We start from the raw sequence: 72,089 nt of genomic DNA, 5'->3' as shown, positions 1-72,089 counted from the left end.
GAGTGGCAGAAATTGATCCCAAGAACCCCCAAAATCAATGACACAAACGAGTAACATATCCTCCAATATCTGAACAGTGCGCTCGTATTGTCCGTCCATCTGAGGGTGAAATGTTGTACTCAACTAAACCTGCATGCCCAATTTTTGCTGCACTGCTTTCCAAAACTGTGATGTAAATTGTGTGCCCCGATCTGAAATGATGGACACTGGCACACCGTGTAGACGAACAATATCACGAATATAAATCCCACCCAACCACTCCGAAGAATAATTAGTACCAACTGGAATAAAATGCACAGATTTGGTCAACCGATCTACTATCACCCAAACAGCATCAAACTTTCTCAAAGTCCGTGGGAGCCCAACTACGAAATCCATGGTAATACGCTCCCATTTCCATTCCATAATCTCAAGTCTCTGAATCAATCCGCCCGGTCTCTGATGTTCATACTTCACCTGTTGACAATTTAAACACCGAACTACAGACCCAACTATATCTTTCTTCATTCGCCTCCACCAATAGTGCTGCCTCAAATCCTGATACATCTTCGCGGCACCTGGATGAATGGAGTACCGCGGACTATGAGCTTCTTGGAAAATCAACTCACGCAAACCATCTACATTAGGCACACATAGCCTGCCCTGCATTCGTAATACACCGTTATCTCCAATAGTGACTTACTTGGCATCACTGTGCTGAACCATGTCCTTAAGGACAAGCAGATGTGAATCATCATACTGGCACTCTCTGATGCGATCATATAAAGAAGACCGAGAAACCACACAATCCAAAACTCGATTCGGCTCGGAAACATCCAATCTAACAAATTGGTTGGCCAAGGCTTGAACATCCAAGGTTAAAGGCCTCTCTACTACCGGTAAATATGTTAAGATGCCCAAACTCTCCGCCTTACGACTCAAGGCATCGGCCACCACATTGGCCTTTCCGGGATGATAGAGAATGGTAATGTCATAATCCTTAAGCAACTCTAACCACATCCGCTGCCGCAAATTAAGATCCTTCTATTTAAAGAAATGTTATAGACTCGATGATCGGTATATATCTCACACTGAACACCGTACAAGTAATGCCGCCAAATTTTCAAGGCATGAACAATAGCTGCTAACTCAAGATCGTGGACTGGATAATTCTTCTCATGTACATTTAACTGTCTGGACGCATAGGCAATCACCCTACCATCTTGCATCAGCACTGCGCTGAGACCAATACGCGACGCGTCATAATACACAGTATAAGAGTCTGAACCTGTAGGCAACACCAATACTGGAGTTGTAGTCAAAGCTGTTTTGAGCTTCTGAAAGCTCTCTTCACACTCATCTGACCACCTGAACGGAGCACCTTTCTGCGTCAATTTAGTCATAGGCGATGTAATAGACGAGAATCCCTCCACGAAATGACGATAATAACCGGCCAAGCCGAGAAAACTCTGAATCTCAATAACTGAAGATGGCCCGGGCCAACTCTGAACTGCCTTTATTTTCTTTGGATCCACCTTAATTCCTTCACTAGACATTATATATCCCAAGAATGCCACCGAACTAAGCCAGAACTCACACTTAGAGAATTTGGCATAAAGTCTCTCTTCTCTCAATATTTGTAATACAATGACCAAGTGTTATGCATGCTCCTCATAGCTACGTGAGTACACCAGAATATCATCAATAAATACTACGACAAATAAATCAAGTTATGGCTGGAATACATTATTCATCAAATGCATAAATGATGTTGGGGTATTGGCTAGCCCAAAAGACATCACAAAATATTCATAGTGTCCATAACGAGTTCTGAATGCCGTCTTTAGAATATCCGAATCTTGAATTTTCAACTGGTGATACCTAGATCTCAAATCAATTTTGGAGAACACCCTCTCTCCCTGAAGCTGGTCAAATAAGTCATCAATACGCGGTAAGGGATATTTATTCTTGATTGTAACTTTGCTCAACTGCCTATAATCAATGCACATCCGTATAGTACTATCTTTCTTTTTCACAAACAAAACTGGTGCACCCCCAAGGTGACATACTAGGCCTAATAAACCCCCTTTCAAGGAGTTCTTGAAGTTGCTTTTTCAATTCTTTTAACTCAGCTGGTGACATACGATATAGAGGAATAGAAATGGGCTGAGTGCCCTACACCAAGTCAATACCGAAATTAATATCCCTATCGGGTGGCATAACCGGTCCGGAAAGTCTCTCACGGCTGGTACTGAATCAATAATAGGAGTATATGCATCAATATCTCTCACAAAAGCCAAATATGACAAACATCCCTTTCTAACCATACGTTGAGCCTTCAAATAAGAAATTACCCTGCTAGGAACAAAATCTAGAGAACCTTTCCATTCAACCTTTGGCAACCCCGGCATCGTCAACATCACGATTTTTGCGTGACAGTCCAGAATAGTATGACATGGAGTCAACCAATCCATACCCAGGATTACATCGAAATAAACCATACCGAGTAATAAGAGATCAACTCTAGTCTCCAGTTCCCTAATAGTTACCACACACGACCGATACACAAGGTTCACAGTAATAATATCGTCCACCGGTGTAGATACACAAACAGGTGAAACTAAGGACTCACAGGGCATATCCAGATAATGAGAAAAATATGATGATAGATATGAATAAGTGGAACCAGGGTCAAATAATATAGAAGACTCTCTGTGGCACACTAAAATAATACATGTGATCATTGCATCTAAGGCAACAACATCTGGCCTCGCAGGAAAACAAAGAATCGAGCCTGACCGACAGCTGACCGACCTTCCCCTCTTGGGCGACCCCTAGCTACCTGACCCCCATCCCGAGCTGGCTGGCTGGGTGGTGTAACTGTCGGTGCTGGTGTCATCGATCGAGAACTCTATTGTAGATCCCCACTCAACAGTCTAGGACAATCTTTCTTGAAATGACCCAATTCTCCGCACTCGAAACAACCCCTCCTCTGACGGAACTGCTGCTCCTGATAACTCGAAGAATTACCTGTAGAATCCTGAGCGGACGAGGCATGATGAGAACTTTGCGCTGGTAGTGCACTGAATGAAGACTGGCTTGAGTGAGCATTGTAAGAACCGTGGCTAGCTGATGCACCATGATGAGCTGGACGAGTCGCCTGAGTGTGTCTGTAAGAACGACCCCTACCGCGGTAAAAATGACCCCCTGAAGGAACACTGCTGAAATCACTTGAACCACGAGGCCTCTTAGCCTCTCTCTCAACCCGCTCCTGGCTGCGAACCATCTCAATCTGACGAGCAATGTCGACAACCTCATCGAAAGTAGCACCAGACACCCTCTCTCTAGTCTTGAGTAATCGTAGCTGAAAAGTGAGGCCGTCTATGAACCTCCTGATCCTTTCTCTGTCTGTGGGAATCAACTAGATAGCATGACGTGCCATTTCTGAAAATCTCATCTCATACTGTGTCATGGACATATCACCCTGACGAAGCTGCTCGAACTGCCTGCGCATCTCATCTCTGTGGGACTGAGGCACGAACTTCTCCAGGAATAGACCGAAGAACTGCTGCCAGGTAAGGGGTGTTGCACCAACCGGCCTACACCTCTCGTAAGTCTCTCACCATCTAAAGGCAGCCCCAAAAAACTAAAAAGTAGTGAACGAGACCCCACTAGTCTCTAGAATACCCATTGTCTGAAGCATCCGTTGACACTTATCTAGAAATCCCTGAGCATCCTCTGACTTAGCACCGCTAAATGGTGGAGGTCAAAGCCTCTCAAATCTCTCAAGTCTCCTCTACTTACCATCTGCCATAACAGGAACTACCGGGGCGTAAGTAGCTGCAACCGGCTGGGCTGGTAGTGCTCACGGTACATGAAGTCCCTGCACTACCTGGTCTGGAGTACGGGAAACAGGGGTATGAATACCTTCCCCGGCCTGAGATGTGGCAGGTGCGGCCTGAGCCAAAACCGCATGAGCAAGACCAGTACAAACTGTCAATATATGGGCCAGAGCCTCCTTAAGGCCTGGAATCATAATAGGTGTAGCTGGTGCCTAAGTTGGTCCCGCCGGCTCGACTGTATCTGGAATCTATTTCGGAGCTGGAGCAACTGGTGGTACTACAGGTGTTGTTCCAACTGCTGCACGAGCTATACCTCGACGTCTACCTCGGCCCCAACCTCTACCACGACCCGACCTCTCGCGGCCCTAACTGGTGGCACTGGTGGCTGACCGTCTGATCCGGTAGTACGTGTCCTCACCATCTGTTAGAGAATAGAATAACAGAAATTTAGTTTTTGGAATCAACAAATTCGCACGACAGATTACAATAAAGTGAAATTTTCCTAAGGGTCCCGCAGCCTCTCGAAGATAAGTACATACGTCTCTGTACTGATCAGCAAAACTCTACTAAACCTGCTCATGACTCGTGAGACATATGCAACCTAGGCTCCGATACCAACTTGTCACGACCCAAATTCTCAGCCTGTCGTGATGGCGCCTATCTCGATATAGGCAAGCCGATAATCTCAATAGACCATAATTTCCTTTAAGTTTGAAAATATAATATTTAAATACAATACAAAATTCCACAAATACTGATATGAACATTTTCCCAAAACATGGTGTCACTGAGTACATGAGCATCTAATATGAATACAAGTCTGGAAAATACGGTCTATAATAGTCTAAGACCAAATACAGTAAACAAGGAGATAGGGAAGGAGAGACAAGGTGTGCGAGATACGGAAGCTACCTCTGAATCTCTCGAAAATCAACTGTGCGAGAGAATTAACACTCGCTATGTCCCAAAGCACCTGGATCTGCACACGAAGTGCAGGGTGTAGTATGAGTATAACCAACTTAGCAAGTAATAATAATAACTAATGAACTGAAGATAATGACGAGCTACACAGTTATAGTTCATTTTTCAGTAATTCTAGCAAAGAATAGGCATACTTTCCAATCTAGCAGTTTACGTCAAATCAATTTTTTTTACAGTTCATGTTCATATAATCTGGATATAAAATTTTTCAGATAATTTCACAACAATGACAGATGTCGCGCCCCCATTTTCTCGCACAAAACGGGTTTCGACGTGTGACAACTCTTTTAAAGGAGGTATTAAAAGAGGAGAGTCGCCACCTAACGATTTTTAAGGTGCGTTATGGTACCTATTTGCAAATAACTCTGTTTGACTAATCTACGTCACCAAAGATCGGGTAAGGGCTCAAGTTACCTCAAAGAGAAGGTGTTAGGCACTCCTCGAGGTCCATAATTGTGGGTCCCGACTGAACTTAAGATTATGTGGATTATGATTAAGCTAGGTGATCAAATAAACCAAGGAGTTCAGAAGTCACAGAACTTTATTACAACATGATTAATACAGATCCTAGTGCGAATATAGGGATACGACTAGTTAGATCTAATAACGACATACAAAGAAGAGGGGGTCCTAAGTCTTTTAGCCTAAAGGATCACCCCATGCAACATAAATAATACTCTGTAACTCCCTCAAGATGGGGTGTTACTCATATTATTCAGCGGGTACAGACTATCATCCCATGCTACCCAATTACTATGTTAAAGTTGTTACCTGAAAGCATTTTAATTCAATTATAGTCCTATGGGCATGGTTTCTAGTGAACAGTGGGATACAATAGCAAATGAAATGATCAAAGTCCTATAGGCATGATTTCTAGTGATCAGTGCGATACAATAGCAAATGAAGTGATCCAAATCCTATAGGCATAATTTCTAGTATATATGCTGCAGCAATGCAAATTGAAGGAAAGTTCAACGACATTTATTTCCTATGGGCATATTTTCTAATAACATGTAGCAACGAGGATAATTGAAGCATTTGAGCTCATGCTTTGCTAGTAGGCAAGTAGTGTGAGTGTGTGCTTCTCCTAATGGTATGATTTCTATAGTATACATAGAGAGTGAACGACACATATAGCAAACACATCATTAAGTCCTATAGGCATGTTATCTACCCAACGCATGTGAATGTTAAAATCTACCTCATTCCCTTTTACTAACAACCCCAATTATTTATACAAAGATTATTACATTCCCAATAATGAGTAAATTAACAAATATTACATAACAGTGATAAGAGGCCCACAGCATGCCCAAATGAAATAAATACCCAGCATTTTCTGGGCCTTCAATAAAGAGCCACATTTGATATACGACTCAGGGATCCATAAAGGAATCCAGAATCAGTTTACTCAACCATGATTTCTAGTATATATGCTAGAAACAACTAATCAAGCAGATCACAAGACTTTGTTCAGTAGAACTTCAACATTTAGCAAAGTAGCACATAACAAACCCATATTGGGGAAATTAAAGGGAGGAACAGGTTTATAAAACTTGACAAAAGTTAACACAAACACGTTGAGACCTAAGAAGTCCAATTTAGGTTAAGTATATATCTTAGCATCAATAAGATAAACATATTAACTCTCATCAGGAACATGGCTGCATTGAGACATGATAGGGAACACAACTTATGACAAAACTACATGTGGGAAGGGTCAGGGGAGAAACAAGTTTGCAGTCACAGATGCACAATACAAACAAGTTAAAACCTAAGAGATGATGCTAAACACATCTTAGTGTCATGTTAATCAGTATTTAGACATGATGGGGGATGCACATTGTAACAAGCAAAATAATCACTGAAAGAACAGTATATCGAATGAACCATAGACATGCTGGGGAACATATTGGCACAGAAGCAAGATCATAGAGAATGGCCTTAGTACAAATTGAAACACATTGTACATGCAAGACAAACATTGCAGAGATTCAGAGCAGTGAGGTAGCAAGTTCATACCAAATAGCACATGTAGGGATTCTGGGATTGACACAATAGGCTAATTAACTAAGGAAGATCTAAGTTATTCCATAAAATAAAATGGTTCAAACGGGACAGGGAAAACAAGTTGAGGTAACTGTTAAGATTGAAAGCCCATCATTAAAGGGGTATGAGATCAAGCGAGCAAGTTGAGTGACACAATAGCAAAGAAACCAGTCATAGTTAACAGTGAAGGCCTTAACACAGGTTATTACAGATGTGAGGCATTCATTATAGAGATGCAGAAAAGAGTAGGAAAAACAAACTCATGTCAAACAGCAAATATAGACATTCAGGTATCAACACATTAAGCTTAATAGGGTCTAAATTATTTAGGTGAAACATATTCAAATAACATATCTCATAACCGGTAGCTTTATTTAAAATCAAATGCTAAAGAGGTTCAAGACAAGTGCAAAACTAACAAAGCTGCACACATAAATAGCCCAGAACACATTAGGTCATGAATTTCAGAGGTAAGAGTATGTAAATCGTGAACACAGAACAAAATTGTAAAAGCCAAAAGACTTACCAATTATCAATTGACAAAAACAGACAACAAGAAAGAACCAACTCCACAATACTTTGAATATCAATCAAAGAGTGAGAACCCATAATCTCAGTGTGTTAGAGTTCCCAAGGGCTTCGAATGAACCCCGAGCAGTGCTCGCACCAAGAAAAGTTGAAAAATCAAAATCTGGTAGCCTTGGCTTTCAGCCGGCCAAGAATCAAGAGTATAGAACAAGAGAATAAGAGAACAATAGAGTAATAACTCTAATTTTTAGTGAAAGTCTAGCGATTCAGGTCTGCCTCAAAGGGGGATGGGGAGGGGTTTATATAGCAGTCAAAAATCGAGCAAGCACATAAGAAAACAGAGTAAATTAAGCACCAAATAAGGGAAGACAACATGCAAATTAATTTGAAATTAATTTAAGAGAGAAATCCGATAAACCTTAGTTTTTTAAGGAAAGTATAAATCAGCAGAAATCCTAACGAAATCGGACTCACAGTGTAGTTACAGACGTGTGTAGATGAAATACGGTCCAGATTCAAGAAATAGGACTCATTCAGACAGAATCAGAGAGGTAGTACTTGCCATGTTTAGGCAAGTACCAAGTAACACCATAATCTTGCAAGTAACAACGAGATAACGCGTAAAAGGCAAATAAATCACAGAGGGAATCCATGATTTACTCGAATTTGGAGAAGATTGGGGAGGCGACAGTTAGGGTTTGTGAGGAGAAGAGAAGATTCGAGAGGATTTGGGGGGGGAGGGGGAGGGGGGACGGGTAAAATGAAGTTAGGGTTTGGGGTTGAGGGGTTATAAGGAGAGGTAGGGGATTATTATGGGACGTTGGTCATTTGAGATCAACGGTCAAGATCGAAAGGGGAGTGTGACGGGTTGTTTAAAATGGGTCACGACCGAGTTCATTAAAGGGTTGGGATGGTTTGGGCTGCCGAGAGGGGAGAGGGTGTGGGCTTAGGATTTGGGCCAAGATTGGTCCGAAAATTAGCCTAGAATTGGGCTAATTTTTAAATAGGAGATTAAAAGGGAAATAATTTAATAAAAAATAATTAATTATATATATACAAATTCTATTTATGCAAATTAATACTTTAAAATAATAGTAGGAGATTACAAAAATGTAAAATATTATTTTGACCCTGACCAAAATGACAAATGCAAAATATAGGTTATGCCTCCAAGATTGTGCAAATAGCTTAAAATACCACTGTAATTACAAAATAAAGTGAAAATATTTAAAATATGTATTATGGATGAAAATAATAATTTTAGGTACTTAGGTCATCCCAAAATAATTTTGAAGGATAATTATTAAATATTTATATAATAGAAATGTAGAAAGAAATTAATTTTTTAGCTTTAAAAATTATGGAATATTATAGAAAATGCTTGTAAACTAAGTAATGACACCAAGTGATATTTTGAAAATATATATACTATTTGAGAAAATATGAGGACAAAATTGAGTATCAACAACAGATAGCAACTAAGTGCAACAACAATACAAAGCAAGTACAACCTCTCAAGGCAAGAGTCACTCCACTCGACACAACAACTCAACCACTCGGCTTTTAGCCCTCAGCTCTCACACTCAATGGGTAACCGCACTCACTGGGGGTGTACAGACTCCGGAGGGGCTCCTACAGCCCAAGCGCCATAATCCGTACGGACAACTCACGTGTTGCACGGACAACTCATGTGTTATAATATCCTGCACGGGCAACTCACGTGCCATAATATCCTTACCTCACCTACAGGCCATCGGCCTTACTTAGTCCCCAACCTCTCTAGTCTCTCGGGCTCTCGGAAAATCACAAAGATCGGCCCAAACAAAGATAACATAGCGAATCAACAAATATCAAGAAAGACTGAGGTATGATACACAAGTAAAATCATGACCGAGTACAAGTCATCAATTAGCAAATAAGTCAACAAGTACGCGACCTCTTTGGGTCCCAATAGTACTATCACATAGCCTAAGCATGATTCCTAACATGGTTTACAGTCAAATTTCTTCAACACATAGAGAGCATATAGCTAACAACAAGTTATTCAACTTTACAGTTCCACGGGACGGACCAAGTCACAATCCCCTTGGTGCACGCCCGCACGTCCGTCACCTAACATTTGCGTCACCTCCAATATAATAACACGACACAAATTTTTTGGGGTTTCATACCCTCACGATCAGATTTAAAACTGTTACTTACCTCATAGCGTAAAATTCTTTACTCGGCTATGCCTTTGCCTAAAGAATTGGCCTCTGAATGCCTCGAATCTAGTCACAAATAATTCATTTCAGCCAATAAAATTTATTGGAATTAATTCCATAAAAAATGCTAATTTTTCCATAAAAATTCGAAATTTAACTTAAAAATTGTCCGTGGGGCCCACATCTCAGAACCCGACAAAAGTTATAAAATCCGAAAGCCCATTCAATCACGACTCTATCCATACCAATTTTATCAAAATCCGACCTCAACTCGACCCTCAAATCTTCAATTTAAACCAAGAGGGTTTTCTAATCTCTCCAACTTAATTCGCCCATTAATGTAAAATAAAAACAACCATGGATTCGGGTAATTTGACCAATAATGAGTTAAGAACACTTACCCCGTTGTTTTCCTTGAAAATATTTGAAAATACCATACTAACTTAGTCGAGCCCTCAAAACACGTCAAACAACAACAAAATCACGAATCACCCTCCAATCCAAACTTAATGAACTTCGAAATTTCTAAATTCTACAAATGATGTCAAAACCTATCAAATCATGTCCGATTGACCTAAAAATTTGCACACAAGTCATATTCAACATTACGGACCTACTCCAACTTCCGGAATCGAAATCCGACCCTGATATCAAAGAGTCATTTTTCGGTCAAAATCTCCAAAAAATCGACTTTCTCCATTTCAAGCCTAAATCAACTACAGACCTCAAATTCATAGTTCGGACACGCTCCTAAGTCCAAAATCACCTAACGGAGCTAACGAAACTGACAGAACTCTATTCCGGAGTCGTCTTCATTCCGTTCCGACTACGATCAAAATTCTAAGACTTAAACTTCTGTTTTTGGGACTAAGTGTCCCAAAACACTATGAAACCAAACACAAGATCTCACGGCAAGTCACATAAGCAGAAACAGATACGGGGAAAGCAGTAAATAGGGGATCGGGTCTAATACACTCAAAATAACTAGCTGGGTCGTTACATAGACTTAATCAAATGAGTCATATAGGTTATGACTTGTATTTAGATGACATGACATCTTCAGGCGTGTACATGTCTGATCCTCACAATTGTTTACAATATTGTAAGCTATATTGTATCAAATATATCGTCGGCGATCATTTTGTATCGGTTCTTAAGCGACATAACGTGTTGAGATCTCATCACTTTTTTTATTTTCAAGTACCTGAACTTCTTCTGGAGTTTCATGAAATGTTATGTCGTGGGCTCTTCTAGAGCTCATTTCCTCCTCATTATGATCATTTGATCATTTGCTCCTATAATTTTTCAACGATTGTTACCTTTGGAACCGATCGGTTTACTACGCTTCATGCGTATAGTAAACTTTATCCTTCAAGGACTTTAATTTTAATAGGAGCATTTGCAGCTGAAATATGATATTTAATTTTGGATCACAAAATGCTTCTGGCATTTTGACTTGAATTATCTTCTAAGTTAGGATCATATTAATGATAATTCGATTCATATAGCATATTTTCCAGTTGTTTATTCCATCCCCCAAATGTTAGAAAAAATAACATATATCCCCAATCTTCTTTGTAAAACCTATCTTTGTGCAATGTGGTAGAGAAATTAATCATATACCACATATCAAAAGTTATTAGATAGTAAAAATACTTGATTTCTCATCCTAAACTAATTGTGAGGGGAAGACTTATTATATATTGTTGGTCTGATGCATACAAGTATTGTTGTATGTAATTTAGAAAATCTTAGACCAACACGGTAAGCTTTGTTCTCATAAGAAATGATTTGGCCATTAACAGAAGACATTCAATGCTAAACCAACTTGACTATACCAGCATTATCAAGATGAATTGTCTTGATTACATATTCTAGAAATTATGCTCTTAATTGAGAAAAGCAATTTCAAATGCCAAACTGCAAGTTGATAATAAACACATATGTAACAATCTTATATATGCATCTATAAGTGGTTCACATGATAGGTGAATGAGCCCATATTCACCTTTTATATATTCTAAAATTCAGGGGTCTTAGTCCCAACTTTAGCAGGTATAATCAATTTATTATGATAACAAGCAACACAAGAAATTTTTTGAAAAATCTTCTAGTTCTTCAATTTAGGTTTATCATAATTCTCAATTAGCTCATCATATTTAAACCAGACGGCAAATATAAACTTCAAGTTTATCATGGCATGTGCTATCTTTTAGTAAACTTCTCGTTTACTATGACATAAACTTTTATATTAGTAAACTTCTGATTTACTGTGGCTACTTTTGTATCAGCAAATTTTTGTTTTACTGTAGCTATTTTTGCCGCAATAAAACTTCTGATTTACTGTAACTGCTTTTGCATTAGGAAACTTTTGGTTTACTTTGATACATGATGTAGTACAAATAGAAGAATAAGGTGGGTAACTTCTTATATACATATTATTTTACCCTCTATAATTGTGCAAACATGAAGATTTTCAATCTTCAAGTCATTTTTAGTCTCAATACGTGTAACGACCCGACCGATCATTTTGAGTATTATAACCATGTTCCCCTATTTATTGCACAATTTATACTTTACAGTTATTTTATAACTTGTCGGGGTAGGTTGTTCGGGTCCGGAAGGAATTCGTAGTGAAATGAGATACTTAGTCTCATAATTAAAAATTTACGTTAGAAAAGTTGACTGTATGTGCACCTATGTGTAAAAGACCTCGGATTTGAATTCTGATAATTCTAACAGCTCCGTATGGTGATTTTGAACTTTGGAGCGTGTCCGAAACTTTATTTGGGAGTCCGTAGTGGAATTAGGCCTGAAATGCCGAAAGTTGAATTTTTGGGAAGTTTGATAGGGGGGTTGACTTTTTGATATCGGGGTCGGAATCTGATTTTGAAAATTGGAATGCCTATGTTATGTCATTTATGACTTGTGTGCAAAATTTGAGGTCAATCGGACGTGATTTCATAAGTTCTGGAGTCGTTTGTAGTCGTTTGTAGAAATTAGAAATTACAAAGTTCATTAGGCTTGAATTGGGGTATATATCATGATTTTAGCTATGTTTGAGGTGATTTGAAATTTCGACTAAGTTCGTATAATGTTTTAGGACTTGTTGATATATTTGTTTGAGGTCCCGAGGGCCTCGAGTGAGTTTCGGATGGTTAACGGATCAAAAATTGAACTACAATAGCTGCTGCAATTTCCTTATGCTGGAAATTCCTTCAACCAGAAATCGATCCCAGATTTTAGCCCAGAATCGAGCCTAAAAATAGAGCCCAAAGTCAAGCCACGATCGAGCCTAGGGTCGAGTACCACAATCGAAGGCAGGGTCGAGGACCAGGATCGAAGCCACGATCGAGCCAAGGGTCGAGGGCCACGATCGAAGGCATGGTCGAGGACCAGCATCGAGGCCTTGGATTGAGGCCCAGGATCGAGGGTCAGAATCGAGGCCCTGGATCGAGGACCACGATCGAAGGCCAAGATCGAGGCAGGACCGAGGCGGTCTGGGCAGAATTATAAAGCAGGGACTTCATCCCATTCGCCATTTTTGACAAATTGGTGCTTGGGGAGAGGTGATTTTTGATAGTTTTTCAAGGAAAACTTGAGGTAAGTCCCTTGTGATCATTTTTACTCCATAATATTGAATTATCATTGAACAATCCGACAAGATTACATGATTTTGAAGTGTAAATCGGAGATTTAAACTTAAAAATTTGGAAATAAAATTTGTAGATTTGAGGGTCGAGTTGAGGTCGGATTTTGATAAAATTGGTATGAGTAGACTCATGATTTAATGGGCTTTCAGAATTTGTAACTTTTGTCAGGTTCCGAGATGTGGGCCCCACGGCAATTTTTGAGCTAAAATTCGATTTTTTATGGAAAAATTGTATTTTCTTATGGAATTAATTTCAATAAATTTTATTGACTAAAACGAATTATTTGTGGCTAGATTCGAGGCGTTTGGAAGCCAATTCACGAGGCAAGGGCTTAGCGGAATAAGAATTTCACGGTTTGAGGTAAGTAACAGTTTTAAATCTGGTCCGAGGGTATGAAATCCCGGAATTTGGTATCATGTGATTACTTTGGAATTGACGCACATGCTAGGTGACGGGCATGTGGGCGTGCACCGAGGGGATTGTGACTTGGTCCGTCCCGTGGAAATTTGACTATAAGTCATGCTAGAAACCATATTTAGGCTATATGTTGGTATTGTGGGGACCCACAGAGGTCGTATATATGTTGAATTATCTGCTTAAATTGTTGTTTTGTACTCAGTCACAACTTGATTATTTTATCTCAGTCTCTATTTTTTATTATTGATGTATCGTATCATTGTTGTTTGGGCTGATTTTATGATTGTTGAGAGCCCGATAGACTGGAGAGGTTTATGACTGAGTGAGGCCGATGGCTTGATTGTGAGGTATTATACTATAGCACATGAGTTGTCAGTGCAGCACGTGAGTTGTCCATGCAGATCCTTATATTATACTATAGCACGTGAGTTGGTCGTGCAGCACGTTAGTTGGCTGTGCGGATCCAGATATTTATATTATAGCACGTGAGTTGTCCGTGCAGATTATAGCGCTTGGGCTGTATGAGCCTTTCCGGAGTCTGTACACCCAGTGAGCGCGGGTACCCATTGAGTGTAAGTGCTGAGGGCTGGGAGCCCGGGGAGTGATTGTTATCCTGAGAGGCTGTACTTGTTTTTCATTTGTTGATGCACTTAGTTGTTATCTGTTATTGTTGTTAAATTCCTGAAGAATTCTATATCCGGATTACATGAACTTGAACTGTATAAAATTGATTTGACTTAAACTGCTGGATTTGAGAGCATGTCTATTTTTTGCTGGAATTACTGAAAATGAATTATAATTATGTAGCTCGTCATTATCTTCAGTTCTTTATTTATTATTGTTACTTGCTGAGTTGGTTGTACTAATACTATACCTTGCACTTCGTGTGCAGACCCAGGTGCTTCTAGACATAGTGGGTGTTGATTCTCTCACACAGTTGACTTTTTGAGAGATTCAGAGGTAGCTGTCGTGTTTCGCAAACCTTGTCTCTCTTTCCCTATCTCCTTGTTTACTGTATTTTGTCGTAGACTATTTTAGACCGTATTTTTCTAGACTTGTATTCAGATTAGATGCTCATGTACTCAATGACACCAGGTTTTGGGAGTATTTATATTTGTACTTGTGAGATTTCTTCCGCTGAATTAAATCATTATGTTTTCAATTTAAAAGAGATGTGGTTTATTGAGGTTGTTGGCTTGCCTAGTATTGAGATAGGCGCCATCACAACAGGTGAGATTTTGGGTCGTGACATGTTGGTATCAGAGCTTAGGTTACATAGGTCTCACGAGTCATGAGTAAGTTTAGTAAAGTCTTGAGGATCGGTACAGAGACGACTGTACTTATCTTCGAGAGGCTGCAGAACCCTTAGAAAAAATTCACTTTCTTGTATTCTATCGTGTGAATTTGTTGATTCCGGAAACTAAATTTCTGTTATTTTATTCTCTCACAGATGGTGAGGACACGTACTATCGGATCGGACAGTGAGCCACCAGTTAGGGCCGCGAGAGGCCGGGGCCGTAGTAGAGGTCAGGGTCGAGGTAGAGGTTAAGGTGTAGCTCGTACCACAGTTGGACAAGCACCTGTAGTACCACCAGTTGCTCCATCTCAGGAGCAGATTCCAGATATAGTTGAACCGACAGGGTCAGCTCAGGCACCAGTTGTGTCCATTGAGATTCCAGGCCTTCTTGAGACTTTGGTCCAGATATTGGCAGCTTGCACTGGTCTGGCTCAAGTGGTTTCGGCTCAGGCCGCACTTGCCACCTCTCAGGATGGGGGAGGTACTCATACCCATGTTGCCCGTACTCCATACCAGGTAGTACAGGGACTTCAGATATCGTGGGCACTACCAGCCCAACCGGTTGCAGCTGTTCAGGCCCCGGTAGTTCCTGTTATGGCATATGATGAGCAGAGGAGACTTGAGAGATTTGAGAGGCTTCGACCTCCACCATTTAGCGGTACTGAGTCAGAGGATGCTCAGGGTTTTCTGGATAGTTGTCAATGAATTCTTTAGACAACGGGTATTCTGGAGACCAGTGGGGTCTCATTCACTACTTTTCAATTTTCTGTGGCTGTACTTAGATGGTGGGAGACTTGCGAGAGGCGTAGGCCTATTGGCGCATCACCCCTTACTTGGAAACAGTTCTCCGTGGTCTTTTTGTAGAAGTTCGTGCCTCAGTCCTGCAGAGAGGAGCTGCGCAGACAGTTTGAGAAGCTTCGCCAAGGTGATATGTTCGTGACGCAGTACGAGATGAGATTTTCTGAGTTGGCTTGTCACGCAGTCTGGTTAGTTCCCACTGATAGGGAAAGGATTAGGAGGTTCATTGATGGCCTCACATATCAGTTGCGGTTACTTATGACTAGGGAGGGGGTATCTGGTGCTACTTTTGATGAGGTAGTGGACATTGCTCGGCAGATAGAGATGGTTCGTAGCCAGGAACATGGAGAGAGAGAGAGAGAGAGAGAGAGAGAGAGAGAGAGAGAGAGGCTAAGAGGCGAGAGAGAGAGAGGATAAGAGGCCTCGTGATTCAGGTTTACCGCGGTAGGGGTAATTCTTACATACACGCTCAGACGGGTCGTCCAGCTCATCATGGCGCATCAGCCATCCACTGTTCTTACAGTGCTAACTCATGCCAGTCTTCATTCAGTGCACTATCAGCGCAGAGTTCTCATCATGCCTCGTTCACTCAGGCTTCTACAGGTTATTCCTCGAGTTATCAGGAGTAGCAGTTCCGTCAGATGAGAGGTTATTTCAAGTGTGGAGAATTTGGTCATTTCAAGAGAGAGTGTCCTAGGCTGTTGAGTGGGGCTCCACAGCAGAGTCCTCGACTGACAGCACCAGTAGTTCCACCACCCGCCCAGCCAGCACGGGGTGGGGGTCAGGCAGCTAGGGGTCGCCCAAGAGGGGGAGGGCGATCAGGTGGCGGGCAGACTCGATTCTATGCTTTTCTGGCGAGGCCAGATGTTGTTGCCTCAGATGCGGTGATCACATGTATTGTTTCGGTGTGCCACATAGAGGCTTCTGTATTATTTGACCCTGGTTCCACTTATTCATATGTATCATCGTATTTTGCTCATTTTCTGGATATGCCTTGTGAGTCTTTAGTTTCACCTGTTTGTGTATCTACACCGGTGGGCGATATTATCACCGTGGATCATGTGTATCGATCGTGTGTGGTAACTATTGGGGAACTGGAGACTAGAGTTGATCTCTTATTACTCAGTATGGTTGATTTCGATGTAATACTAGGTATGGATTGGTTGTCTCCATGTCATGATATTCTGGATTGTCATGCAAAAATAGTAACGTTGGAGATGCCGGGGTTGCCAAAGGTTGAATGGAGGGGTTCTCTAAATCTTGTTCCTAGCAGGGTAATTTCTTATTTGAATGCCCAACGTATGGTTGGAAAGGGATACTTGTCATATTTGGCCTTTGTGAGCGATGTTGATGCAGATACTCCTATTATTAATTTAGTACCGGTCGTTCGAAACTTTCCGTATGTATTTCCTGCAGACCTGGCGGGTATGCCACCCGACAGGGATATTGATTTCGGTATTGACTTGGTGCAGGGCACTCAGCCCATTTCTATTCCTTCATATCATATGGCGCCAACTGAGTTAAAAGAATTGAAAGAGCAACTTCAGGAACTCCTTGAAAAATGGTTTATTAGGCCTAGTGTGTCACCTTGGGGTGCACCGATTCTGTTTGTGAAAAAGAAAGATGGTACTATGCGGATGTGCATTGATTATAGGCAGTTGAACAAAGTTACAATCAAGAATAAATATCCCTTGTTGCGTATTGATGACTTATTTGACCAGCTTCAGGGAGCGAGGGTGTTCTCCAAAATTGATTTGAGATCAGGGTATCACCAGTTGAAAATTCAGGATTTGGATATTCTAAATACGACATTCAGAGCTCGTTATGGCCACTATGAATTTCTTGTGATGTCTTTTGGGCTAACCAATGCCCCAGCAACATCTATGCATTTGATGAATAGTGCATTCCAGTCATATCTTGATTTATTTCTAGTTGTATTTATTGATGATATTCTAGTGTACTCACGTAGCCAGGAGGAGCATGCACAACACTTGGGTATTGTATTACAGAGGCTGAGAGAGGAGAAACTTTATGCCAAATTCTCTAAGTGTGAGTTTTGTCTTAGTTCGGTGGCATTCTTGGGACATATAGTGTCCAGTGAAGGAACTAAGGTAGATCCGAAGAAAATAGAGGCATTTCAGGTTTGGCCCAGACCAACTTCAGTTACTGAGATTCTGAGTTTTCTCGGTTTGGCCAGTTATTATCGTCTCTTCGTGGAGGGTTTCTCGTCTATTGCATAGCCTATGACTAAATTGACCCAGAAAGGTGCTCCGTTCAGGTGGTCGGATGAATGTGAAGAGAGCTTTCAGAAGCTCAAGACAGCTTTGACTACAACTCTAGTATTGGTGTTGCCTACAGGTTCAGAGTATTATACTGTGTATTGCGACATATCCCGTATTGGTCTCGTCGCAGTGCTTATACAAGACGGTAGGGGTGATTGCCTATGCATCCAGACAGTTAAAGGTACATGAGAAGAATTATCCAATCCACGATCATGAGTTTGCAGTCATTGTTCATGCCTTGAAAATTTGGTGGCATTACTTGTATGGTGTCCAGTGAGGTATATACCGATCATCGGAGTCTACAACATTTATTTAAATAGAAGGATCTTAATTTGCGGCAGCGAAGGTGGTTAGAGTTGCTTAAGGATTATGACAGCACTATTCTCTATCATTCCGGAAAGTCTAATGAGGTGGTCGATGCCTTGAGTCGTAAAGCGAAGAGTTTGGGCAGCTTAGCATATTTACCGGTAGCAGAGAGACCTTTAGCCTTGGACGTTCAGGCCTTGGCCAACCAGTTGATTAGATTGGATGTTTCCGAGCCGAATCGAGTTTTGGATTGTATGGTTTCTCGATCTTCTTTATATGATCGCATGAGAGAGCGCCAGTATGATGATCCACATCTGCTTGTCCTTAAGGACACAGTTCAGTACGGTGATGCCAAGGAAGTCACTATTGGAGATGATGGTGTATTATAGATGCAGGGCAAGTTATGTGTGCCTAATGTAGATGGTTTGCGTGAGTTGATTCTCCAGGAAGCTCACAGTTCATGGTACTTCATTCATCCAGGTGCCTCAAAGATGTATCAGGATTTGAGGCAGCACTATTGGTGGAGGCGAACGAAGAAAGATATAGTTGGGTTTGTAGCTCGGTGCCTAAATTGTCAACAGGTAAAGTATGAACATCAGAGGCCGGGGGGATTGCTTCAGAGACATGAAATTTCGGAGTGGAAATGGGAGCGTATTACCATGGATTTCGTAGTTGGGATTCCACGTACTTTGAGAAAGTTTGATATGGTTTGGGTGATAGTAGATCGGTTTACCAAATCTTCGCATTTTATTCCAGTTGGTATTAATTATTCTTCGAAGCGGTTGGCTGAGATTTATATTTGCGAGATTGTTTGCCTACACGGTGTGCCAATGTCCATCATTTCAGATCAAGGAACACAGTTTACATCACAATTTTGGAGAGCAGTGTAGCGAGAATTGAGCACACAAGTTCAGTTGAGTACAACATTTCACCCTCAAATGGACGGTCAGTCCGAGTGCACTATTCAGATATTGGAGGATATGCTACACGCTTGTGTCATTGATTTTGGGGGTTCTTGGGATCAATTTCTGCCACTCGCGGAGTTTGCCTACAATAACAGCTACCAATCGAGTATTCAGATGGCTCCGTATGAGGCTTTGTATGGGAGGCGGTTCCGGTCCCCGGTGGGTTGGTTTGAGCTAGGTGAGGCTAGGCTATTGGGTACTGACTTGGTTCAGGATGCTTTAGAGAAGGTCAAAGTGATTCAGGAACGGCTTCGCACGGCACAGTCTAGACATAAGAGTTATGCCAACAGGAAGGTTCGTGATGTCATTTACATGGTTGGAGAGAAGGTTCTACTCAAGATTTCACCCATGAAGAGTGTGTTGAGGTTCGGGAAGAAGGGCAAGTTGAGCCCTCGGTATATTGGGCCTTTTGAGATACTTAAGAAGATTGGAGATGTGGCTTATGAACTTGTTTTGCCACCTAGTCTCTCAGGTGTTCATCCAGTGTTCCATGTATCCATGCTCTGAAAATATGTCGGGGATCCGTCTCATATTCTGGATTTTGGTACAGTGCAGCTGGACGGCAATTTAACTTATGATGTGGAGCCGGTGGCTATTTTAGACCGGTAGGTTAGAAAGCTGAGGTCAAAGAGCATAACATCAGTGAAGGTGCAGTGGAGAGGCCAACCAGCCGGAGAAGCTACTTGGGAGATTGAGAAGGAGATACGGAGCAAATATCCACACTTATTTGAGACTCCGGGTATTATTCTAAATCCGTTCGAGGACGAACGTTTGTTTAAGAGGGGAGAATGTAATGACCCGGTCGGTCATTTTGAGTATTATAACCATGTTCCCCCATTTACTGCTCAATTTATGCTTTATATTTGTTTTATGACTTGCCGGGGTAGGTGGTTCGGGTCCGAAAGGAATTCAGAGTGAAATGAGACACTTAGTCTCATAATTAAAAATTTAAGTTAGAAAAGTTGATCGGATGTGGACCTATGTGTAAAAGACCTCGGATTTGAATTGTGATAATTCCAACAGCTCCATATGGTAATTTTGGACTTGGGAGCATGTCCGAAAAATTATTTGGGAGTCCGTAGTGGAATTAGGCTTGAAATGTCGAAAGTTAAATTTTTTGGAAGTTTGACCCGGGGGTTGACTTTTTGATATCGAGTCCGAAATCTGATTTTGAAAATTGGAATGCCTCTGTTATGTCATTTATGACTTGTGTGCAAAATTTGAGATCAATCGGACGTGATTTGATAGGTTTCGGAGTTGTTTATATAAATTAGAAATTTCAAAATTCATTAGGCTTGAATTGGGGTATAATTCATGGTCTTAGCATTGTTTGAGGTGATTTGAAGGTTCGACTAATTTTGTATGATGTTTTAGGACTTGTTGGTATATTTGGTTGAGGTACCGAGGGCCTCGGGTGAGTTTCGGATGGTTAACGAATCAAAATTTGAACTACAACAGTTCCTGCAATTTCCTTCTCCTGAAAATTCCTTCTTCCAGAAATCGAGCCCAGAATCGAGCCTAAAAAATGAACCTAGAGTTAAGCCGCGATCGAGCCCAGGGTCGAGGGCCACGATCGAAGGCAAGGTCGAGGACCAGGATTGAAGCCACGATCGAGCCAAGGGTCGAGGGCCACGATCGAGCCAAGGGTCGAGGGCCACGATCTAAGACACTGGATCGGGGCCCTGGATCGAGGGCTAGGATCGAGGGTCAGAATCGAGACCCAAGATCGATGACCACGATCGAAGGCCAAGATCGAGGCAGGACCGAGGCGGTCTGGGCAGAATTATAAAGCAGGGACTTCGTCCCATTCGCCATTTTTGAGAAATTGGAGCTTGGGGAGAGACGATTTTTGATAGATTTTCAAGAAAAACTTGAGATAAGTACCTTGTGATCATTTCTACTCCATAATATTGAATTATCATTGAATAATCTGACAAGATTACATGAATTTGAGGTGTAAATCGGAGATTTGAACTTAGAAATTTAGAAATAAGATTTGTAGATTTGAGGGTCGAGTTGAGGTCGGATTTTGAAAATATTGGTATGGGTAGACTCGTGATTGAATGGGCTTTTAGAATTTGTAACTTTTGTCGGGTTTTGAGATATGGGCCCCATGGGCAATTTTTGAGCTAAAATTCAGATTTTTATGAAAAATTATATTTTTTTATGGAATTAATTCTAATAAATTTTATTGACTGAAACGAATTATTTGTGGCTAGATTCGAGGCGTTTGGAGGCCAATTCACGAGGCAAGGGCTTAGTGGAATAAGAATTTTACGGTTTGAGGTAAGTAACAATTTTAAATCTGGTCCTGAGTTGGTATCATGTGATTACTTTGGAGGTGACGCACATGCTAGGTGATGAGCGTGTGGGCGTGCACCGAGGGGATTGTGACTTGGTTTGTCCCGTGAAAATTTGACTATAAGTCATGCTAGAAACCATGCTTAGGCTATATGTTGGTATTGTTGGGACCCACAGAGGTCGTATACATGTTGAATTATATGCTTAAATTATTGTTTTGTACTCAGTCACAACTTACTTGATTACTTTATCTCAGTCTCTATTTGTTCATTATTGATGTATCATATCATTGTTGTTTGGGCTGATTTTATGACTGTTGAGAGCCCGAGAGACTGTAGAGGTTTATGATTGAGTGAGGCTGAGGGGTTGATTGTGAAATATTATACTATAGCACGTGAGTTAGCTGTGCATATCCAGATATTTATATTATAGCACGTGAGTTGTCCGTACAGATTATATCGCTTGGGCTGTAGGATCCCCTTCGGAGTCCGTACACCCCCAGTGAGCGCGGGTACCCATTGAGCGTGAGTGTTGAGGGCTGGGAACCAAGTGATTATTGAGGGTTGGGAGCCCAGGGAGTGATTATTGTCCTGAGAGGCTGTACTTGTTTTTCATTTGTTGATGCACTTAGTTGCTATCTGTTATTGTTGTGAAATTCCTGAATAATTCTATATCCGGATTACATGAACTTAAACTGTATAAATTTGATTTGACTTAAACTGTTGGATTTGAGAACATGTTTATTCTTTGCTGGAATTACTGAAAATAAACTATAGTTGTGTAGCTCGTCACTATCTTCAGTTCTTTATTTATTATTGTTACTTGCTGAGTTGGTTGTACTCATACTATACCCTGCACTTCATGTACAGATCCAGGTGCTCCCGGACATAGCGAGTGTTGATTCTCTCGCACAATTGACTTTTTCGGAGATTTAGAGGTAGCTGCCGTGTTTCGCAGACCTTGTCTCTCTTTCCCTATCTCATTGTTTACAGTATTTAGTTTTAGACTATTTTAGATCGTATTTTTCCAGACTTGTATTCAGATTAAATGCTCATATACTCAGTGACACCAGATTTTGGGAGTATTTATATTTGTACTTGTGAGATTTCTTCCGCTGAATTAAATCATTATGTTTTCAATTTAAAAGAAATGTGGTTTATTGAGGTTGTCGGCTTGCCTAGTATTGAGATAGGCGTCATCGCGACATGTGAGATTTTGGGTCTTGACAATATGATGTCCATTTGTATTAGTAAACTTCAGGTTTACTACAACATATATTTTGATCATAATCATATAATATGAATTATATATTTGTATATAAGCTCTTCGAGAGCCTTCATTTATTATCCACAATCTAATATTTATTGGACACTACTGGTGTCATGTGTCTTCTAGACAAAAAGTTAACTCTTCAGAAGCTTTTGATAAATTTTGTACTACCAAATATTGCTCAGACACTTCTGGTGTGATGAGAGAAAATCATAATCAAATGAACAATATAAAGACAATTCTAAATTTATAAATGACGAAAATTAAGAATTTTAATATTTTTACCACTACATAATAGTTTCCTACTTCATAAGAAAATTTTAATTATTTACTACTTTAGGAGAAATTTGAAATATGAAATATTGAGAATATATTCTCTCAATCGTATTATCTCTTCTAGAGGTTAATCGTAATATATTTACATCAACATCACGTTCATATTTAATATTGTCACATTTACTTCAAGAAGTGAATGAATATTATCAAAAGTTCTCTTCCTTCAGGAGATAGAACATAATTATCTGAACGTGCATAATCACATCAAATCGTGATGCTTCGAATCACTTTTAAGATATTTGATACTCCAGAAGCAAAACGAGGTATGCATATAATATAGAAAATTTTCTCTAACTTATCTTCATTGTAATCATAGCAAGCCTAAATTATCACTGTTGGTGGTCATACGTATATAACACTTCTGGTGGTTATCAAAATTTAGTTACAATGAGTTATATGAAACATAGCTACTTCTGGTGGTCGTACTCTGCTGGAGTTCAAGTGAACCATGAAGTTAAGTCATAACGAGACTTAGGAATATTAGCACTGTTGGTAATTATATATTTCTCATAAACTCTTCTGGAGTTTAGATGGATCTGACATTGTTATTCACCTTTTAATCCTTCACTAAACGAACAAGGAGGAAAATAGTACAAAAATAGCAATTGTATAAGTATACATAGTTCCTAACTGTTTGCCACATAAACTACTGGTGTAGTCTCGCGACCATATAATAGCTTAAGTAAAATCAAATTTTCTTTCCAATTTTGCGAGACCGCATCCAAGTAAAATGACACCTGCATCATTAGTTGGCTAGAAAGACGTGATGAACATGCATGATAAACATATATTTAGAAAAAGAAACTTCGTACCTTGGAGTATTTGCTCGAGATGACAGAGTCTCGTGCTGATAACGTGTTATAAAATAAAGACTATAAAGTAAATAAACTGAAGACAAGTATAGAGAGAGATTGATATATTATTCAACTTCAAACTGATGTACATAATGAACTGAAAACTCCTCTATTTATAGAAGGAAGGAAGCAGTTCCGAGGCTTTTCTTGAGCAGCTTGTAAGCTGTCAGCATGAGTTGTTTGTAACCTGCCTGTTTAATAAGAAATTGATGCAAATCATTACATTGAGTTGCTTGCAACCTGCGTGCCTACATAAGCTGCTTGTAGATAAACTTCAATAGAGTACCAAACGGATAATCTTCTTCAAGAAGATTATCTATAGCGGAATAATAAATGAAAATCTATAATATAATTATTTTTATAACACATACCAATATTTTCATGATATTTAACCCTTCCCCTCCCCCATACACACAAAAAAGAGGCAAAATGACCTAACGGTCACCTAAACTTGCACCCATTTGTCATTCCAGTATATAAACATACACATTTCTCATTTGAGCACCTAAACTTGATGAGCCGAGTACTAATAAACACGTTTGACCGTTGACTATGATTACATGGCGACATACTAGTTGACGTGGCCAAAATGGATGCAAATCTCGTTAATTAGGCGCGTGAATGAATTAATTTGATTAAAAAAAATTATAAAATAAAAAAAGAAAGATAAAATCATGGGAATATAAAGAGAGAAAAAATGAAGAAACCCCTCCCTTGTTTAATTCTTCATCCCTGTTCCCGTTCCCAGCTTCCCCTCCCCTCCCTCCCTTTTGTTTTCCCACACCCTCAAACTCCTCCACAACCTGAAAATTATATCGATTTGATTATTGCTCGTCTCTCTTTTTTCTTTTTCTTTTTTTAATTTTGGTGGCAAAAGAGTATTGAAATTAAAATGGTGGCGTTTCAGATCGGTTTGGTCTATTGTTAGTGAGCTTGTTGAAAAGGAGGTGACGAAGATAAAGTGATAAGGAAGGTGTCAGGCTGGTGGCAAAAAGGTGAAGCAGTGACGTTTTTGTGTGATTCTTTGTATGGTTGCCATTTTTACTGGCGACAATCTCGTCGGTGTAATTTTGGAGGTCTTTTCTAGAGTGTTATAACCATTTTTAGGCTATTTTTTTTTACTGAGGTTTGATTAGAATCTAAAGGATCAAATTTGAATTCTTACGATTGAAAATGGTGGATTTACTATGAAAAATGGTGGCTCAATGTCGTCCTAGACGAAGAGAATGGACGAAAAATAAAACTTTTGTGAGTAAATTATTTTTTATAAAGTGGGACCCACAAATTACACGTGACAACTCATAAGAGGATAAGTTTATGACATATCATTTGTGTCATAGTGCTTGAAGACCACGCTCGTAATATATGTTTACTAGTTTGCAAATATATGAGTTAAGGTACTAAAATAGGAAAAGTGTAAGTTTATATGACACGACAGCTACAAGTTAAATGGCCCCTCGGCCATTTCGCCAAAAAAAAATAAAAAAATAAAAAAAGAGAGTAAAGAGTCACGTGATTGGCACATGGCTAAGTACCATCCAATTTTTTCCAAATTCTAAGCGGATTCTTACCGAGACAATCTTCTTTCAGGATTCCAAGTACGGTTCTAATAAATAGTGAACGTTACATTACATAAACGCAGAAATGTGTATTTCCCTCTGAAACTTGCCCCGATCTGCTTTGGATGGTCCGATCACATGGCGTCTTCTCAACAAACACACATTCCTTTGCCTCCTGACCCTGGTTTGCTGTTTTCACCCCTTTTAATCTTTCATTTCCTGATTTTACAGATCAAAACGCTTTTTTTTCCCCCTTTTCTGTTGTGGATTTTCTTGGGTTTTTATTATGCGGGCAGTACAATTCTCCATTTTAATGAAATGGGGTTTTAACGTTCATGTTTTCTTGGTGATGGTTTGGGGGGGGGGGGGGGGGGTTACCTTGTATGTGCAAATTCGCTTGTCGCATTAATCTTGGAGGTTTTGCATCAATCAGACGTAGGCAACTCACCGAAGTTCTAATTTTTTCATGTTTATGACTTTCTTGTTGTTTGCATTGATATCCTGTTAATAGGCCTTTAGGTCCATTAGTACAGATTCTATCATTTTAAGTTGCATAAAAGAAAGGTTGCAATAGATGTTCCGATGAGACTCAGCACTTAGTTTAACCATTGGACTTCCTATTCTTATGTGTTCTTGTTTGTATAGATATACTAACCCACGAATGTTACTCTTTGCTTCATAACTAACTATGGCATGTTGTAGTTTGACCTAAAATTTTGTCATAGCGAAAAGGAAAGATAAAGGAGGATGTGAATGAAAACTCAAGGTTCTATGATGTTGGTTTTCGTAGGTGACAAAGTCGGAGGGGACGAGGCAAATTTTTCTTCAGTTCCAATCCATGTTGTCACTAATCCATCTCAACTACCTGTTGAATTCTTGGAGCCTTCTCCTGAGTCGCAACTGGTTATTGGTTTTGATTGTGAGGGTGTTGATCTTTGTCGCCATGGGACTCTTTGTATTATGCAGGTAAATCCAAAATCTGAATGTGCATCATGTCATGCGGCCTTAAAATTGCTAATTAAATTTCTCGTTTTATGAAATTACATGGCCTGCAATAGTGCAATATTTTGTGGTTACACGGTGTGGGATAATACTGGGTATGTTGTTGTTGTTGTTGTATTGAAGAAGTAGTCATCCATACAACTCTAGATTAATGAAAAGCCTAATGCAATTTGATGTTCATACATTTTATGGACACAGGTAAGCCATTGAAGTTATGAGCTTGTAAGTGTACTGTGCACCTTTGGTTGGTAATTAGTAAATGTAGAGTTCAGACTTGATGTATTTTGCTCAAATTTTTGTTTTACTCAGTGTGGTAATCCTAGTTTGGAAGGGAATGATTATTGGCGCTTCTTTTGGAGAAGTATCTTTTGAATGCTCTATATTAGCAACAAGATGAACTAGGGCATAACCAAGATGGTTCTCCTGGAAAATATTTACTTTTTCCATGCCCATATCCTGTACTCCCCAGATCACATCAGGGTTTTAGGCTAAAAGCTATAGTTTCTTGTCTTTATACGAGGTACATGTGCTTTTAATATTCTCCAAATGCATTCTTTTTGTACTAAACATCAGCGGTAGGCTCAGATGTCCCAATCGACCAATGGAGTATTTTGAAATGGTTATAGTGGTAGAAGAAAACTGGCATGTGGCATTGGAGAACCTCTTACATTCTCTGATGGTGGTCTAAGATGTCATGATACACACGGGCAATGCAATTAACGTTTTCACTGTGGGCAACAACAACAACAACAATAAACCCAGTATAATCCCACAAGTGGGGTATGGGGAGGGTGGTGTGTACGCATACCTTACCCTACCTTGAAGGTTGGGAGGTTGTTTCCGATAGACTCCCGACTCAAGAAAAGATGAAAAGAAAGCAGTAGCAACAAGCAGTAACAACGACAAGATAATATAAAACCAAAGCGGAAGGAACAACATGTAGTAATAGAGATCTAACAATAAAAGAATACAAGACTAACACTAATAGTCTTGTGAGCAGCATATGGAAAGTCTCTCTTGGCTGTTTGGGAGCTTTTATGTTTATTAGAGAAGGAAGGAGGAGACGGATGAATTGGAAGACAAATATGAGAATAGACATCCCTGGCATGAGCTGATGGTGGACTGAAGAGTAAGCAGTTGAAAAATGTGTCAGAAGAGAGATCATGGAGGAACTTTTTAGTGAAGGAACAAGAAAGGGAGAGCACTAACTTTTAGAAGTCAATCCTCAACTTTGAGGAATGGGGTGATGTGGTGAGTGTTGGGGTTAGAGAACTTTCATGGCTTAAAAAGTGTATTTGATATGATAAAGCTGTTATATAGCCAGATGTGCATTAGCCGGAATCCCTTTAGGCTTTCCATTTCAGAAAATCTTGCTACTTTGAAAATTGTGAAAAAAGCAGGTTCGAGGAGGAAATTTTTAGGATATGAATATTTTCAGAAGTAAATCCTCAACTTACAAGAGTGTGGTGGAGTGTGGAGTGCTGGGGTTAGAGTACCTACATGCCTTAAAAAGTGTATTTGATGCAATTAAGCATTTATGTAGCCAGTTTTGCATCAGCCTGACTTTCTTTTTAGGCTTTCTTATGCTAAATTTCAAAACTTGCGATGTGGTGGCAGCATGTATTTTTTGAAAAAGGAATGATATGATCATATCCTTTTCTGCTATTATTACTGTTTCCTTGCTTTTTCTCTTACTTTTTTTGTTCTCCGCGCACTCCCAATGTTTACTTTCATGATTTTATATACGTTCCAAATGCAGCTAACTTCCGCTGCTTTTTGGTTTGTTTCAATTGACTTTGACCCCTCTAAATTTGTATCCAAGAATTCAAATTAATGTACGGTAATACCACTTTTTATTGGTTAGGAGTGTAATACTGTGTATTTTCTAGTGCTGATGTGGTATCTTCTCAGCATAGTACCAGACTTTCATACGAAGTCAAAGCTATTGTTTTTAGACATACCTCTAACTGACTGCAGCATGCTAAATTTCTTTCCAAATCTTCATATTAGTCAAATTGGGTCATTTAGATTGGGGTTAGAGTGTACTTTGGGAATTATCAAGTGTAATTTTAAATGTGCCTTGTGCTAAGTTGCTCGGACACGGGTAGCGGGTGTCTAACACGGGTGCGGATCTAGAGATCGAATCCTTCAAGATGTAAATTCTAAGATTCGGGGATACGGATCCTAGTACAGATACAGGTGCGGGGATCCAGCTAAACATAATTCAAAAAAATAAAAATATCTCAAAATTATGAGAAGTTTTGTGGAATACTTACGTATAGCTTGTAAAGTGTGGATTTCCTTTTTATTCTCAAGTTGTAGATAAGTAAAGGATTAATTATTTAGATAACGTATACTATTTTCTTCAGATTTACCCTAGTTTTGGTTCTGATTTTGGGAATCAAATTGTATCTCGTCTCAAATTTTTCCATTCGTCGTGGTCAAAGTACCCAAAATTGTTTGACCAAATTCGGTATGGATCCCATACCCACACCCATACTAATGTCGTGCCGACACGTGTGCCCTAAACTACCGTGTCGGAGCAACTTAGGCCTTGTGCTAAATCTAATTCCCTGTGCTTGTATCCTTGGCATCAAAACATTGAATCTCAAATAGTTGGCCTCTAAGCCCTGATGTTAAATTTCTCTTTTCTTCTCGAGTGGATTGAAAGCTTAAGTCTATCCACAAAGGGCTTCTAAGGCTGTGGTATATTCAGATTTTCTATTACGTTTGTCAGCTTGTTTCTTCTAGCTTATTTGAGATCAAACCAGCATTGCTGCTTGCAGCATAACTTAGTGTCATAATGCTTTCAGTTGATAACACTTATCCGAACCAAAAAAAAGAAGAAGCTTCCTGTTCATAAAATTTTGTTTGTGCAGCTTGCCTTTCCTGATGCGATATATTTGGTTGACGCTATTCAAGGTGGAGAGACTGTTATTGAAGCCTGTAAGCCTGCACTTGAGTCTAGTTACATCACAAAAGTTATTCATGATTGCAAACGAGATAGTGAGGTCTCTTATTGGTTTCTTCTCTTTTTCAAATTGTTGTATATATGAAGTGCTGTTGCATGTCTAATTTACTTGACCATTCTTCTTTCAGGCATTATATTTTCAGTTTGGCATAAAGTTGCACAATGTTGTGGATACACAGGCAAGCATTCTCACTTGAAGTTGTCTCAGCGTACTTGATTTTCCACCAAGCACCATATAGTTTGACTAGTCTGAAAAGTAGAATACTGAGACCTGAGTTTGATGGACTATTAGGTGCCATTACTTTAAGATGTTGTATTAATAGTTGAAATGTGTAAAACTGGAAACAGTTTTTGGAAAGAATGTCATATTAGAAGTGGAGTTAATACAATTATTAGTATTTAGTAGTATATGTTATAAATAATAGTTAAGATGTGTATAGATGGCCCTGTTTGTTGAAAGACTAAACTAGAGTTAATAATAGTGTTGGTCTTTTATGTAGTTTGAATATCGGACATAGACAAGAAAGTGGTCAAGCAACTGGGCGGACTAACCGACAGTATGTCACATAATTTGGGATGGATGAATCTGTAAACTTGACAAACCAACTAATGATACCAGGTTCTGTGAGGGCCTTTTTAATTTGTGTTACTGTCTTACTGCCAAGTATTGTGAAGGGTAAAAGTAAAACTCTTGGGTTTTCAGTCCATTCAATTATATTTGGTTTGTTCTTATACTCCACTTGGGTCCTTCATTTAGTTTTCTTTCCTCAACCTCTTCTGACTGTGAATGATCATGCTTTAGATTGTTCAAGGTAGTTTCTTCTTCCCAACTGGTAGGTGGTGTGATGTTAATAATTGTGATTGCACATTCCGTGGATTGAATGGACTGATTCGGAAAACATTACTGTCAATTAAATGAGTCACATCTTCCATCATTTGTTCTCTATCTTTCTGTTTTTATTTTCCCAGAATATGTTCGTTTGCATGTCCGTTCTTTTTATAATTTGACACTGATTAATATGTTACACTGACTTTAACTAGGGTTTATTTGCCTGGAAGTGATAATAGAGAGTAGTATGGTTATGACCAGTTTGATGCACTTGGATTATAATGTTTATACTCTCTCCTCAAGCAGATTGCATATTCTTTGATCAGTGAACAAGAAGGGCGTGCACGGGTCCCAGATGACTACATATCATTTGTTGGTCTACTTGCTGACCCACGTTATTGTGGTATTGATCTATCTTCTGTTTTGAAATTTTTACTTGCTTATGTGTGCCTTGGATTCTGCAGCCTGTTCTGTGGATCCTGCTACTTAGATATGAGCTTGTAAGCAAGGATGAAGGAAACCTATCATCTAATGGAAGCTATCATGTATTTTGAATGCATTTTTCTGTAAAATTATATAACAAGTGCCAAAGGGTAAATAATAACATTATTAGCAGAACTAAAATTCTCGCAATTACCTTTGTCTTCTAAAAAATGCAATTAGCTTGAAACTAATGAGTTCCATCAGCTGGAGCTTGTACTCAAGTTGTTTGGCATCCCTTAATACTTTGTTTTGTGGCTTTATTGCTTATTAATTTTTTTTTGGTGGATTCAGTGATCATTGGACTCTTCCATTTCATCTTTTTGCAGTTTTGAACATTTTACTTTCTCTGCTCCTCGTTCAAATTGCTGTCACCTACGAGCTTTATGATCTTTACATTTTGTCCCTGATCTCTAGCATTCCAGCTCTGTGTTTGTTGAACCGTCAAGAATTTTGTCCACTTTCATTTGCATACCTGCTTACCAGAGTAGGCATATCCGTTTTATTCGCAGTCATTTGCTGTGAATTTTCTGCACTCTTATCTAGACAATGGGATCTTTTCCTTGCTATGTAGACTAAGACATTTTCCTTTTCTTTTTTCTTTTTAACCAACTCATACTAAATTCTTTCCCTCTGACTCTTCTTATTTCTTCGTCAGTGGAGTGAATATATCTTTCAGGAAGGGGAGGAGAAAACTTGATGGAGGTCATATTTTAAGCTAGGTTTGTCTAAGGGCTAAAGGGCTGGGCTGAGTGGTGAATGTGTATTCTATGTTATTTTGGCTTAGGGAAGCAGTGCTGATGGAAGGCATAACGAGTTTTAAATCTTTAATAAGATCATAACTAATTATCTGATAGTTGTCTTAGTTGTGGATTATCTGGAATAGATTTTGCTGACTAAGTTATTCACGTATGACATAGTTTGTCAAACTACCTTTAATTATTTTGGCACTGTCATAATGCCTGTTTTATATAAATTCTCACTTTTTTGTGTATAATAGGCTGCAGTTTTACTCAAACGGGAAGAGCCGTAGAAAAGGGAACTCATTTCTTTTTATCCAATTATGGTCGAAATGTAATTCCTCATCTTGATTGATCAAAAGAGTCTTTGTTACTGATTAAAATAAGAATAAGTGTCTCAAATAACTTCCAGGAACTTGTTTAGATGCTTTTGGCTTTTGACTTTTTGGTGTAATCTTCAGGATGTCAAAGATGAAAATAGCTTGGTATATCTCATCGGCTCACTACAGGGATAGGAATTGTACAGAAGGAACTCTTTCTTTTTGTTTTTGTATAGAAGGGTTCTGACTATGTTGATGTACTAGCACCATGTTAGTGCTAGATTTTTTTTTTTTCTATCAATATATCCTTTACTTGCCTGTCAGAAAGAAAAGAATAACTGCCAGGAACCATTTTTTCTTATGATAAGGAATACTGTCGTTTATCATGAACAACTTTCTAAAAAAGCATAGATGAGTTAACGTAAAGTTCAAGAGCTTTGTGAAAAAGTATCAAGGAAAGGGATTATTTTGGCCCTCGTGACAACTATAAAAATGCTGTTTCTAATTTAATTTCTGTCCCGGATGGCTGGAATACTCTTCCTTTTTTGTGTTCTTCATTCACACCCTAAAGCAACTGCAAGGGTAGGAACAATTTGAGTTTGGACGCGGTATTTAGTGGAGGAAGTATCTATCTGACTAGAAGGAGCTTAGATTTTAAGGTCCTTGGATAGATCAGCCTTGCAATGGTTTTGATGAAGGGTCTCTGTGTAGATTGAAAAGGAGTATTACTTCTGTCTTGTAAAGCGGATAAATTCAACTATCTTCCTTAGGATAACTGAAACTTCAGAAAAGCAGATTCTTATTGTTTTCTCCTTTTCTTCACAAAATTATACACATCAAACTTTTTTCGTGAGATAAAGTTAGTTGTTGTTGCCACAGAATAACAGTATATGCTAACAGTATATGCATAAAGTCTTTTTGCGCCCTACTAAACCAATTGTCTATTGTGTTTTTATCTTGAACTTCTCTACTAGGGTGTAAGTTTTTAGCAGATGCAGATTTGGAATTTGTGGGAACTAAACTTCTTCTTGCTTGTTTGGGCAGGAATATCTTATGATGAGAAAGAAGAAGTCAGAGTTCTTCTAAGACAGGTGAGTTAAAATTTTGCTTGCACACAGCAAAGAAAAGCTGTTTTCCTGCTTTGAGCATGTTCATTGCTTCCATTTTGTTGTTTCTCTTCATGGATTAAATTGTTTCCCTATGTAGCTACATGTATATTAGAGACCTATGTTACATGGATTTATTTCCGGGTATGTATTTAATATGGGGTGTGCATAATTATCTGGTATGGGTACGTGCAGTTTTTTGCTCATTTTTAGTGTATTTTGAAGAATTTGCATGAAGTTCCCATTAACAAATGACACCCGTTCAACAGCGGGTATGTCGAAGAAAATAATGGATCCATTTAACATAGTTAGAGACCTTAATATGTGTACTTTCTGCCTTTTAAGGGGAAGACAAGGTGCGGATTTTGTCAAAATTTTGCACCTCAATTTGGAGAGCCAACTACTAAATTTAAAGAGAAGGAAATAAACAGCACATGTTTGTCTCTATTTATCTTCTTGCCTAAGAAAATAGCATTAGATGTGTCCTTTCACACGCTGAGTAGTAGATTTTGCTATTTGTGCCAAAGGTCCTAGCCACGAGAGAGGCAAGAGGTTCTATGTTTTCTTCTGTTTTGTAATCTCTCTTACCTGGCCGAAGTTTCTATAGCTAAAAGATGGAAGAATCTTTCTCATGTTGTGTGAATTCCCTTTATTACTCTAGGAAAGCTATCTTTTACCTTAACTATGTATTTCTCATTTCATCCAGTGACATTCTGTAAGTGTTAAATAGTAGCACGTGCAAGAAATTCCCCAGCGGTAATGGCTGGGGAAGGGGGCAAGTACATCCTTTTGTTCTCAATTCGTGGGAATTGCTTCCATCACTAACCAGTTTAGCTCGGCTAGTGGGCTTTTGTGTTCGAACCTCGAATCCGGACCTGTTCGACAAGACCAGATCCATCAACAAACCTAGGTTCAATATTTGCGTGTACGAGCTAGCCATCAACAAATGGACATCCTTTTACCACAATCTTCCCCTATTGGGCATAGCCTTTTCTCCGTTAGGCTCCTGTAAGGGCGGGTATGAGAAGGGTCCCCCTCTCCCTTGTCAAAGCTTAGTTATCCGTGAATGAGAACTCGTTTTGCTTATTGGCTGGCTTATGATGGTTTCCTGTCCCAATTCAACATATTCCTTTTTTTGCTCCTGCTTGGTAGCAGGCTTGTGTGCGCGAGCTTGGTCCGGTTTCGATTCCTAAAGCTTCAAATAAATTACTGGAAGGTCAACAGCGAGATCGTTCAGCTGATGAATTCTTTGTCTAAGCCTGTTTTGCATCTAAAACTAGCAGATAGACTAACAGAAGTGAAATTATTATACTATTTTCATGTCTCTTTTTGTGCTTGAAAATATAGATATATGTGCAGTTTTTCAGTCACTAAATCTACTTAAAGTTTCTCTGGTTAATTGTGTCTTTCACATTCCAGGACCCTAAATATTGGACATATAGACCATTGTCTGAACAGATGATACGCGCCGCGGCAGATGATGTTCGATTTCTTCTTTTTATATATCATAAGATGGTGCAAAAGTTGAATGACAAGTCCTTATGGCGCCTAGCTGTGCGTGGTGCCCTCTATTGTCGCTGTTTCTGCATCAATGACAATGATTTTGCAGACTGGCCACCTCTACCTCCAATTCCAGGTTATTTCTCCCCTGTCTCTCTTTGTATTGACTGGTCTTGTTTGACTCTTAAATCTGAATTTGTACATATATATTTGAATGGTTTTATTTTTTGGCAATACAAGAATATCCTTGGCTATGTGACCTATGTTCTTTCATTTTCTGTAGTACCTTTTCATTATTCTAAGATCAAATAAAAAAAGGTGGAAAGGATTTCTCTTAGTTACATGGTTCAACCCTAAGCTTGCTGTATATATAAAAAGCATTTGTGGTCTATCACTTAGAAATGATTGTAATCTTTTAACCATATGCTTATACGAGTAAATGTGAGATTTAGAGAACCGCTAGTTTAGAGAAACCCTAGTTTGCCTTAAAAGATAAATTATTTAGTATTTAACTGAAGTGGATCTGAATAGAGTGGAATGGATATGAAGGATTTATTTAGCTGATTGATTGAAGCATATAGGCAGTTATAAGCATGCTGATAAAAGTTTGATGGGTTCCACAAGGACAGAAATTTGTAAGTAGTACCTTTTTAAGAAGCATGACTTCTAAAATTATCTAGACCTGAGATAAGGAGGTTTAAACTGGTAAAACCTTCTATTGATGGTTGTCAAGAAAATTTCACTTGATAAAGCAATGAACTATGTAGTTATTCAGTTCTTGAACCAAGCAGATGTTTGTTTTATATGATCAACATAGACATACATCCAAATATGTAACTGCTGGGGTGTAGAACTCAGACTGAAGAAAGCACGTCCCAGATGAAATTCTTATGTTTGTACCTTTTAGAGCAGAAGAACTAATATTAGGTGGGTTGTGATTGCAGAAAATATTGCTGCTGATGGATGTATGCCTGAGGAAGAAGTCTTGTCTGTTATTGATGTTCCCTCGGGGAAAATGGGACGTGTTATTGGCAGAAGGGGAGCTTCTATATTGTCGATAAAGGAGTCATGCAAGTATGTTTCTCTGCTTCATTGGTTAATGTGTGCCTATGTGAGGATAAAAACTCACTTTCAATTTCCCGAACGTTATTTAAATGTTCAACTTTTGGGCTTAAACAACATGGATAATATGATGATCCTGTTAGATAGTTATTATATAGTTAATATGTAATTAGTCCGAGTCCCATATTGAGTAGGATCTTTATTATGTATAGTTATAAATAGGGCTCATTGTATTATAATTAATTGATCAATATAGATTTTCTCCCGTGCATTCTCACATGGTATCAGATCATCGGTGAGAAGAGATCGATGTGCATCATTCCAGCGACATTCGGGAAGAAAGAATTCAGTCACTGTGCGATTTTTCGGTGACCTAAGTGGTTGTTTGCGTCAAAGTCACTAATTATCAGTGTTGTGCGAAATCTAACACCACCACAAGGTTCCCAAGAGAGGCGACCAAACCCCAGAAAGATTCTCCTGAAAAAGCCCCCTCACGCGCCTGTCGGAGATCCGCCGGCGCGTCTGTCCCACGCGCCGGCGCGAGGACTGTTCTGGCCATAATTTGAAAAAGTTTATGTTGGACAGTGTCATCGCCTTGCAATTCCAAGCCTACCCATCCAATTTAAACCAAATTCCAACAACTTTTATATTTTTTCGGTGTGAACCGTGATTTTGAGAAAATTTTCTGATTTTTCTGACGTGAATAGTAATTTCCAGAAGGGTTTCCAATTTTTCCGGCGTGAACATTATAATGTCATTCGTATCAGAAGCCTTTGACTCACAATCCGTTGGATCCAATGCATTGAATCCAATCCAGATGGTTGCTTTATCAGATTATATTGAGTTCCTTCAGTACGAAGCATGTAAACAAACATCTTCAGAGATAGCTTCCGTTGTTCAAACATGTAGTAGCGTGACTTGTGTCTCCCAATCTTCAACCTCCGAATCTTGGGTCATTAATCCAGGTGCATCTGATCACATTTCTGCTAATAAATCTCTTTTCACTACTATTTCATGTTCTCAATCTCTTCCAACAGCCACGATGGCCAACGGGTTTCAAACTGTGGCAACTGGAATAGGCCAAGCAAGTCCACTACCTTCCTTACCTTTAGATTCAGTTTTTTATATTCCTGGTAGTCCTTTTAATCTCATAGTCGTTAATCGATTAGCCAAATCACTTAAATGCTCTATTTTATTTCTTGATGACCTTGTTTTTATACAGGAACGCAGTACGGGGCGGATCATTGGTACCAGACGTGAATCAGATGGACTTTACTACCTTATCCTTGCAAAATCACATGGACTCACATCTTGTCTTTCTTCAACAACTTGTCTTGTTACCGATTCACCATATTTATTATATAAACGGTTGGGGGACATCCCAGTTTGTCAAAGCTTCAGAAAATGGTATATAGTCTATCTCACTTGTCCACTCTAGAGTGTGAGTCATGTCAGCTCGGTAAACATACCCTCTCCCGTTTTCCTCGGCGTCTTTATAATCAAGCAGTCACCTTTTACTTTAGTCCATTCAGATGTTTGGGGTCCTAGTCGGGTCAGTTCTACCTTGGGATTCCGCTACTTTGTCAGTTTCATTGATGATTATTCCAGGTGCACTTGGATATTTTTGATGAAAAATCGATCCGAGTTGTTTTCTATTTTTCAGGCCTTCCACGCTGAAATTCAAAATCAATTTGGGGTTTCTATCCGCACATTTCGTAGTGATAATGCCCTAGAGTATTTGTCTTCCCCATTTCAGCAGTTTATGAACTCTCGTGGGATTATTCATCAAACATCTTGTCCGTACACATCCCAACAAAATGGGGTAGCTGAAAGAAAGAATAGACATCTTATTGAAACTGCTCGTACCCTACTCATACAATCTCATGTTCCGTTGCGTTTTTGGGGATGCAGTTCTTACATCTTGCTATCTTATTAATCGTATGCCATCTTCAGCCATCCAGAATCAAGCCTCCATTCTCCGTCCTGTTCCCCCATTTACCTTTGTTCTTTTTTTCACCACGTGTCTTTGGGAGCACATGTTTTGTTCATAACCTTACTCCAGGAAAAGATAAGTTAGCTCCTCGTGCTCTTAAGTGCATATTTTTGGGCTACTCGAGAACGCAAAAGGGATATCGATGTTATTCTCCTGAACTCCAGCGGTATCTTATGTCTGCTGATGTTACCTTATTTGAAACCCAATCATACTTCACAAGTCCAGGTAATCACTTAGATATTTCCGAGGTGCTACCAGTTCCATCTTTTGGAGATTCAGTCACGATCTCCCATTCATCTTCCTCTATAACTCCAGCTTCACCACCTACAGCTCTAGTTGCAGCTCCACCACTTATAGCTCCCACTCCACCACCTAGTCCAGTTCAACCTTCTAGAGCTCCACCACTCTTGACTTATCATCGTCGTCCGCGCCCAGCATCAGGCCCGATTGATTCACGTCCTGCACCTAACCATGCTAATACTGCGGGCTTGTCTCCTCTTAGTCAACCGATTGCACTACGGAAAGGTATACGGTCCACACTTAATCCTAATCCTCATTATGTCGGTTTAAGTTATCATCGTCTGCCATCACCCCATTATGCATTTGTATCATCTTTGTTCTCTGTTTCCATCCCTAAGTCTACAAGTGAAGCATTGTCTCATCCAGGGTGGTTGTCGGCTATGATTGACGAGATGTCTGCTTTACATACGAGTGGTACTTGGGAGCTTGTTCCTCTCGATTGTTGGTTGTCGTTGGGTGTATGCAGTCAAAGTTTGTCCAGATGGCCAAGTTGATCGACTTAAGGCTCGTCTTGTTGCCAAAGTGTATAATCAGATATTTGGGCTCGATTACAGTGATTCTTTCTCTTCCGTGGCTAAAATAGCATCAGTCTGCCTTTTTCTATCCATGACTGTTGTTCGCTATTGGCCTCTCTATCAGTTGGACATTAAGAATGTTTTTCTTCACGGTGACCTTGAGGATGAGGTTTATATGGAGCAACCACCTGGTTTTGTTGCTCAGGGGGGAGTCTAGTGGCCTTGTATGTTGGTTGCATCGGTCCCTCTATGGTCTAGAGTAGTCTCCTCGAGCCTTTTTTTTTGTAAGTTCAACCGTTATTCAGGAGCTTGGCATGACTCGTAGTGAAGCTGATCACTCTGTGTTTTATCAGCATTCTGCTTCAAATCTCAGTATTTATATGGTGGTTGATGTTGATGATATTGTTATTACCGGCAATGATCAGAATAGTATTACTAAGTTGAAGCAACATCTATTTCAGCACTTTCAGACTAAGTATTTGGGCAGATTAAAATATTTTTTAGGTATTGAGGTCACGCAGTCTAGCTCGGGTAGTGTATCACAACGGAAGTATGCCTTAGACATTCTTGAGGAGACAGTAATGACAGGTTGTAGACCTGTTGACTCTCCTATGGATTTGAATTCTAAACTTCTGCCATGACAGGGGGAGCCGCTTAGCAATCCTGCAAGATATAGGCGGCTGGTTGGTAAATTAAATTACCTCACTGTGACTAGACCCGACATTTCCTTTCCTGTGAGTGTGGTAAGTCAGTTCCTAGATTCTCCCTGTGATAGTCATTGGGATGCAGTTGTCCGCATTCTTCGATATATAAAATCAGCTCCAAGCAAAGGATTATTATTTGAATATTGAGGCCATGAGCAAATTGTTGGGTACTCAGGATCACCTTCTGATAGACGTTCTACGTCTGGATATTGTGTTTTAGTAGGAGGTAATTTAGTATCTTGAGAGAGTAAGAAACAAAATGTGGTTGCTCGGTCTAGTGCAGAAGCAGAATATCGAGCAATGGCGTGGAAACATGTGAGCTAGTTTGGATCAAACATTTGCTTAATGAGTTGAAATTTGGTGAGATCGGCAAGATGGAACTTGTGTGTGATAATCAAGCTGCCCTTCATATTGCATCAAAACCGGTGTTCCATGAGAGAACTAAACACATTAAGATTAACTGTCATTTTGTCAGAGAAAAGATGCTATCAGGAGATATTGCAACAAAGTTTATGAAGTCGAATGATCAGCTTGCAGACATTTTCACCAAGTCCCTCACTGATCCCCGTATTAGTTACATGTGTAACAAGCTCGGTACATATGATTTGTACGCACCAGCTTGAGGGGGACTTTTAGATAGTTATATGGTTAATATGTAATTAGTCCGAGTCCCTTATTGAATAGGAGTAGGATCTGTATTATGTATAGTTATAAATAGGGCTCATTGTATTATAATTAATTGATCAATATAAATTTTCTCCCGTGCATTCTCATAGATCCCATTTGCTCCAATGTACTAATTTCCTCTTTTGTTTTATATCCCATTGTTGAACTATAGAACAAATGCATCATGCATAGAGAGAATGGGAAAGAGAGAGTAAAGAGAGAATGAGCATGTCAAACAACATATTGCCCGATTGTTACCTGAGCTTAGTTTAATTAAAATGATGGACTGAGTTGATTGTAGCTCTGTGTATCTATTAATTATGTCTTATCACGTGTGCTGGACCGTAGCCCCTTTAACCCAGTTGATGAGCTTGGTATGATAATATTTTAAGTCAATAATACCTGAGGTCAGAACATTTATAATTGTGCTTCGACAGCTTTAGTCATTCTCTATCCTTGTGGGAAAAAGATTGTTTTGAAAGAAGAGGAAACAAGAGAATATAGTATTTCAAAGGAAAATTGGTCACCAGAAACTAATTTTTTGAAAGGTTAGTATACCTGTCCAAGAATATTTTGGTTTTGCAATCTGACTCTCAATGTACAGCAGTTAGTAGAGTTCGGAAAATGTATAGGTTTATCTATTTCCATGACGGTGGCTTCCGGGCCACCTTGTGCGCACCCACAAGTTACCTGCTACCTCCCACTAGTACAGGCACCGGGTAACTCTGCCCACCACGGCTTAGCTAGATTGGAAGAAACCAGCTAGTATTTTTTGTCTCTGCCGGGATTTATGTATAGGTTTACTAGTGATGAAGTAATCAAGTTTTCTGACTTTGACAATCTTTTCATTTGCAGTGCTGAAATATTCATAGGAGGTGCTAAAGGTCCTGCTGATAAGGTTAGTGCTATAGTGTCAAAGATTGAATGCTATTATACCTGTTGAAATTTTCCTTGCACCAAAAGTGTTTACATCCATAAATATGCTATTTCTTCTTTTTAACTTCTAAGAGTTCCAAGAAAAGAATTAATTACAATGCTGATCTGCTGCTGAAGTTTCCCGGGGTTAACATAAACAAGACCATGCAGCTTTAACCTAAATGTGGTATTGGCTCAACCACCATGGGTGAAGCTGTTTACCAAGTTTACTGTGTACCTTTTGAGATCCTCAGGTGGTTGATTGCCTGTTTTCATGATTTAATCATCTTAGATGCAAAATTGCAAACAGTTCAGAGTTTTTCCACTTTAAAGCTGTAAAAAAATGTTGAATTACTTTAGAGCTGTTCAATTTATATGTTGTTTTATGGATACTTTTGGCGTATCGAAGGTCTTCAAGTTCCTACTGCAGTTGTAGTCTACTTGTTTACTTGTCTCACCTAGGATTGCTTTGGTGCAGGTTTTCATCATTGGACCAGTGAAGCAGGCTAGAAAAGCCGAAGCCATTCTAAGGGGGAAACTAGATTTCTAAGCAGGAAGTTCATGCAGGACTTATATTGTATCTTTAGACTCTGAAAAGATGGAAAAGAACATAAAACTTGCCCTTGTACTGTTGTACCATAAATAAGCAGTTTGGCAGCTACAGTTCAAAATTTGATTGCTCACTAGTTACAGTGTTTTGGTTACTGGTGAGGTTTAGTGAGTCTTCAGCGATTGCTGCTATCTTTTCCCTTTGCTAGCAAGTCCAGACACACTTTGAATCTCGAAGAAAATATCATTAATCACAAACGTTTTCAATCACTTTGATGTCGAAAACAATTCTTGATTTATAGGTTTCATCTCCAGTTCTGAATTATTGTTTTCTCAAAACTGTGAAAACTGTGAAAGATATAATGAAGGCAGTCAAATAAGATGCCGCTCCATATAGAAACATTAATACAAGCAATGAATATCTGAATACATAGCCACGACTATCAAACTGGCTTACAGGTTCAGCTAGCGTGAGCAACCACATACTGCCGAAATAGCAACCAGCTATCTAAGATATTGAGTGTTGTTTATTGATGTATATGACAAAGACCTTAAAGTATGTTTTTGAAAATAGGATACAAGGAAGCTCCTCAAGAGTAGAAAACATCAAAACAAGAGGCGATTGGCGTAAAAGGTGTATGGTACTTCAAATAGTGGCTGGTTACCCAATATCTGGTCACTTCCCTAATGTAACGTTGGTCTCGATTCGTCAAGCTCACAAATGAATATCTTGAGTGAAAATAGGCGAATTAATATCTGTTGCAAGGTGCAATAAGACAATTATTCACTTCTGAAAGCCGCCAAACTGATAGTTTTGTGTGTTAAGACTTGAAAATATGTCATCTCCAGCTGTTGCTGCTGACGGGAAACCAGATTTGCCATGTCCGATTCCTTGACCCATTGCTCTGCTAGTGTAGAAAGTAGTAGGCCCTTTTTCTCTCTCATCTGATCCATCAGTCAATCCTCCTACGATGCCAACATCTGCAAGGTTGACCTTTTTGGCTGCAAGTTAGGGGGGAAAGGAGTAAGTTCAAAAGGTATATCCCATCAGGTAACCAGAAAAGTTAAGTCGACCAAGACAAAAAGCTTCAGTATACCACTTATTAGTGTTTTTTGTCATTCAAGTTGTTACATCTTTTCAACATGTCCACAAGACACAAGTATGGTCAAACCATCAAAAATTGGGAGCAATCGGCACAATTCATGTAGTCGATAAGGGTCTGTGCTCAGTAGTGACCCTACGACCATCTTTGGGCAACAAGTGAGCTGGGGAAAACACAAGAAAGGGACTGCTCCATATTGCTATTAAGCTGTCCTTGTAATTGACATTGGTGAGTATCCAATCAATGAATCGAAAAAAGAAAGGAACTAAAAAAGAAAGAGTTCGCTAATCTGAGTACGCCCATCAGGTCTCTGAAAATTGCACCAAGGTCATCTAAAGATCAAATAGGACAACCAGGAGGCAGTCTTTTTCTAAATGTAGTTTTCAGAACACCTCAAAAATCGACCCTTGATGAAAAAGCAGTACATGACTACATGCCACTAAATACGAATAGCAACATGATTTTCAAAATTAAACAAAAATGTAAGTGATGATATCCAGCACTCAACTTACGTGCAGTTATATTCAGATCAATCAGCCCACGACTCAGTGAATCAGCCCATATTCCAGACCTGACTTGAAATGTATCCTTCTTTGGCGGTGTTTTAGCTTCAACAGACGATTTGCTTAATTTGTCATGAGCATCATGACTCCCACCATTGCTAGCATTTTCATCGGGCATTGATACAGGTTGAGAAACAAATGCACCAAAAGGATCAGAGTTATCAAAAGTATTTAGTGGAACTGAAGCAAATGGATCAACAGTGTTAATGTTCATCTGGTCTAGTTTTGAAGATCTGTTATCAGATTGTACAACAGGATCCGCTGCAGCGAAAAAATCTATTGTTGAAGCTGCAGCTGAAGGGGCAGGCTGGGAGGCAAACAGATCCACACCCTTCTGCAGAAAAAACAAATGGTTACTTTGTAACAAACTAAGCAATATTAAGAGCAAGATTTTAACAGGGTGATGGAGGGATTCATACTGGAGTTTGGGAAGTTACACCCGTAATCTGTGATTTTGAAAATCCGTTATTAGACTGTACAACAGGATCTGGTGCAGCGAAAAAATCTATTGTTGAAGCTGCAGCTGAAGGGGCAGGCTGGGAGGCAAACAGATTCACACCCTTCTGCAGAAAAGACAAATGGCTACTTTGTAACGAACCAACCAATATTAAGAGCAAGAGTTTAAACAGGGTGATGGAGGGATTCATACTGGAGTTTGGGAAGCTACACCCGAAATCTGTGGTTTTGCTGATACAAAAGTGGCATCAGCAAATAAATCAACCTCTGATGGATCAGTGTTCACAGTAGACGTAGCAGCTGGAGCAGGTGTCGGTGCATCCAAGAGGTCACCGATCAAATTTTGCCCAAATAGATCTACTTGGTTAGAATTTCCTGTAGAAGGCTCTGTTTGACAGCCAAAATAAGTTAAAGTAAATTTCGAAACGAGAAATAGCAAATCAAGCAGTAAGTTGCAGTCTACATGAGATTAGGACCTCAATGGTTTCATTTCCAACACGCATATGTGCTCTCATTTCAGTTGTGTTATTACCCCTCTCCCATCCCGCACCAAAAGATTTATGACAACTTTTTTAACTTTGCCACATCTAAAAGGTCTGGTGCACTTCTACACAATAATTTCATTTAAAGATAGATGTCTTCTCTATCAAATAGATGTCTTAAAGATTGAGTAATAATTTGTTTTTGTTTTTTTTCATAAGGTAAGATATTTTATTAATGATGTATTAAGAATGTACTTCAGAAGTACATGGAGAGGAAATCAAGTCCACGTCAATAATTTGTTGTTTTTTACCATTGCTAATGTTAATATGCCCTAGTTCCTTAATGATTGTCTCCAACACAATAGGACAGCCAGATAATAAAACTTTGTTTGACCTCTAGCATTTTTTGGGTCAACCAGGACACCAATAAATTTTTACCAGGCTCAAAAAGAACATAGGTTTTGATGTAACACACAACTTATGCTGCTACCTTTAATAGAGTTCTCTAATTTGTTGAATACCCACCCGTGCACATGCAAAAAAGTTATAGAAGTTCTTTTGCCCAAACCATCAAAGCTGTAAAGTTACAGAACCTTTGTAAACAAAACATGTTATAGGGAACTGTGCATAACGAGGGCCTCCTATAAAACACAAAATAGAAGACCAGATACTTACTAGCACTCGAAGTCCCCCGAGGATCAAAATCGTCAAAATCTTCCTCGTAATTGCTTGATGGTACAGTTGATCTCTGTGAAGAAGACTTTTTAGGCTCACCTATCTTCGTCATCATCTTTGATCCACTAGCGGAAACAGTATCCTGAACTTTGCTGCAGATGTCATTAATGTTAACCGAAAAGAGACATGAATTAAAACATGGAAGAAAACTACCATTCCCAGAGAAACAGCTTATTTGAACTAAAGTCAATGCCAGTGCAAAATTTAATCTATGATTTAAATAAAGAGGGAAGCTAAAGTTCAAACAAACTCTATATAGCAGCTTAAAGTATGATGACAGGCCAAAAACAATTTGAGAGCCAAAAGCAAGAATGGCGTAGACCATGGAGCAACCTATTGAAAAAACATGAATGGTTATGCATCACCAGTTTGTGTTAGCAACAACATGAACATCTGGGAAGATAATAACTAGACCCTTAGTCTCATGAACCAACGGCAATTTAATTTTTGCCATGTTTGCTGCTAATATATGTTCCATTCTTCTGCAATAAGCTTTGAAAGAGTATGCACTTGAATGGTTATGCAGCACCAGATAACAGGTTCAGCAGCTATGTGAAAGTATGAACTACCCTAGGCCACAAACCCCAAACATGAGTCTTTTTCATGCAAAACCCCCAAGATTAAACAGCTAAATGGGATAAAAGCAGTGCAGAATAAAAGGTAGTTAGCTATACTTACCTAAGAAAAATAAATAAATAAATAAATAAATAGATAAAGAAGCAGGGTGCACAGACCTGCCATAACGAGAAGATCCCTTCTTTGACTTATAAGTACTTTGATCAATCTTTTCTTCATCATATCGATCCTTTTCACTGTAACTATCCTTAAATGAATCGCCATCGCTTTTATTTCCAAAACCTCCATATCGCTCATTACTCCGAAAGCTGCCGCCGCTGCTACTGAAAGAGGCAGAGCTTGACTTATATGACACTCCAGAAGATGATACTCCAACGTACCTAAAAGGTGACATCTAATATCATCAGCGTGCAATTATGCAACTAAAGTTTCTAGGAACTCTTGAGTAATCAAAAGTAAAGTCAGGCCTTAAATCAGATACTTACTTGTCACGGTTTGCAGCAGCTTTATTCCTAACCTCTTGTATCTTCTCTTTGTTATTTAATAGTGCCACAATATTTTCCGCCTTTTTCCTCACATTAATGCCCAGATCCTTCCCACTTGGCTCAACATACTCGAAACTCGTGAGAGACTTGAGTAGAATAATTGAAACAATAAATATATAAGACATAAAGGGAGAAGGTAAAGGACCATACTTGGTTCGGTCAGACTAGGAAAAAACTGTATGTTTTGGTACTGGCAAAAGAAAATAAGAAATATGATGAAATAACATGAGAATACGTACAGAGATCTGATATGTATGTTCTATGATGTCATCAACTGCGCGTTCAGATCCGTGTGCCACCAAGTACTCTATAACAGCCAACGACTGGTACAAACATTAATCCATAACTATTTAAATAAGAGATTATTTGAAAAGTTATAGAATAGAAACTCAAAAGAGACAACAAAGTTGACGATCGGAAGCTTAAGTCTTTGCTCTCCTTTTGTCTTACTATATTTTATTAGTACTAAAGTTTTTAACTCGCTTAGCTACGCAAGTTGATGCCATTAGAAAAATATTTCCTACCTTATAAACAAAACGCCAGTTCTTTCCGGTTTCAGTTAATCTTGTCCAGAGCACATTCATGACCATCTGACACTCGGAGCTGCAAAATACCTCAATAGATCAGCCAGCTGATGAAAAGACAAACAAAGAATTATTCAACTAAATCCGGAAAATATAATGGCTAAGCCGTACAATTTTTTTGTAGCCTGTGCTATCTCAGCCAGAGCAGTACCATGAGGGCCCCAAGGCTCATCATCCGTAGCATCCAATACCTAGTTCCATGTTGAAATATATCACATCATCATTCAAACTGATAGAAGTAAAAGAATAAAAGATAGTCCTAATATCCAATCTACTTTCTATGCACCTCTTTCTATATAATACGCCTAACCTTCAAAAAAGAATAACCACCAGCCTATGCCTAAACAAATAAAAATCCTGAGCTATGTAAAGTTAAAACGTATGCCAAAGTGCATAGCCATGTATGACATCTGAAAAACCATTATATACCTTCACGTGTCTCAATTTTTCATGAATGATGCTTTCATAAAGACATTAGCTTACTAGACTTCATTTAACCGGCCCAGGTCCCAACATGTGATCAATTACTCCCTCCGTCCCAATTTATGTGAGGTTGTTTGCCTTGGCGTAAAGTTCAAGAAATAAAGAAATACTTATGAAACTTGTCGTCTAAAAGCCATAGACATTTCGGTGGCTATAAATCATCTCATTAGTAAAATCGGAAGTCCAAAATCAAATTGTTTCTAAATATAGAAAGGTTTCACTCTTTTGAGGACAAACTAAAGAGTATCACATAAATTGGGACACATTGAGTATCTAGGTGGAGCAGAAGGAATTCTGAGCAGCAATTAGGACATGGATTAGAGAATGGAAAATTTTGCCAAATAAAATGATTATTTTATAGATTCATTCCCATGGTTCATTCCCATAGAGTTCTCTACATGTTCTTAGATTCGTTCCATGGTTCAATACAGTATGGTTCGCTAATTTTCTACTCAACAACTAGGAAACGAAATGCAACACAATTTTACCTCAGAAAATCCAGAGCACTCAATACAATTAGAATTTAATAATCACTCAAATGTCCTTAACTTGAACCAGGTAGTTCTTTAACTTAATTAATCAGACATTAATCTACAACATCAAGAAACATGTACTGAATAATCACAATTGAAAAAAAAAATAAAAAAATGAATGTATTTAATTTTCCTTTTAATTATTTTACCTTTTGCTCTATTTCAGGGATCTTTAACACTTTCAAATTCACCTCCCTCTTTCTGCAAAAATGTCAGTAAAAATTTAACCCATAAAACAAATTAAAGTAAAACTAATCTTATTTCAAAAAATTAACTAAAAAGAGAAAACAAATCTAATTACAAAGAAAAACTTACATTTCGCGGACCGTTTGATCGAAGACCTTCATGAAATCCATGGTTGGATCTGCCTAACTGAAAAATGGATCTGAAATTGTAATAAAGATGAGATCTCTCCCAAAAGTGTAAAGCTGTGCTGATGAGATCTCTCAAGTGTTAGCTTTGCAAAAGAAATAGCTATTTCACATACAGCTCTGTTTTTCTTTTCTCTTTTGTTTTTTTTTTAATAAGATAACGGAGAAGAAGAAAAGGACAATACTATGATTAGAGTTATATTCATTTTGGTTTACTAAATTATGTAGGGATAGAAATACATGAATTAGTAAGTGGGAGGTTATAATGAAGTGATTATTTTTATGGAATGTATGATTCATTGTATTAAAAAATAGATATACAATACAGTATAATACTATAATAATTAAAATCTATGTTTGATTTAAGACTGTATAAAAATTTGTTTTTAGTTATGCCTAATCCCTTCTATTTGTTTAGTTGGTTCGATGTTGCCTAAGGAAACAAACTTTACATGGGTATGATTTTAGTGAAATATGATGTTTCGCACTTCGCAATTAGTTCAACGGCATTGCTCTATTACCTCAAATGCAGTTTTGTCTTCTCAATATTTATTCAGGTATTTGTTATGAAAATATAGTTTTGTCTTCTCAATATTTATTCAGGTATTTGTTATGAAAATATTATATTGTGGATGTCCATTCATTACTCAGTTATAGATAATCTTCCTGAAGAATATTATCCATTTAGTACTCTATTAAAGTTTATCTACAAGCAGCTGATGCACGTAGTTTGCAAGCAACTCAATGAAATGATTTGCATCAGTTTCTTATTAAACAGGCAGGTTGCAAGCAGCTCATGCAGACAGCTTACAAGCAGCTGATGCAAGCAAATCAATGAAATGATTTGCAGCAGCTTCTTATTAAATAAGCAGGTTGCAAGCAGCTCATGCAGACAGCTTACAAGCAGTTAAAGAAAAGCCTTGCAGCTGGTTCCTGAAAAGTCTCGCAACTGCTTCCTTTCTTCTATAAATAGAGGAGTTTTCAGTTCATTATGAATATAACTCTGAAAGTTTAATAAAATATCAATCTCCCTCTATATTTGTCTTTAGCTTATTTCTTTTATAGTCTTTATTTTATAACACGTTATCAACACGAGACTCCGCCATTTTGAGCACTTACATCCAATTTAATTTCTATTTCAGTGCTCATCTCCGATGTAAGGCGACACTCTTATGTCCGTGGTCAGATCTTGTTCATTCCGAGCATCAAAAGGCAGATTATATCCTTGAGGTGGTGAGTTTTTCTTCTTGGCAGTAGTGATGTAGATATCACTTACATATGGAGTGGCCAAATTTGCGTAATTTAATTTGATCATTTTACTTATATTTTAATATCTTTATCATCGATTGCTTGGTTATATGTTACGTATACAGTACCTATTTTGGTATTTGTTTTCATCCTTATTATCTTAATAAATGATTACAACGTGAATAACATTGTTAGATCCACTTAAACTCCAACAGAATTCGTAAGAAATATACAACCACCATAAGTGGTTATATTTCGTATATCTCATTGTAGCTAAATTTTGTTAACCACCAGAAGTGGTATATGCCTATGACCACCAGAAGTGATAATTTAGGCTTTCTAGGATTACAATTAAAGATAAGCTAGAGAAATATTCTCTATATTACATGCACGCCTTGATTTGCTCCTGAAGTAGTAAATATTTTAAAAGAGGTTGAAGCATCACAATTTGATGTGATTAATGCGCGTTCAGATAATTATGTTCGATTTCCTGAAGGATGAGAATTTTTGATAAATATTAATCTATTCCCTGAAGTGAATGTGATAATATTAATAAAGTCATAAATATGAACGCGCTCTTGTTGTAAATATATTACAATTCACCTCCAGAAGAGTTAATATGATTGAGAGAATATATACTCAATATTTCGTATTTTAAATTTGCTCATGAAGAAGTAACACAATTGAAATTTCCTCCTGAAGTAGGAAAATATTATGAAGAGGTGTATTCTTGTGCTTAAACAATTATTTTATATTGTTTATTTGAATATGATTTTCTCTCATGATACCAGAAGTGTCTGAGCAATATTTAATAGTACAAAATGTATCAACAACTCCTGAAGAGCTAACTGTTTGTCTAGAAGACATATGACACCAGTAGTGTCTGATAAATATTAGATTGTGGATAATAAATGAAGGCTCTCGAAGAGCTTATATACAAATATATAATTCATATTATATGATTATGGTCAAAACATATATTGTAGTAAACCTGAAGTTTACTAATACAAATTGCTATCATATTGAGACTACAAATGACTGAAAGATTGAAAATCTTCATGTTTCCACAATCATAGGGGGTAAAATAATATGTATGTGAGAAGTGACCCGCCTTATTCTTCAATTTGTACTATATCATGTATCACAGTAAACCAAAAGTTTACTAATACAAAAACAGTCATAGTAAATCATAAGTTTTACTAAGACAAAAGTAGCTACTGCAAACCAGAAATTTACTGATGCAAAAATAGCCACAGTAAATCAGAAGTTTACTGATGCAAAAGTTTGTGCCATAGTAAACCAAAAGCTTACTAAGAGATAGCACATACCATGATAAACTTGAAGTTTTTATTTGCCATTTTTAAATGAACTATTTGAGAATTCAGATAAGCATATACTGAAGAACTAGAAGATTCTTCAAGAATTCTCCTGTGTTGCTTGTTCTCATAATAGCTTGATTATACCAGCTAAAGTTGGGACTAAATTTCCCGAATTCTAGAATATATAAAAGGTGAATATGGGCCCATTCACCCATCATGTGAACCACTTATAGATGCATATATAAGATGGTTACATGTATATTTATTGTCAACCTGCAGTTTGGCATTTGAAATTGTCTTTCTCAATTAAGAGCATAATTTTTAGATTATGAAATCAAGATAGTTCATCTTGATGATGCTGGTTTATATCCAAACTAGTTTAGCATTGAATACCTCCTATTAATGGCTAAACTATTACTTAAGAGAACAAAGTCTCATGTGTTGGTCTAAGATTTTCTAAATTACATACAGCAGCACTTGTATGCATCAGACCAACAAAATATGATAAGTCCTCCCCTCACAATTGGTTTAGGATCAAAAATCAAATATCTTTATTATCTAATAACTTTTGATGTATGGTATATGATTAATTTTTCTACCACAATGCACAAAGATATGTTTCCCAAAGAAGATTAGGGATATGAGTTAGTTTTTCTAATATTTGGGGGATGGAATAAAACAGCTGAAAAATATGCTATATGAATCGAATTATCATTAATATGATCTTCGCTTAGAAGATAATTCAAGTCAAATGCCAGAAGCATTTGCTAATCCAAAATTAAATATCATATTTTAGCTGCAAATGCTCCTATTAAAATTAAAGTCCCGAAGGATAAAGTTTACCGTACGCATGAAGCGTAGTAAACCGATCGGTTCCAAAGGTAACAATCCTTGAAAAGGATAGGAGCAAATGATTAAAATGATCATAATAAGGAGGAAATAAGCTCTGGAAGAGCCCACAACATAACATTGCATGAAACTCTAGAAGAAGTTCAGGTACCTGAAAATAAATAAAGTGATAAGATCTCAACAAGTTATATCGTTTGCGAACCGATACAAAATGATCGTCGACGATAGATTTGATATAAAATAGTGCACAATATTGTGAGGATCAGACCTGTAGTCCAGACACTTGAAGATGTCATGCCATCTAGATGCAAGTCATAACCTATATGTCATGCCATTCAGATTCCTGAAGGATTTAAAATGCTTGAACCATATAATTCAAAGTCTCAAGAAATGTACTCAATCATATTACAAAAATCTTTGTATGATTTAAAATAATTAGGGCCCATGTGGTATAATCGCCTCACTGAATTGATGAATGAAGGTTATATAAATGATGGCATTTGTCCATGCATTTTTACAAAGAAAACAACATTAGAGTTTGTTATACGTGTTGTTTATGTTAATAACATAAATCTCATAGGAATTCCAGAAGAGCTCCAAAGGAAAAAACTTTGTCTTAGTCTACAAATTGAATATTTAGCAGACGGTATCTTTATCCATCAATCTGTCTATATAGAAAATATCTTAAAACACTTTTACATGGACAAAGCGCACCCATTAAGTACACCAATGGTTGTTCGATCACTTGAAGTGAATAAGGACCCGTTCCGACATCCAGAAGAAGATGAGGAACTCCTTGGTCCTAAAATACCCTATCTCAGTACAATTGGTGCACTTATGTATCTTGCTAATACTACAAGGCCTGACATAGCATTTTCTATTAATTTACTTGCAAGATATAGCTCTTCTCCTATACAGAGACATTGGAATGAGATTAAGCATATTTTGCGATATTTAAAGGGAACACTTGATATGGGTTTGTTTTATGCTAACAAAGGTAGTGCAGATCTTGTTGGTTATGCAGATGCATGTTATTTATCTGATCCCCATAAAACTCGATCTCAAACCGGGTACATATTTACATGTGGAGTTACTGTCATATCATGGCGCTCCACAAAGCAATCAATTGTTGCTACTTCTTCAAATCATGCTGAGATAATAGCTATTCATGAAGCAAGCAGGGAATGCGTATGGTTGGGATAAGTGATTCATTTTATTCAAGAAAAATGTGGTTTGGAATGTGATAAAAGATCCACAATTTTATGCGAAGACAATGCTGCATGCATAGCCCAATTAAATGGAGGATTTATAAAAGGAGATAGAACGAAGCACATTTCACCAAAATTATTCTACACACATAATCTTCAGAAAAATGGTGACATTGATGTGCAACAAATCCGTTCAAGTGACAATCCGGCAGATTTGTTCACTAAGTTTTTGCCAACTTCAACTTTTGAGAACATGGTATACAAGATTGGAATGCAGAGATTTAAATATTTGAAATAAGGTTTTCATCAGGGGGAGTGAAATACGCATTGTACTCTTTTTTCCTTACTAAGTTTGTTTTTCCATGGGGGTTTTCTTGTAAGGTTTTTAGTGAGGCGGCTAAAAATGCGTATTACTACATATGTGTACTCTTTTTCCTTCACTAGATTTTTTCCTACTGGGTTTTTCCTAGTAAGGTTTTAACGAGGCACATTATCTTTTAATAAACATCCAAGGGGGAGTGATATGAAAATATTATACTGTGGATGTCCATTCATTACTCCGCTATAGATAATCTTCCTGAAGAAGATTATCCATTTAGTACTCTGTTGAAATTTATCTACAAGCAGCTGATGCAGGCAGGTTGCAAGCAACTCAATGAAATGATTTGCAGCAGCTTCTTATTAAACAGGCAGGTTGTAAGCAGCTCATGCAGACAACTTACAAGCAGCTGATGCAGGCAGGTTGCAAGCAACTCAATGAAATGATTTGCAGCAACTTCTTATTAAACAAGCAGGTTGCAAGCAGCTCATGCAGACAACTTACAAGCAGCTAAAGAATGCCTTGCAGCTGCTTCCTGAAAAGCCTCACAGCTGTTTCCTTTCTTCTATAAATAGAGAAGTTTTCAGTTCATTATGAATATAACTCTGAAAGTTGAATAAAATATCAATCTCTCTCTATACTTATCTTCAACTTATTTCTTTTATAGTCTTTATTTTATAACAGTATTGTTAATTTTGGCATTGTTATACCATGTGATTTGATATGAAATAATATTGAAATTGGTGTATAAGTTATATCTAGATTAGCTATACATTAAAACTTCAAACCAAATATTAGATAAAAATAATGCAGATTCTTATATCATGATTATTTGTCTTATGCGGCAAACCAAACGGGGCGTTAGTGCATGTTCTCTTTTACAATCTACATCATATTCTACTCTTTCTTTTTAAAATGTACACTTTAATCTCTTTATCTTCTTACAAAATATTAAAAGTTTCTTTAATTCCACGAAGATAAAATAGAGATAAAAAATAAGAATAATTATATTTTTTGGCCGCCCTAAAACTTATTAATATTTGGAAAAATATAGTTTTATATATTAAGTATACAAAAATATACCTATAATATACTAATTATATACATAATCAATATATATATTTTATATATTTGGCTAGCGTCCGTAATTAATTTCGGCCGATGGGCTAAAAAAAAACTATAAATAGAATTGAAAAAGTGCTCAGAGACGGAATGTAACTCATAAATGACTGAAAATACTTATGGGGTTGAATTTGGAGCTTTCCATTTTTAGGATAGTATAAATAGTATTAATACTAGCCACATTAATCTCTAGTATGTATCAGTAGATCTTGACAATTACACAATCAAGCAAGTAGCAACATAAATGTTATTTCTGTATTTAGAACCATTAAATAAGCCTTTTGCAGACCGATTGCTTAAAAATATATGCATAGAAGTGGTTATAATAATTTAAAGTAATCCACTGTGAGATAAGTGGTTAATAAATTTACATTAGTTCATTGTAAGACTAACTTATAATTCAAAGAAAAGGCAAAAAAATCAGGAAATTACTCTTTTTAAGACAATATATGCTTAAAATATAACTATCCCCTCCCCGTCTCCCCCAAGCACTAGGATTTATGATGCGGAATTAATGCAAGCGGCAAAATCGAGTTTTTCATGTAATACAGTTGATTAACTCTAAAGAACTACTATTGACGCAACTCAATGAAGACAAAATAATTACCATTAATAAATCTCTCTGTGTCCCTAATCACAAAATATTGTGGAAAAAAATACTAAAAATAAATAAGAACTTACATAATTATTAACGTAATACTTGAATACAACATATCTCATAATATTGCACAAAGTAACACTCACTGTCCTTGAGGACATACAAGACTCTCCATGAAAGTTCATGTTCCTTCAGAAATATAAGTTGATTATCAACCATCAGATTCCTCAATTGATCCTCTTTCATATTATAGATAATCAGCTTCTCTTATCAAATCACTTGCAATGATCTATATTCTAGGGCATGCGACAATTCTTTCACAACATGGGATGTTAATTTATTTACTAAATATCATTTGTCTCTACCCAAGATTCCAACATCACAATTTTATTTTTATTTAAATTTCGGAGTAATTGACCTTTTAAATGCAGTATTTCATCAGTACTTTTTCAAGGCTTTGGCTTGCCAATCTGAATATCATATTTTCATATGTGAAAAGAAGTATAAATATCTTTATATACCAAGAGTGTGCAATCATACTTGGTATCTGGTGCTTTAGATGTAATTTTGGTCCATGACTCCTTAGTTGGATAGTCTCTCATCATCCAAACGTCCCTCATATTGAATACAGAAAGACAATTTCTAAGAGCAATAAGTTTTCACAAAATAAAACCATGAGTAATAAGTACCGGCACATGTGAGAATATCTTATTGCTTAAATCAAAAGCAACAGTTATAAGTGATGAACCATTAGGAGCTTTGCGAGTAGCCTATTGCAAAGCCCAATTTACCAAAACCCAACCACCAACACGATAACATGAATATGAAGAGGCACCCACACAGTAGTCTGACCTGGGTACCGACCGTTAGCCCAGTCATGTATAACGCATGCTAGGCATGCACTATATGTAACATTGTTATGTTTGTTTTTTTTTTGCACAATATTTTAGTTCATTTTAGTGTTTTACACGTTAATTTGGTTTGAGACTCTTATTTATATTGATAATTTATATTTCAAGTTAATAAGGTATAAGACATGTATTTCAATATACTACCTCGATTTTGTTACCAAGAAACTTATTGATATACTTGAAGAGTTGAATAGTTTAATTTAAAGTCCTACAAATATTAGACAAAGTTCAATTGTTTTTTTTTTTTTGTATTATTAAAAACTTAAAAATATGAAAAAGAGATTTACTGCATTCCCAATGCCACCATATGAAAAAAAATGAAACTCTTTTATTAATAAATAAAATAAACAATGAACACAACAAAATAATGAAGTTATTTCCTTTATGTACTGCGGAGAATGAGATAGTTGCCAATGGTCTACTCAAATATATATATGATGATTTTGCATTGCCAAGGAATATAAAGAAATTGCATATGAGAGGAAAGAGTGCATCATTTTCAGAATAGCACTAGCTGGCTCCATTTGCCAAATAAAACAAGAAAATATGTTTACATACGTAAATACATCACAAGCACACGTGAATTCATTATTAACAGGAGTTGTAGTCACCGCTCTAATACTTAACCTTTGCCATTTCAAAAATACAACACGAGAAACTATATCTCTAAGCAAGTATATTAACATATAATGACTAAATGACAAATTAAAATTACATATTTAGATGAAATTTAAGAAAGCAAATAAATATTTATCCACATTGTTGTTTAAAAAGTAAAATAAGCATTTTTAAAAAATGTATATACTTTTCAAATTCGTAAATAGGAAATGACTGTAAATTACTTAATACTATATATCAATTACTTGTGATTAATTTTTTACATTTTGAACACTTAAGCTATTTGTATTTTTAATTAATTATAATTTTCAATATATACGAACTTATTTTTAGTAAAATTTTCTTTTTTTGATTGTTTCGCTTCAAACTTGTCACGACCCAAACTAACCCCTGTTGTGATGGCGTCTATCGTGGAACTAGGCAAGCCGACTCATTTCCAAAACAACCCGATATTTTCATTTCAAAGATAAGTTTCAATGCTATTCAACATAAAAAATTTCGTAAAGGAGTTCAAATCAAAACAAAAGTACGGAAAAGAAAAACCTGACATCGGGGTGTCACTAGTCATGAGCATCTACTACCATTTGTCTGACAATATTAAGACTAACATAGTCTGAAAAATAGCTAAATACAACTAAAGGAAGATAAGAGGGAGAAGAGCAGAGACTGCGGTCGCCAAGCAGCTACCTTGCTATCCCCGAGAAAATCTGCAACCAGAATAATCAATAACCGCTATCGTGTCCAGCTACACCTGGATCTGCACACAAGGTGCAGGGAGTAACGTGAGTACGTCAACTCAGCAAGTAACAATAATAAATAAAGACTGAGCGGTAGTGACGAGCAATAAAGCATATCAAGTTCATATCACAAAAAAAATCAGTAAAGTACGGCATGCTTTAAAAATCAGTGTTTGAATCAAATCATCTCGTTTAAATCCGGTTCCAGTGAAAATCATTTAAAGATATTTTTCAACAGTTTTTCAAACAAAGGCTCAATGCAAAGGTGAGCAAAAATGATGAAATCATAAACAGCCCCTCGGGCAAACCTCACAGTCACTCGTGCCACTCGGGCATACCTCACAATCACTCTTACCACTCGGGCATGCCTCACCATCACTCTTGCCACTCGGGCATACCTCACAATCACTCATGCCTCACATTCACTCAGCACTCGGCACTCGCACTCAGTAGGTACCTGCGCTCACTGGGGGTTTGTACAGACTCCGGAGGGGCTCCTTCAGCCCAAACGCTATATCAAGCTAAATCATGGCATAAATCACTCAGGCCCTCGGCCTATATCAAACATGTTGCGGCGTACAGCCCGATCCCATAAATATCCTCACAAACCAGCCCCTCGGCCTCACTCAGTCATAAACCTCTCAAGCCACTCGGGCATTTTAGTAAAAAAAAAAAACAGGGCATTCGGCCCAAAAGAATATTTATATGCATCAAAATAGAGTCATAAAACTAAGTTATGCAGTAAACAAGTATAACCATGACTGAGTAAAGATTTTCAATCGAAAACAGAGAGAGGATAGTAATAAAAGGCCCCTAAGGGTCCAAACAACAGTGGCACAAGGCCCAAACATGGCATTCAGCCCAATTTACAGAAACTCTTTCTAAAACATATAAGTATCATATAATTTCCACAAAATATGCAACTTTACAGTTGCTACGGGACGGACCAAGTCACAATCCCCAACAGTGCATGCCTACACGCCCGTCACCTAGCATGTGTGTCACCTCAAAATAGTAGAATGATACAAAAATTCGGGGTTTCATATCCTTAGGACTAGATTTACAATCGATACTTACCACAAACCGGTCAAATCTCTACCCCGCAATGCTTTTGCCTCTGGAATCGGCCTCCAAATGCTCCGAATCTATTCACAATCAGTACAATACCATCAATATACGGTAATGGAATGAATTCCACAAGAAAAGTTATAAAATTAGAGCAAAACCCAAAATTGGCTCAAACTCGGCCCTCGGGCCCACGTATCAAAATCCGACAAAATTTGCAAAACTAGAAAGACCATTCACTCACGAATCTAACCATACCAAATTCATAAAAATACGACATCGTTTGGTCCTTCAAATCTTTAAATTACTTCTCCAACAATCCCAAGCCCTAACCCCTCATTTTCACTAATTATATGATTAAACAACGGAAAATCACCATATATACGAGTATTAGGGCTCAAGTAACTTACCTCAATGAAAATTCCCTTGATTCCCTCTTCAAATCTCTCCCAAAAGCTCCAAAACCGAATAGAAATGGTGAAGAATGCACCAAAATTCGCGAAGTGTGCAATATGTACCTCCTGCCCAGGCTGATCACACCTGCGACCTTTTACTCGCACCCGCGTGACCGCACCTGTGCAAGTCACTTAAACGCCCAGGTTCCGCATCTGCGGCCAACCTGTCGCACATACGCTTGCGCACCTGTGCGTGGCGCGCCGCATCTGCGAAGCCAACCTTCTTCCTTCCTTCCGCATCTGCTCCCCAGGTCTCGCACCTACGGGCTCGCAGATGCAATAGCCTTCTCGCACTTGCGCATCCTACCTGGCCCAGCATTGCCCGCGCCTACGAACCCCCATACGCACCAGCGGCCCCGCACCTGCGATTCTTTCTTCCGCAGGTGCGGAAATAGCAGAAGCAGCAGCTTCAGCTGCATCTTCCAACTTCGACAAATCCGTTAACCACCCGGAATCACCCCGAGGCCCTAGGGACCTCAACCAAAAATACCAACAAGTTATATATCAACATACAAACTTAGTCGAACCTTCGAATCACTCAAAACAACATCGAAACACCAAATTACCCTCGGATTCAAGCCTAAGGACTTCTAAATTTTCAAATTCGGCAACCGATGCCGAAACCAACCAAACCACGTCCGAATGAACTCAAATTTTGCATACACGTCACAAATGACACTATAAACCTACTCCAACTTTCGAAATTCCATTCCGTCCCCGATATCAAATTTTCCATTGCCGATCGAAATCGCCAAATTTTCAATTTCGCTAATTCAAGCCTAATTCTACTACGGACCTCCAAATCACATTCCGGACGCACTCTTTAGTCCAAAATCACCTAACAGAGCTAACAGAACCATCCGAATTCAAATCCGAGATTGTTTATACAAAAGTCAATATCTAGTTGACTTTTTCAATTTAAGGTTCTAAATAAGAGGCTAAGTGTCTCATTCCACTCTGGACCCGAATCAACTAACCCGGTATATCATAATATACCTTAAGAGCATAAAGGAAATATAAATGGAGAAAATGGGGCTATAACTCCTAAAACGACCGGCCGGATTGTTACATCCTCCCCCTCTTAAACAACCGTTCATCCTCGAACGCGTCTAGAAACATAAATGGAGTCTCGAATAGGCGTGGATATCTGCTTCGCATCTCCCGCTCGGTCTCCCAGGTGGCCTCCTCCACATGATGACCTCTCCACTGCACCTTCACTGAAGTTATATCCTTTGACCTCAACATTCGAACATGCCGATCCAAAATAGCCACCGGCTCCACATCATAAGTCATATCACCCTACAACTGAACCGTGCTGAAGTCCAAAACATGGGACATATCTCCAATATACTTCCGGAGCATGGAAACATGAAATACTGGATGCACACTCGACAAGCTGGGTGGCAAGGCAAGCTTATAAGCCACCTCCCCAATCCTCTGAAGCATCTCAAAAGGCCCAATGAACCGGGGGCTCAACTTGCCCCTCTTCCCAAACCTCATAACACACGTCATGGCTGATACCTTCAGCAAAACCTTCTTCCCAACCATGAAAGATACATCACGAACCTTCTTGTCCGCATAACTCTTCTGCCTAGACTGCGCCGTGTGAAGCCGATCCTGAATCAGTTTCACCTTATCTAATGCATCCTGGACCAAGTTTATACCCAAGAGCCTAGCCTCACCCGGCTCAAACCATCAAACCGGTGATCTACACCTCCTGCCATGTAAAGCCTTGTACGGAGCCATATGAATACTCAATTGATAACTGTTGTTATATGCAAACTCCGCGAGTGGCAGAAACTGGTCCCATGAACCCCCAAAGTCAATGACACAAGCGCACAACATGTCCTCCAATATATGAATAGTGCGCTCGGGCTGCTCATCCGTCTGAGGGTGAAAAGTTATGCTCAACTCAACCTGAGTACCTAACTCTCGCTGCACGACCCTTCAAAACTGCGATGTGAACTGGGTACCCCTATCTGAAAATGATGGAAACTGGGACAACATGCAGGCGAACAATCTCTCGGATGTAAATCTCAGCCAACCGCTATGAAGTGTAAGTAGTACCAACTGGAATGAAGTGCGCGGACTTGATCAGCCGATTCACAATAACCCAAATAGCATCGAACATCCTCGAAGTCCGTGGGAGCCTAACTACAAAGTCCATGGTGATCCGCTCCCACTTCCACTCCGGAATGTCTAATCTCTGAAGCAGGCCACCCGGTCTTTGATGATCATACTTAACCTACTGACAGTTGAGACACCGAGCTACAAACCCAACTATATCCTTCTTCATCCGCCTCCACCAATAGTGTTGTCTCAAATCCTGGTACATCTTCACGGCACCCGGATAGATAGAATACCGCGAGCTATGGGCCTCCTCAAGAATCAACTCTCGAAGCCCATCTACATTAGGCACACATATCCGGCCCTGCATCCTCAACACGTCGTCATCACCAATAGTCACATCCCTAGTATCACCTCTCTGAACCGTGTCCTGAAGAACGATCAAGTGGGGGTCATCATACTGATGTTCCCTGATACGGTCATAAAGAGAAGACCTAGAGACCACACAAGCCAATACCCGACTAGGCTCCGAAATATCCAATCTCACAAGCTGGCCCGCTAAGGCCTGAACATCCAATGCCAAAGGTCTTTCTGCTGCTGGAAGGTATGCTAAGCTCCCCAAACTCTCTGCCCGGCGATTCAAAGCATCGGCCACCACATTGGCCTTCCTCGGGTGGTACAAAATAGTGATATCATAGTCCTTAAGAAGCTCCAACCATCTCCGCTAATGCAAATTAAGATCCTTCTGCTTGAACAGATGTTGCAGACTCCGGTGATCAGTATAGATCTCACAATGAACCCCATATAAATAATGACGTCAAATCTTCAAGGCGTGAACAATGGCTGCCAACTCAAGGTCATGAACATGATAGTTCTTCTTATGGGTCTTCAACTGGCACGAGGCGTAGGCAATCACCCTACCCTCCTGCATCAAAACACAATCAATGCATATCCTCGAGGCAACACAATACATGGTATAAGAACCTAAAGCTGATGGCAGAACTAACACTGGGGCTGTGGTCAAAGTATTCTTGAGCTTCTGAAAGCTCTCCTCACATTTATTTGACCACCTGAATGGAGCACCCTTTTGGGTCAATTTGGTCAAAGGCGATGCAATAGATGAAAATCTCTCAACAAAGCGACGGTAATAACCTTCCAAACCAAGGAAGCTCCTAATCTCCGTGGCTGAGGATGGTCTAGGCCAACTCTGCACCGCCTTTATCTTCTTCGGATCCACCTCACTGGACACCACGTGTACCAAGAATGCTACTGAACTGATCCAAAACTCATACTTGGAGAACTTTGCATAATGCTTATCCTCCCTCAATCTCTGTAATACAATCCTCAAATGTTGAGCGTGCTCCTCCTGGCTACGAGAGTACACCAGGATGTCATCAATGAATACAACAACGAATGAGTCCAAATAGGGCTGGAATACATTGTTCATCAAATGCATGAACGCTGCTGGGGCATTGGTCAGCCCAAAAGACATCACTAAGAACTCATAGTGGCCATATCAGGTCCTGAAAGCCGTCTTAAGATTATCTGAATCTCGAATCTTCAGTTGGTGATAACCGGACCTCAAATCAATCTTGGAGAACACCCTCGCTCCCTAAATCTTTCCAAATAAATCATCAATACGAGGCAAATGATACTTGTTCTTGACTGTGACCTTGTTCAACTGCCTATAATCAATACACATTCTCATGGAACCGTCCTTCTTCTTCACAAATAGAACCGGTGCACCCCAAGGTGAAATACTAGGCTGAATAAACCCCTTATCAAGGAGTTCTTGAAGCTGTTCTTTCAATTCCTTCAACCCCGTCGGTGCCATACGATACGGTGAAATAGAAATGGGCTGAGTGTCCGGCACCAAATCGATACCGAAGTCAATATCCCTGTCAGGCGGCATGCCCGACAGGTCTGCAGGAAACACATCCAGAAAATCACGTACCATCGGAACAAAATCAATAACAAGAGTCTCTGCACTAACATCCCTCACAAAAGCCAAATAAGATAGGCAACCCTTCTCAACCATGCGCTGAGCCTTCAAATATGAAATCACCCTACTTGGTACATAATCTACAAAAACGCTCCACTCAACCCTCAGAATTCCCGGCATAGCCAACGTCACCGTCTTAGCGTGACAATCTATAACAACATGACATAGAGATAACCAATCCATACTCAATATCACATCAAAGCCAACCATATTGAGCAACAAAAGGTCCACTTGGGTCTCCAGACCCCCAATAGTCACCACACATGACCGATATACGTGGTCCACAATAATAGTATCTCCCACAGGAGTAAATACATGAACAGAAGAAACTAGAGGCTCACGGAGCATATCCAGAAAATAGGCAAAATACGAGGAAACATATGAATACGTGGAACTAGGGTCAAATAATATTGAGGCATCTCGGTGAAAAACTAAGACAATACCTGTAATCATAGCATCTAAAGCAATAGCGTCTGGTCTGGCAGGGAGGGCATAAAAATGGGCCTGGCCACCCCTGATCTGCCTCCCCCTGATCTGCCTCCCCCTCTAGGGCGACCCTAGCTGACTGACCTCCACCCCGAGCTGACTGGGCGGGTGGTGAGGTAACTGGTGCTGATGTCGGAGGTTGACTCTTCTGCTGAGATAGACCTCTATGATGATGAGGACAATGCCTCCACATATGCCCAAACTCCCCACACTCAAAACAACTCTCTAGTACTGGTGGCGGGAACTGAAGGGAACCCCTAGCACCGGGATAACTGGTAGAAGAACCTGGCATGGAAGAGCCCTAAACAGGTGGAGCATGGGACGAACTCTAAGGTGGAAGGGAACTAAGTGATGAGTGGCCCTGATGAGAACTATAAGAACCATGGCCAGATGATGCACCTCAGTGAAATGGTCGAGCTGACTGAGCCTGTCTAAAATGATGACCTCTACCGTGCTGGAACTGACCCCCAAAAGGAGCACCGCTGAATCCACCCTGACCACGGGGCCTCTTGGTCTCCCTCTCAACCCTCTCCTGACCGTGAACCATCTCAATCTGCTGAGCAATGTCGACAACCTCATCAAAAGTAGCACCCGAAACCCTCTCTCTGGTCATGAGCAACTGTAGCTGATAAGTGAGACCATCAATAAACCTCATGACCCTCTTCCTGTCCGTGGGAACCAACCAGATAGCATGATGGGCCAACTCTAATAATCGCATCTCATATTGAGTCACAGACATATCACCCTGGCGAAGCCGCTCAAACTGTCTGCGCAGCTCCTCTCTGCGGGATCGAGGCATGAACTTCTCCAAAAAGACCATGGAGAACTGTTGTGCCAACAGGCCTACGCCTCTCGTAAGTCTCCCACCATCTGAGTGCAGCCCCAGAAAACTGAAAGGTAGTGAATGAGACCCCACAAGTCTCCAAAATACCAGCAGTACGGAGTATCCTCCGACACCTGTCCAAAAAGTCCTGAGCGTCTCTCTCTCTCTCTCTGTGCCACTGAAAGGTGGTGGCTGGATTCTCCCAAACCTCTCCAACTTATGCTGATCATCCTCAGGCATAGCAGGAACCACATAATTCTGAGCAACTGCAACCGGCTGGGCTGGTGGTGCCTCCAGTGTCTGAAGTTCCTGAACAACCTGCTCGGGTGTGCGAGCAACGGGAGTCTGGGTGCCTCCCCTGGCCCGAGAAGTGGTTGCGGCCGTCGAGATAGAGACCGCCTGAGAAAGGCCAGTATACGCTATCAGAATTTAAGCTAGGGCCTCCTGAAGGCCTGAAATCACAATAGGCACAGATGGTGCCCGAGCTGGTGCATCAACAACTGGAACCTGGTGTGATGACCCAAAATGTCATTGTTAAATTTAATGATTAATTATGTGATCTAAGCCCTATTTACCATTACTCTACTTGAGTGTGCAGTCCGTAAAAAAATTTCGGAAAAGTTTTCAGGTGAAAAATGGATTAAAATATGAATTAGAGCTTTAAAACTCAACTGAGTTGACTTTGGTCAACATTTTGAGCAAACAGACTCGGATCAGTATTTTGACAATTTTGGTAGGTCTGTATCGTGATTTGGGACTTAGGTGTATGCCCGGAATCAAATTCCGAGGTCCCTAGCCAGAGATATGGAATTTTGATGAAAAATTAAAAGTTTAAGTTCAAATAGTGACCGGATGTCAAATTATGTGCAAACGACCCCGGAATAGAATTTTGATGATTCCAACAGCTCCGTATGGTGATTTTGGACTTAGGAGCGTGATCGGAATTTTATTTGGAAGTCCGTAGTAGAATTAGGCTTGAAATGCCGAAAGTTGAATTTTTGGGAAGTTTGACCGAGGGGTTGACTTTTTGATATCGGGGTCGAAATCCGATTCTGAAATTTTTTATAAATCCATTATGTCATTTATGACTTGTGTGCAAAATTTGAGGTCAATCGGAATTGATTTGATATGTTTCGGCGCAAAATATAAAAGTTGGAAGATTTGAAAACTCATAATTCGATTCGATGCGCGATTCGTAATTTCGGCGTTGTTTGGCATGGTTTGAAGCCTCAACTAAGTTCATATTGTATTTTGGGACATGTTGGTATATTTGGTTAAGATACCGAGGGCCTCGGGTGGATTTCGGAAGGTTAACGGAATGAATTTCGGACAAAAAGGAGCTGCTGGAATTTTTCTGCTGCAGAAGCTGTTTTTGGACAGCAACCGGTGCAATCGCAGAGCTGACTTTGGAAGCTTATATCTCGAAATCTATAAGGAATCTGAACATTTTCAAAACATGAAAGTTGTAGCCCTTTGATTCTAGTTTCCAGAATGATAAACCATTTATCATTCAGACATTTATACAAAATGTTATGATCGATTGACTGAAGCTGCTACTGCAGATTTTTGCTACAGCAGTGTGCATCGCCAGAAATTTCTGCTGCACAGGGCTGACTTTGGGAGCTTATATCTCGCAATCTATAAGGAGTTGGGCGATGAGCAAAACATGAAAGTTGTAGTACTTTGTATCTAGTTTGCAGAACTTTAAACCGTTTGGCAGTTGGAGTTGAGTACAAGAAGTTATGATTGATACACTACAGGCTGTCGAGGAAGAGTTTGATGTTTTCAACATAAGCATGTAATGATCCAAAAGTCCATTTTTAGTTCTAGAGATCGAAATTCGATTTCGAGACTTTCGACATTTTGATAATGAATTATAGGAGTGATCTGGAAAGTTTGGTCTAATTTCATCAAGTCGCGATTGAGTTTTAAGCGCGAAATATGAGTTAATTGTTTAACGAGCGAAATTGGTATCACATTGAGCAAATGAGCTCCGAATTGAGTTTCGATTGAACGAATGGGTTTGTAGTTTTATTTGTGACTCATAGGAACAAGAATCGTCGAATTCCGAGTTCGTATGATGGAGTTAGAGCCCTTTTAGTGAAATAAAACTGTTGGTGTAAATAGTCCTGGTGTGCACCTTTAGCGACCAGATGTGACACTTTTAGCGACGGGATTGGACTTTTAGCGACCGGAATAGTGTTTTTGGGGCAGAAACTTAAGGACCAAAAATGGTCATTTCCTTCATTTCGTTTTGGAGTTTTGGAGCACGGTTCTTGGGCGATTTTGAGGATTTCTTCAAGACTTCAACTTGGGTAAGTGTTCTATATCCAAATGTGATTATATTTCATAAATCCATGGTCATATTCATCATTTATTTCGGATTTAAATGGAAGAAATCAAGATTTTTGCAAAATCTTCCAAAAACGAAAATTTAAGATTTGGAGGTCGAGTTGTTATCGGATTTTGGTAAAATTGGTATGGGTGGACTCGTAATTGAATGGGTTGTCGGATTTTATAAGTTTCGCCGGATTTCGAGATGTGGGCCCCACGGGCAAATTTTGAGCTAATTTCGGATTTTAATGAAAATGTAATATTTTCTTATGAAAGTGATTACTATAATTTTTGTTGACTGTATCGAATTAATTATGACTAGATACGAGTCGATCGGAGTCGGAAATTCGAGGAAAAAGCATAATACTTGGTTAAATTGGAGCAAGTCGAGGTAAGTGACTTGTCTAACCTTGTGTGGGAGAAATTTTCCCTAGGATTGGTATTGATGTGATTATTAAAATATGTTGAAAGTCGTGTGCACGAGGTGACGAGTGTGTACACGGGTTAAATTGCGAAAGATTATATTTTTAAATTGTGTAGATCACTGTTGCGCATTTATTAAATTATTTTATCTTGTTATATTCTTCATCATTGATGTGAGATATATACTTCAAATTTGTTTGATCTTTTCTTACTAATTGTTTTACCTGTTTAGTTGAAACTTGGTTTCTTTTATTCTGTGCATTATTTGAAGGTTGATTTTCTTTAAATTAAATATTATTAATATGAAGTATTTGACATTTTTAAACTTGATATTGAAGCAACGTAGTAAAGATTTTGAAATATTATTTTCCTAAATTATTTACTCCTGAATATTTTTATACTCATTGTGAGGGAGCCGTGAGCTCTTTATTGTGGAAGAATATTATTGATGAATTATTTTGACATGAGCTGTGAGCTCTTTATTGTGGAAAACTATTATTGATGATTTATTTTGGCATGAGCCGTGAGCTCTTTATTGTGGCAAACTATTATTGATGATTTATTTTGGCATGAGCCGTGAGCTCTTTATTGTGGCAAACTATTATTGATGATTTATTTTGGCATGAGCCGTGAGCTCTTTATTGTGGAAAAATATTGTTGTTGAATTATTTTAGCAAGTTAAATTATTTGAGCACTTGAGGTGCAAATTGTGATATATTGTGATATTGATACGCATGCGGTGGTATAAGGTCTGGGTGTTGAAACGCATGCGGTGAGATAAGGGTAGCTTGATACGCGTGGCTAGTAGGGAAACTACTAGAAGTCATGCGGTGTGATAAGGGTGGCTAAAACGCGGGATGCTATTTCGGGAAAAATATTTTCTTTAAATAAATTGTGAAGGCTCCCGCGGTGATATAAGGAAATGAGATATTGTGAATTTATTTATGATTTGGGACTACGAGGCGGTACCTCGGGAGTGCCCTTGTTGATATTGATTTATGGCCGTAGTTGCCTTTGATTATTATTGTGATTTTCATAAAGTTGAAGGAAATTCTGTTTTGATTTCCATGAGATATTATTTGCAATTATTTGGTGTCATTAAATGTGACATACTATTTGATTCATTTTCAATGTCATTTTATTTTACTACATTGATAAACATTTTACCATGCCATTATTATATTCCAGTAGGGCCTCACCTGGCCTCGTCACTACTCTACCGAGGTTAGGCTTGGCACTTACTGGGTACCGCTGTGGTGTACTCATACTACGCTTCTGCACATCTTTTTGTGCAGATCCAGGTACATTTTACCAGCCTAGACGTCATTGAGTTACCTGCGCACGGAGACTTCGAGGTATATCTGCCAGCGTCCGCAGACTCCGGAGTCCCCTTCTATCATTTTATGTTGCTTCCTTATATTTTATCTAGACCTTGACATATAGAGACATTGAGAATAAATTCTTAGAAGCTTGTGACTTATTTCTACCGGGTTTTGGGAGTTGAAATTGTTTGAATTGTAGTTTATTTATTTCAGATATTTATTATTATTCCGCATTGATAGGCTTACCTAGTCTTAGAGACTAGGTGCCATCACGACATCCTACGGAGGGAATTTGGGGTCGTGACAAGTTGGTATCAGAGCACTAGGTTCATAGGTGTTGTGAGTCACAAGCAGGTTTAGTAGAGTCTTGTGGATCGGTACGGAGACGTCTGTACTTATCTTCGGGAGGTTATGGAACTATTAAGAAAATATTCACTTCCTTGATTCCTTATCGTGCGGCATTGATTTAGCGTGAAACATATATCTCATATTCCTTTGTATCCACTCGTGTATGACATTGCGCACTCAATATCAGTTGTGTGTCGACGGTTCGTGATGCCGCAGATGGACTACGAGGGAGCCAGAGATGCTCAAACATTTCCTTAACGTGTGGTTCCGACTGAAGATGTGGGCGTATTGAGAGATCACCTAGTGAATCATGTGCGGGGTGCAACGGACATTGGCGTCTGGTTGATTTATACAAGCTGTGAAGATTATTATTGTGGATTATCGGACGTTGTGACCTATGACTTCGCGCTGAGTAGGGGAGTCCACTACCAATGGGTGGATTGCGGGGTCATGTATTATATCAGTTTTGGCCTGAAATGTATATATGTGGTACTGAAAGGTTCCCTAAAATTTACACATGTTTAAGACCTGAGATTTTGTAGAGGATAAGGTTGGGACTTGCGGTATGTCCGCCTCCTTAATAATACTATACTTCAATAGCAAAGGAGTTATAGAAAGAACTCTAAATTTGTAGAAGATCTACTCAGCGTGGATGTCATTGTTGCGGATTTTGGAGTGCTTCGGAGTAAGTATAGTTGTTGACGAGATTCTGGACTATGTGGTTCGTGCCAAGATTTGTCTGTATGGAGCTCTACTTTTGTGATCGTTATGTATAAATAGGGGTAAGGGTTACCCCAAAGAAGAATCAAAGAGTATGTTAAGAAATAGGTCAGCTCAACAGTGTTGAGTCAGCATAACAAAAGAAGAAATTTGCCTTGGGAGATATAATTCTCCACCAGTGTTCGTGGTAAGCCTATGAAGAGGGCAGACCAGCCAATGCAACACCGCCCACTTGGCTCAGGCAGTCGTCCAGCCCAGTCTACACATCGGATTACTCGGGGTGCTCCAGCAAGTTCTTTTAATGCACCACCGACATGAGTTCCTACAATGGTTATTCCTGTTATCTGGCACAGACTCAATATGAGCAGCCTAACCCGCAAAAGAGTTGTTATGAATATGGTGATACTAGGCACATCATGAGAAAAATTGTCAAAAACTTAGGAGAGACTTATTTCATCAAAGCACTCAGGCTACGTGCCCCATTGCAGTTACTACACCACCCACACGACCAGTTAGGGGTGAAGGTCATATGAGTAAAAGGCGTCCTAGAGGTGGAGACCCAGCCGTTGATATATTTATTTTACGGTATGGCGGAGGTCGCTACATCAGATGGTGTCGTTACAGGTACGACCTCGATTTAATATAAAGGAATAATTTCCTTAAGTTGATTCGGTTCTCAATATCGAAACGAGTCTTCCTATTGTGCTCCACTTATGAGTGAGCTTCGTAATTCTATAATCTACTTATGTGTTTACCCCTGTTGGGAGATTTTATGGAGATAACTACGCCTATCATTTCGTGTTGGTCACTAATAAGAGCTGCGAGGCTAAATGTGGCTTTCTGTTACTCATTTCGGTAAATTTTTATGTAAATTCCGAATAATTAATTGCAAATTATGAATTATATGCCCTACCGGTGTGGGGTTCATTATGTGTTGTGATTTGGTGTAACCGAAATTATTTAAAAGGAGAAAATAGAAATTTTCAATTGGCACGATGTGCATATTACTTGTGATTCAGAACTGAGGACGAGATCCTCACATTTTTATGTAAATTGATATGTTTAAACCGGGCTACGAGCTGCGGTGGAAGTTATATAAGGACGAGATCCTTGTGAGAAAAATTCTTATGTTTAAGTTGTCCCTTGTGAAATTAAATTTGTACTATAGTACTAATAGGGAGTCAGGCATGTTAGGCTTATTTGAAAGTTCTTATATGAAATTCTTTGGGCATAGTTGTCAAATTCGTGTTGTAATTATTAATTTTTAACCTACGAGATAGGTGCCCGCCTAGGTGGCATTAAATGTGACTCGTTAATTTGAGTAAATAATTATGAAGTCTTCATGCCTCACATCTAGTTATCAGTATTGTGAACGTTTGCAACGAGATTTTTGTTAACATGAGGTTAAATGACGATTCTGTAATTGATTATGAACAACTATTAAGACCAAATTGATCCAAGAGGGTGCCTCATTTACAGGGTCAGACGAGTGTGAGTTAAGCTTTCAGAAGCTCAAGATCACTTTGACTCCGACACAAGCGTTGGTATTAGTTACATATTCAAGGTCTTATACTGTGTATTGTGACGCATCGCATATTGGTCTCGGCGCGATGTTGATGCAAGACGGTAGGGTGATTGCCTACGCGTCCAGACAGTTAAAAGTGCATGAGAAGAATTATCATGTACATGACGTGGAGTTAGCAACTATTGTTCATGCCTTAAAATTTTGGCGGCATTATTTGTACGGTGTCCATTGTGAGGTCTACACCGATCACCGAAGTCTATAACATTTATTTAAACATAATGATCTTAATTTGCGGCAGCAGAGGTGGTTGGAGTTGCTTAAGGATTATGATATCACCATTCTCTATCATCTTGGGAAGGCCAATGTGGTGGCCGATGCCTTGAGTCGTAAGGCGGAGAGTTTAGGCAGCTTAGCATATTTACCGGTAGCAGAGAGGCCTTTGGCCTTGGATGTTCAGGCCTTGGCCAACCAGTTTGGATGTTTTCGAGCCGAGTCGAGTTTTGGCTTGTGTGGTTTCTCAGTCTTCTCTTTATGATCGTATCAGGGAATGTCAGTATGATGACCCCCATCTACTTGTCCTTAAGGACACAGTTCAGCACGGCAATACCAAGGAAGTCACTATTGGAGATGAAGATGTATTACGGATGTAGGGCAGGCTATGTGTGCCAAATATAAATGGTTTTCGTAAATTGATTCTCCGGGAGGCTCACAGTTTGCGGTACTCCATACATTCGGGTGCTACGAAGATGTAGCAAGACTGGTGCCTATATTGTCAGTAGGTGAAATATGAGCATCAACGACCGGGTGGATTGCTTCAGAAGTTGGAAATTCCAGAATGGAAATGGGAGCAGATCAATACGGATTTCGTTGTTGGGCTCCTACGGACTCGGAGGAAGTTCAATGCAGTTTGGGTGATTGTGGATAGATTGACTAAGTCAGCTCATTTTATTCCTGTGATTACTACTTACTCTTCAGAGCAGCTGGCTCAGGTATATATTCGCGAGATTGTCAGACTTCACGGTGTACCGATATCCATCATCTCTGACCGGGGTACACAGTTTACCTTACGGTTTTGGAGGGCTTTACATAGAGGGTTAGGTACTCGTGTGGAGTTGAGTACAATATTTCACCCTCAGACGGACGGGCAGTCCGAACGCACTATTCAAATACTAGAGGATATGCTTCGTGCGTGTGTGATAGGTGCTTGGGATCAGTTCTTACCACTTGCGGAGTTTGCTTACAATAACAGTTACCAGTCAAGCATCCAGATGGCTCCGTATGAGGCCTTGTATGGTAGGCGGTGCCGGTCTCCGGTGGGTTGGTTCGAACCAGGCGAGGCTAGACTTTTGGGTACAGACTTGGTTCAGGATGCCTTGGAAAAGGTTAAGTTGATTCAGGATCGACTTCGTACAGCCCAATCTAGACAGAAGAGTTATGCGGATCGGAAGTTTTGTGATGTTGCATTCATGGTTGGTGAGCGGGTATTGCTCCGGGTTTCGCCTATGAAGGGTGTGATGAGGTTCGGAAAGAAGGGCAATTTGAGCCCTAGGTATACTGGGCCTTTTGAGATTCTTGAGAGAGTTGGAGAAGTGGCTTACAAACTTGCACTACCACCTAGTCTCCTTGCCGGTCATCCGTTATTCCATGTTTCTATGCTTCGGAAATATCATGGCGATCCGTCTCATGTGTTAGACTTCAGTTCGATTCAGTTGGACAAGGATCTATCTTATGTTGAGGAACCAGTGGCTATTTTAGATAGGCAGGGTCGAAAGCTGAGGTCAAAGAACATTGCTTCTGTAAAGGTTCAGTGGAGGGGTCATCCGGTCGAGGAGGCGACTTGGGAGGTCGAGAATGATTTACGCACCTGTTATCCACACTTATTCACCA

The 72,089-nt window shown here is 39.0% G+C and overlaps 2 protein-coding genes across 3 annotated transcripts; one reads left to right on the top strand and one right to left on the bottom strand.

Moving 5' to 3' along the window:
- Nucleotides 1–25,623: 25,623 nt before the first annotated feature.
- Nucleotides 25,624–41,542, top strand: LOC104119543 (uncharacterized). Its single transcript, XM_009631074.4, has 10 exons — nt 25,624–25,804; nt 26,411–26,586; nt 29,502–29,633; nt 29,722–29,772; nt 30,729–30,825; nt 33,007–33,053; nt 34,488–34,704; nt 35,513–35,642; nt 40,664–40,706; nt 41,202–41,542. The coding sequence occupies exons 1-10, from the start codon at nt 25,759–25,761 to the stop codon at nt 41,271–41,273; spliced, it is 1,011 nt and encodes a 336-aa protein (XP_009629369.1). The 5' UTR covers nt 25,624–25,758; the 3' UTR covers nt 41,274–41,542.
- Nucleotides 41,543–41,635: 93 nt separating this feature from the next.
- On the bottom strand, nt 41,636–47,872 carry LOC104119544 (clathrin interactor EPSIN 1-like). Of its 2 annotated transcripts, XM_009631075.4 has the most exons (12): nt 47,648–47,872; nt 47,482–47,533; nt 46,428–46,507; nt 46,257–46,335; nt 45,972–46,055; nt 45,673–45,818; nt 45,346–45,567; nt 44,552–44,703; nt 43,588–43,781; nt 43,358–43,501; nt 42,888–43,272; nt 41,636–42,274 (listed from the first exon to the last, which is right to left on the bottom strand). In XM_009631075.4, the coding sequence occupies exons 1-12, from the start codon at nt 47,686–47,688 to the stop codon at nt 42,057–42,059; spliced, it is 1,797 nt and encodes a 598-aa protein (XP_009629370.1). In that variant the 5' UTR covers nt 47,689–47,872; the 3' UTR covers nt 41,636–42,056. The 2 variants fall into 2 exon arrangements, with proteins under 2 accessions (XP_009629370.1, XP_009629371.1); XM_009631076.4 differs by lacking the exon at nt 43,358–43,501.
- Nucleotides 47,873–72,089: the final 24,217 nt, after the last annotated feature.

The sequence above is a fragment of the Nicotiana tomentosiformis genome, chromosome 8 (assembly GCF_000390325.3).
Source record: "Nicotiana tomentosiformis chromosome 8, ASM39032v3, whole genome shotgun sequence".
NCBI classification, from domain to species: domain Eukaryota; kingdom Viridiplantae; phylum Streptophyta; class Magnoliopsida; order Solanales; family Solanaceae; genus Nicotiana; species Nicotiana tomentosiformis.
Note: the sequence above shows the minus strand (reverse complement) of the source record. Positions and strands in the feature narration are given on the sequence as shown.

Bases quoted from the DNA above. Each gene is read 5' to 3' on its own strand.
- LOC104119543 (XM_009631074.4), top strand. From the start codon at position 25,759: ATGGCGTCTTCTCAACAAACACACATTCCTTTGCCTCCTGACCCTG. The intron at 25,805-26,410 runs GTTTGCTGTTTT...TGGTTTTCGTAG, and splicing joins TCCTTTGCCTCCTGACCCTG to GTGACAAAGTCGGAGGGGAC. The intron at 26,587-29,501 runs GTAAATCCAAAA...TTGTTTGTGCAG, and splicing joins GGACTCTTTGTATTATGCAG to CTTGCCTTTCCTGATGCGAT.
- LOC104119544 (XM_009631075.4), bottom strand. From the start codon at position 47,688: ATGGATTTCATGAAGGTCTTCGATCAAACGGTCCGCGAAAT. The intron at 46,056-46,256 runs GTAGGAAATATT...TGTTTGTACCAG, and splicing joins ACTGGCGTTTTGTTTATAAG to TCGTTGGCTGTTATAGAGTA. The intron at 43,273-43,357 runs GTATGAATCCCT...TTTTTTCTGCAG, and splicing joins GTGTAACTTCCCAAACTCCA to AAGGGTGTGGATCTGTTTGC.